The sequence below is a fragment of the Thrips palmi genome, unplaced genomic scaffold, assembly GCF_012932325.1.
Source record: "Thrips palmi isolate BJ-2018 unplaced genomic scaffold, TpBJ-2018v1 HiC_scaffold_8, whole genome shotgun sequence".
Lineage (NCBI taxonomy): Eukaryota > Metazoa > Arthropoda > Insecta > Thysanoptera > Thripidae > Thrips > Thrips palmi.
In genome coordinates, this window is record NW_023144635.1 from 5,277,030 (window position 1) to 5,345,724 (window position 68,695).

Here is a 68,695-nt window from a genome sequence, read left to right on the forward strand (position 1 = left end):
TGGACGCAAACTCGTCGCGCTCGCCTCGCCACGCCTCGCCACGCCTCGGCTGACCGCGGCGTGCCCGTCTCCGGGGGGCCGTCCGGTCCGCGCGAGGGTCCGCGGGCCCTTGGCTTCGCCTTGGCTGGCCGATGCTAATGACGGGGCCATCAATGAGTTACAGTGCCGATGCGCCAGCCGGCCTGCCAGCCTGGTCTGGGCGGCACGGCGCGGAGGGCGCGGAGCACGGCGGCGGGTAGTCGCGGGCGTGCCAAGTCCCGTGAACTCATCTTGACCAAAACTTTCGACGGTGGCTGTTACTTTCTCGCCGCAAAGTTGGCCAAACTCGTTGGATGCTGGCCCGGCGTGACCCAGCGCGCCCAGCGCCTGCCCCTGGACATGGCCCGCCTGGCCCTGGCCGCCCTGGCCGCCACCCGCGTGCGAGTCCGCCAGCAAAGACCCCATCAATCTGAACACGCTGCCGGAGTTGGCTGCCGCCACGTCGCGTCCGGGCCTCGGTCCGGGCCGAGAATGGGGCGGCAAATTCTCGCCCGATGGATGGCGGGCAGCAGCCCGCGTTGCCACGATCCGAGAAAAACAGAGGCGGCGGCGGTAAGTCGGGGCGACGGCGCAGACGACGGTCGCGTTGACGTCGCGGGGCGCGTGGCGTGAAGACGGCAAACAGCGAGACAAGCACCGTCCCTGATGGAGCTGTCCGCGCCGCGACTGGCAGACGCGCAGCGCAGGCCGAGGTGGGCGTCGTGGACGTGGGCGGCGTGGACGCAGTGTACCGCGTTCGTCGCTGTGGATTGCCCCCTCCCCTCGTCGCCAGGTCATTAACAAAACGGCTTGAGTGTTAATTGGGCGCGGGCCCTTGCAGCCCGGTCCCCGACGTCTCTCGACATTAGCAAGCACTCCGGGAACACAACGATTCGGCCGGCGTTCGCGTCTCGGCCGGCATCTCTGCGCATCGCAGTGGCGCGCCTTCGCGGTGCACCAGTCCGGGGCGGGGGCGTTTTTCTGCGATCTGTAAGCAGCGCGTGGCGAGGCCGCGAGCGCGAGCTTCCCGCGCGTCATGTAATGCCTTATTGGCCCCAGGAGCACATTTCTGCCGGGGACCGGAGATCCCGCAGTGAACCGGGAGACAAATGGCCGCCCCGCATCCGCGGCAGCCCGCCAGGCCGCTACGCCATGCCGCCACGGCCCCGCGCTGCTTACGCGTCTCCAGAGGGCCTGTGACGCCGCCCCGCCGCCCCGCCGCCACTCTGGCCTTCTCCTCCAAATTCTTCTTCATCCCGCGGCTGCTTTCGTCCGCAGTCCGCACCAGCCCCGCCAGCGCAGAGCACGCAGAGGTCGCCGTTGAGAGCCCACTACCCCTCCGGCCGCAAGTGGCCCTCCAAGGTGGCAGCAGGGCGTGGGTAAGACGAATGGGCCAGTGCAACACTGTGCAGACGGTCATCCGTCTTTTCGGCCAGCCTGGCCGGCTCCGAGTGCAACGAGGAAGCGTCGTGCATACATGCAGCAGGGCGCTAAATCTCGCCACCACACTGCCCTGTTGTCTACAGGTGCTAGAATATGGATACCTCACCGCACTAAACGTGCACTGTGTGTGTGTGTTGTGTGTGTGTGTTTGTGTTGTTGTTGTCTTTTTACAACGTACCGTAAAGCGTACTCGGTGACGGCCTAGTGTTTACCACACTCGCTTCACACTGAGCGCGCACAGCCGCCACCACCACCGCTGCAGCCTCTCGAACTAGCTGCCAACAGCTGCAGCTAGCGGTCAGTCATCAGACGGCAGCTGTGTCGCCGCGTCGCTATGGCACGCGTGGCTGTACAGTTACGCGAGGAGGCTGGCCGGGCTCGTAATCCCCAGCAAGGGCACACAGTGGGCCGGAAGACCGGTGCAGGCGGCCGAAATCCCGGACGAGTTTTGAGCCACAGAGTCGCTTAATGGGACTGGAAACGAACGTGTGACCCCACCAACGGATTGCTCTTCGAACGAGGAATCCATGGTGGGGTCACACGTACGGTTCGAGTCCTGTTCATCGACTCTGGGGCCCAAAACGCGTCCGGGATTTCGACCGCCGCCGGGATTCCGGTCCACTGTGCAGGGGCCTCTCCCGCAAACAGTTGTGGCGGCTGCAGCAGTGTGGTGGCAGTGACACACATCAAACACACTCGCCTCTAAAACAACGAGCCGTTTCGCCAGAAGCGGGGCCGCGACGCCATGGAATGGGTGTCACGTTTGGCGCGCCAATGCCTGGCGGAGTCGGTCTGTGCTTCCGGCTCCACAACCAAGCGCCTTCGTTTGGCGGGCGAGAGCGGAAGAGGCCCTAAAGGCACGGCCTAGGGCTTGGAATGGAAAGGAATGGATTTATCAAGGCTAGGTAAACCTGCCACAAAATTTATGTTTCACAAAGAAAGTTATGCATAAAGAGTAGTGAGACTGATAGAGAAAGAAAACAATTTCGTAGTAATATATTCAACAGGTGCAAATTAGTTTCGGTCTAAGCCGCCCACGTATTGGCCGTAGAGACAGGCCCCTCGCGGCGACTGTGTGGTTAGTGTAGCGTCGTGTAGATCTGATGCCATCGACACGTGCGGCAAATTCGTCGCCACAAAAGCCACCAGTGTGGCGGCGCCGCGTCGGCCGTGCCGCGGAGCGCGCCCTATTGACCCGGTGACACACACACACACGCTCAAACACACACACACCAACACACACACATATGTGCGGACGACACAGCCAATCACGGCGACAATGCGAACAATGCCGTGCGGCTCCGTATTGATACGTGCTTCTTTCTGGGGTGGCACAAAAGAACACACACACACACACACACACTCACACACACAGACTGCACTTTTCCCGGCCTGATCCCAGCGGCGCACAAGCCAGGGGCGGCGAGCACGCCCCCGGTCTGGCTTTTGGCGCGGCAATCCTGGCGGAGAGTGTTTTTGCGCACGCTTCCGCTCCGGCCGCTCCCTTGCGCGCTCCGGGCCGCCAACAACGCCACCGCCATCCTGGTGCCTCGCTTTCCGTGGCGGCGGTGATGCCGCCGTGGGGGCGTGCTTCTCCAGGTCGCGCGGCGCCCTGCCCGCCCACAACGGGACCACCTGGCGTGCGTCACCGCGCCGCACCCCTCGCTCTCCCCCGCCAAGGAGGAGGTCGCCGCCGTGGAAGTCGCGAAGCGGCGGCGGCGCGCCATCCGTGACCCCCGCGACGGCGGCCCGCGGCCCGCACCGCCCTCACCGCCCGCACGCACGCCGGGCTAAAAGCCCTAATCCCGCCTCGCCGCCTCGCTGCCCGCCCATCGGGCCGCGCGCTCATCCGGGCCGAAGTCGCCGAAGTCGCCGATACCGTGAAACACAGAGTTGACAGAGAAAGTGGCCGGGTTTTTCCAGACGCCGGTCGGCCGGAACGACGGCCAGCTCGACGGCCAGCTCGACGGCGAGGCGCGGCGACACGCCCACCGCAACACGCGAGACGCCGCCCGCCGCGGACGCCGCGGGGAAGCACAAGCAGTGGCGTGCGGAGGTCGCGCCAGCCCTCGCGGTCCAGTCCGAGGATCATTCCGGGCGCAAAGTGGGAGGCTGGAGCCGAGGCTGGAGCACGATGACGGCGAGGCCCCGTGCCGCAGAGCCCTCTGCGCCGCGCGACACCCCAGAGCCCCAATCGCCAGCGGCGGGCGGCGGGGCGGGGCGGTGTTGCGACGTGACCCTCGGAAATGTAGGTGGCAGCGTGCAGACGCAGACCACCGCGCACACCACCGTCTCGGGGGCCCAGGCTCAGGCTCAGCCCTGCCACTGCGCCGCCACGCCACCACACCAAAGCCTTTGCCGCTCGGATCTCGGAGCCGGCGGGGACCGGCGGGGACCGCTGGGGCCACCTTGGCCTTGGCCGGGGCGCGCCGTGCCATACCGCAGCGGACGCACTGGCAACACACAGTGAGAAGAGAAACATCCATGTCCTTTGAAACTTTTAGATGTGCGACGGCGACAAGAAAGTAATGCCCCCTGAATATCTGCGACGTCTGCGACGCATGAAACATTTTGTTTTCTCTTTCCGCCGGCCTCCTGTTTTCCCCTCGTTCCCATGCTGGCCACTCTTCGACCGTGAAACAATCCCCTGGACACGCTGGCGTCCCCCCCCCCTTTCCTCCCTCCCCCGCTCTAGAACTGTCCGGCCGGACGGCATGGCACGGTTGAGACGAGCTGTTTCTGGCTCACACCGCGCTGCTGTCACTTTGTGTCACATGTGTGGACGCCCAACAGGTGCGTGCACTGTATGCTTGTGTTTGTGACCGAGTGTGTGTGGGTGTCTGTGTGTGTGTGTGGGTGTCTTGTGAGCGTGCTCAACTCTTTCCTCTTTCTTTCTTCCTTTGACCCGTCCACCCCGGCATATTTCTTCTTCCCGACGAGCCATCCTTTTGCATCTCTCTCTTTTTCTCTCCCTCTCCGTTCTCGGCACGTGGACTGTCGCATCACACACACACCCGGCATGTGTGGGGCCGTCGCCTGCTTTCTACTATTCCGGCGGTGCGGGCGATGCCCCCTCGATGCCTATCCGTTCCTCCACTGGCCGGCAGACCGCTATGAGCCCGCGTGTCGGCCTATCCGATATACCATCTCTTCCCGATGCCTCGGACCGGAACAGGCGAGGGGGAGTCTTGAAGAGTTTAATCTTCTTCCGCATAGCGTTACTACACGATGCGGCAATGTATTCTTGTTCCGGGACTAGGCTTCTCGATGTCAGCGGCTTTTTTGCGCTTTTTGGGGGGGTCCCGTTTTTGTTTTTTTTGCCGGGTCCGTCCGTCCCAGGGTTGTTGTGCAGGGCCTCGTTATCCCAGCGGCCACGTGGACCAGCCTCACATGCTGGAGATAGCGCTGACGAGCGTCAGCGTCCGGCAGCGTTGGCGGCGTCCTCGCGGCGTCCTGGTCGCGTACCCAGCAGTACCCGGGTGACGTCCTGGCGGTACCCAACGCCCCGTCACGTCGCAGGCGGTCGCAGGACTGCTCCCCGCCGGCCGGCCACGGTCTTTACGACTATTTTTGTAGGCCAAGGGGGTGGCTCGGCCCGGGCAGACGTAGGGCGGGGCCGACTGGAAGTGACGGACGCGGGGGCGCTGGGTGCGGCGCGGGGCGCGAGCCTCAAGGACACCGCATACCTGCATAAATTTTAACCGAGCCTCTTGATGTAGGGCAGTCGTTTTGTGCCGATGAAACAGATAAAACATGCCAGCGAAACACCACGTTCCTGTGGCAGTGACACGCGCGCAGAAAAAGCGGACACGTTGGTATCTCCCGCGGTTTCGAATCTTGCGGGCAAGGCAAATTACCATTGGTCCGAAAAGAAAGTGTCACAGACGCCAGACGTCTGAAGGTCCCAAATTGTGGCTTTTGCTTCCGCCTTCTTTTTGGTGCAGACAATTGTGTCCCTGGTTGGTAAACAAAGTCTGCGGCTTGGTTTGTTTTTCTTTTTGTTTTTCTTTCCCGGGCGACGCGGCGGCGCCAATACCGCATGATGCCGGCCTCGACGACAGGCCGTCATCACTGGCCTGCACCGCCTGCCGCGGCCTGCCGGCGCCTTTGCTGGAATAACGAACGCTATATTGCATTGTAGCGCACGTCTTTGTTGACACACTGGCCGCGCGCCGCGAGGCATAGGCATGCCGGGCGTGGCGGGGCGGGGCGTGGCGTGGCGGTGCGTGGCGGTGCGTGGCGGGGCGTGGCGGGGCGTGGCGGGGCGTGCCAGCGACGGTGGCATCCACGCTCTCCGGGCCTCAGGCCGCGGCGCGTGGTGGCAGCGAAACGGGAGTTGTTCACTTCTCCTACCTAAATGTTCGCCTACCTGTTTATTTCGCCTACCTATATTTCGCCTACCTAATAAAAATATTGAATAAAATATTCAATAAAATATTGCCATTTTTCGCCTACCTATAGTTCGCATACCTAATCAAAAAATTAAATAAAAATATTCAACAAAAAAACGAAAAAATCAGCGGCAAAAAGTGGCAATACGAAAGTCTCAAGGAGACCCGCCGATCAGCTTCGGTGTTCTTATGGGAACCGGGCCTTCATCCGACGCTCCCTGCCGCGCAATTCGACAGATTAGTGGGTTCGTATTGGGCTGGCCCACCCGAAGTGCGCGCGGTTTCTGTGGTACAGTGAGAGTCCAGATTCAGAGGCCTTACCTCAGAGGGGTCACATTGGGTATTTGAACCCGCGACCCCGAGTGCCGAGTCTAGTCAACTCCTCTACCCTGACCGCTCAGCCACCGAACCAGCTTGTCGGCGGCGATGTCGCAACTCCTCTTGAGCTGCTGTTCGAGAAATCTGGTCCCGAAAAAAGGGTGCTTTGAGCGGTCTCGAACCCGGGACCTGCTGCTTCCCACATCATGCTCTTAACCACTGAGCCACCGGGACGCCATGGCACCCGCCCTGCCAGCGCCGGTACCCAATCTTCTCTGGATATACCTCCCCAAGCAATTGGTGGCCGAAAAAATTGTATATACTACCGGTCCCGAACCCGGGACCTGCCGCTTAACACATCATGCTCTTAACCACTGAGCCACCGGGACGCCATAGCACCCGCCCTGCCAGCGCCGGTACCCAATCTTCTCTGGATATACCTCCCCAAGCAATTGGTGGCCGAAAAAATTGTATATACTACCGGTCCCGAACCCGGGACCTGCCGCTTCCCACATCATGCTCTTAACCACTGAGCCACCGGGACACCATGGCACCCGCTCTGCCAGCGCCGGTACCCAATCTTCTCTGGATATACCTCCCCAAGCAATTGGTGGCCGAAAAAATTGTATATACTACCGATCCCGAACCCGGGACCTGCCGCTTCCCACAACGTGCTCTTAACCACTGAGCTACCGGAAGATCATGGTGCCCGCATTGCCAGCGCTGGTACTCAATCGTCTCCGAATAAACCTCGTCTAGAAGTCGGTTGCCTCTGCCGAAAAATATGCTCATGGTACTAGTCTCGAACCCGAGACCTGCCAGTCAGGCACGCAGCACTCTAACCACTGCGCTACTAGGTTGCGCGAAAGCCCGGCAGCCTGCAGGGACCGCGGTCGTGCTGGGGCTCGAGCGGCGTGGACCCGAGGCCCATTCGACAACACTCGATTTTGATAGTGGAGTAACGTGGTTGTTTGTTGTTTTCAAGGTCGGCATGGTGAGGAGGCGCCCCCACAACGCACCCTGGCGGAGGCGTCGATGAAGAGGACGGGACATGTCCCCCACGGCCGCCCCCAAGGCCGCCCCCAAGGCCGTCCCCAAGGCCGCCACCATGGCCGCCTCCACCCTTCAGCGGCGCCGCGCCACCTGGCTGGTGCTGTGCATGGCGGCGGCGGCGTGCTGCTGCCTGCCGAGCACCGCCGCCGCCGAGGCCAGCCAAGACAGCCTGCGGACAGCAGTCAGTGATAGTGAGAGCGGTGCGCGCGGCGCCGTCCTGGACCTGGTGGACCGCACCCTGAGCCTCGACGGCGGCCTCGACGGCGGCGCGTACCAGCTCACCAGTGCCATCTCCTTGGAGCCCGTGCCGGCCGCGGCCGGAGAGAGTCAGTCTAGTCAGAGAAACAGCAGTGCGGCGGGCCGAGGCCTGGTGGACCACGTCGTCGACCACGTCGTGGACCGCGTCGACAGGTTCGCCCGGAGTCACGTGGTCAAGGTCAGCCTGGGTCAGCTGGCCAGGGATCTCAGCGGCGGGGACCAGCGTGAGTACACTGTTACCGTTCTTCCTTTGTGTGTCTGTGTGTGTGACTAATGCTCTCGACCTAGGAGCCCGTGCCGGATGTTCGGGGGCCCAGACAACTAATGGGCAGCCCATTTCGGGTAAAATAAAAATTCACCGGGAAAAATGATTAAAGCAAAAGGGCACCAGACCGCGGCGGAAGAGCAAATGTGGAAACGCACTTTGCGCCGGAATGGCAGCGTCGGACCGCGTGCGCCGCGGTGCGCTTCTCTTCGTTTTGCTGGTCATGCGCGGCGAGCGCCGTGCCGTGTAGTTTGCCCTTTCTCCGCCGCCAGGCGCTGCACGGCGAGCCCGGCGAGGAGCCCGGGCCGAACGGGCTTTGTGGCCCCACGCGGGACGTGCGTGCCCCTGCAGCGCGGCCAGGGGCTTTCTGCCCAAACAGGCCTTTATGCCAGTCGAAATCACGGCCGATGGCTTTACAACGGCCGGTCGCCTCGTGCCCGTAAGTGGCGTGGGCGCCAGGGCGGAGGCAGGGCCTTACAGCTCCCGTGCGCACAGTGGGCCAGAAGACCGGGGGAGTTGGTTAAATTTCTCGACGCGTTTTGAGCTCCGGAGTCGCCAAACGGGATTTGAACCGAACGTGTGACCCCATCAATGGTTTCCTCGTAAGGAGAGCTGTCCATTGGTGGGGCCACACGTTCGGTTCAAGTCCCATTTAGCTACTCTGGAGCTCGAAACGCGTCCGAGGTTTTTGACTGCCTCCACCGGTCTTCTGGCCCACTGTGCTGCGTTGGGCACCGCTCCAGCTGGCCTTCCAAATTTGCGTCTCCACAGCGGGACGATAAAAGAGTTAAAAGCCCCGTTTTTTTCTCTCCTCCTTGAAAGTGAATTGCGGCCGCGAAGGGTGAGAGGGGCGCTGTCGTTCCGTGTCTCACTTTCATTCCCAGCTTTGTCTGGTGTCGGGCCGGGCCGACCGGGCCGGTGCGGTGCGCCAGGCTGAACCCTGAACCGGATCCCGGTGCAGTACTTGCAGCGCCTCGCGGAATGAGGGCGGCGCACTCCTCAAATCTGACTGTTTTGAACGTAGCTGTCGGGCGTTGTTTCCACGCAGGTAGAGGCCGCAGCGTCGCCGCGCCGAGCGGGCCTCGGACTGGGGTGGCGGCAAAGGCCAGGGCCCTGAAGCCAAGGGCCCTGAAGCCAAGGGCCCTGAAGCCAAGGACATTCTGTAAGCCCGCACGGCCGCACGCGCAGGGAAGGCCGAGGGGCATGTCACCGAGAGGCGGGGCGGGGGCAGATTCCTCTTCACCAACTTTTCACCACGTCTTTGAGTCATCAAACCGCCATGTCATTTTTTATTTTCTAGGTTCGCGCTCGCATCATTCACGGTATGCCCCCTGCTCCCCCTCGAAGGTCTAACATCAACTACTCCGTCTCAAAATGGGCATAATTTTACACTAACTCATTCTTCGACCGTGCTGGGTTCTCGTCTTGACATTCCCTTTCCACTGCAGGCGCGCCGATGCAAGAGCGCCGCGGTAATCGATATAGCTGGAGCATGATGGAGACGAGCGCGCTCGTGTAGTTTGGTGTTTGCGGGAGTGCACTGTGAAAATTTGAGTCGTCACTTGATGACAATTTCAAGGCTAATTTTCCTCACAACAATGTCATCAAAACAATTGATGACATTGTTGTCACACCCATGCAATAAGTACAGGAGCTTTGATGAAAATGTTTTCAATTTGTGATGAGATTGTCATCGTTTGAAAGAGATGAAAATATCATCCACGTTTTTGTCATAAAGTGACAACAAAATTTTTACAGTGTGGCGGGGGTCTGGTTCGTCCGCCCCGCGGGGCGCGCCATTGCATGTGCGGTTGATGTTTGTTTCACTTCCTAGCTCTTTCCTCGATGATAGCGCTAGCTGTTGTTTCTCCTTTTGTAAAAACCCTTTAGTCCGGCCCGCGCGCCCCGACCCAACTTCCTGACGGCCTTCTCTGTGTGCAGCTAAGCTCTTCGGGAAGAACTCGTTCCTGACGGGCTTCGGGCTGGGCTTCCTCGCCTTCGGCCTCAAGAAGCTCCTCCTGCCGTTCTTCATCGGCGCGCAGATCGTCAAGTCCATCCTGATCGCCATGTTCCTGCCGTCCATCCTGGGCTCGGTGGGCAAGCTGGTGGGCAAGGGCGTCACCAGCTTCGCCAGCTCGTCGGCCCAGAACGGCGGCTTCTCTGGCGTTTCTGGCAGCAACAACAACCTGGGCGGCGGCGGCGGCGACGGCATGGAGGACTTCGACTTTAAGGTGAGGGCAAAGTTCGTTACGGCCGAGGAACAAAAACGAAAAGCGGTTGACCCGAAAAAGGCGCGCGCTCCATACGGGTTGAGTCGGGCCAATTCTTGCCAAGAGAAATCAGTGTCGCGCGGGCAGCTTCATTTTTTACGGTTCTTGGGACTCATCAATCCAAGAGACGACCGGCTGGCTGCCCTGGCGGGGCATGGCGGGGCCCTAGCACTTTCCATTCGAGTAGAGTGTAGGTACGGCTTCCGGTTTTTTGCTTTCCGCGCATCACGGCCATGCATTATTCATGCGCCTCCTTCCCCTTTGTCAGCCGGAACGAGGGGAAAAAAGTCAAAGTGCTCAAATTATTTGGTCAGCCATCTAATTTGGAGTGATAATGAACCCGATTAGCCGCACCAAAAAAAGGGGGAAGAAAACCCGACGAAACGGTAAAAAAATAATTTCTAAGCGTAACTGGCCTACTATGGATGGGCCTCGCGTGCGATCAGGGCCCTGACCACAGGCCACTTTGCGGTGGCGGCGCCATCGAGCCCCGCCCCGCCCCGCCCCGCCCCGCCCCGCAGCGCCGGAAAGCACATTGGCCGGACGCGCAGACGCAGGCCGGACGCAGCGCGGGCACACATCGCGGTCAATCTGTTTTGGGGCAGCCGAGTCATCGAACCGCATTGGCCAGCCTGTTTAGCCCCGATTCGCAGGCAGGGGAGGGGGAGGGGGGCCCTTGCATGCCGAGGAGCAGGGCGCAGCAGTGAGATTGCTCGTTCGAGAATTCGCACTCGGTTTCATCTCCCGGCGGGCCTGGCGCGGCGTGGCGGCGGGGGGGGGCGGGGCGGGGCGGGGCGGGGCGGGGCGGGGCGGGGCGGGGCGGGGCGGGGCGGGGCGGGGCGGGCGGGCGAAGCGCGGCGCCGGCCGCCTCGCCGCCGCGTCGTCGCGCCGTTTCCGGCACACGGGGTAATTGTCGTAGCGGCGCTGCAGACTGATTCCGAGAGTCGTTCTCGTCGCTCTGTCTCTCTCGCACCTACAGGGGACGCCACACGAGTGCGAGAGACAGAGCGACGATAACGACTCTCGGAATGAGTGTCCCGGGCTGCGCGTCGCGTCGCCTCGCGGTGCAGCCTGTGCCGAATAGCGCTGTCTCCCACGCCACGCGGCAGCCGCGGCAGCCGGGATTGGGACGCCTGAATCGGGACAGCAGGAAGAAAAATAATCAAGTCCCGGCAAGGTGCGTCCATAAAACACGGCGCCCATTCCCAGCACGCCGTCTGTCCCTCTCGCGGGCCTTCGGCCCTGCCTGCGGGACGCCCCGTGAGTGCGAGAGCGACAGAGCGAGGCAGCGCGCCGTTTGGACTGTGCAGTGCAGGCCCGGCGTGCGGGCAGGCTGGACCGGGCGGAAGAGCCCTACCCTTCCCCTCGTCGTCGTGTACACCGCCATTTCGGAGGCAAACTTTGACGGTGTCGACGCGCCGGGGCGCGCCAGGGCGTGTGAGTTTCAAACGCGCCGCTGCCTCCGGCTGCCTCTGTTCGTTTGCGTCTAGTCACGCGGTGGGGGGGAGGGCGAGCGCAACTGCTGCGGACTTGATTCCGAGAGTCGTCCTCGTCGTTCTGTCTCTCTCGCACCTACACGGGACGCCCTATGTGTGCGAGAGAGACGGAACGACTCTCGGTATCAGTGTGCTGCCGAGGGCTGGTAACTTAGCCCGAGCGGCACGGCGCGGAGAGGGACCCTGCTTTGCCGCTTTGGGGCCCTTTTGCGCGCCTGGACACACGCACGCTCCGCCGCGCGTCAAACAGCGGGCCGAGGACTCGTTCTCTCTGTCTCTGTCTCTCTGTCTCTCTCTCTCTGTCTCTCTCTCTCTCTTCTCTCTCTCTCTCTCTCTCTCTCTCTCTCTCTCTCTCTCTCTCTCCTCTCTCTTACTCGTGGTATGTCTAGGAGAGGTGCGAGGGAGCGTCCCACCCCGCCCCACGCCGCCGCCGGTCTGGAAGGTTGGATCGGCGCGAAGACGCTCCCTGCTCTCCGTATCGCTGCCGACGGGGTTCGCGGTCCCACAGCGGTTCACCGGGGTCAACGCACACGGCATCCTTTGTGGCGGCCGGCGCGGGACTGCGGGAGTGTCCCCCTTGGTGTCCCCCCTGCCCCTGAGTGCTCCGGACCGTCCTCTCCGGGCCGGACGCCACGCCGCGCGACACGGCGGCGGACCGGTGCAGAGCGGCGCAGAGTCGATTGAGCAGACAGAAAGGGTGCCCCAGCGTGCCCCAGCGTGCCAGAGGGCACTCGCCAAGATTACAACTTGGGAAATGTCGGGGGGAGTTCGATAACGGAGGGGACAAGACAGATATTCACTTTTCCTAATGCAAAGAACCGCGAAAAATGGCTGCTTTTAAAACGCGGACTGCAAAACCTCAGTTTTGTATTTGTTTGCGTTCTTGCTAGAGGTTAAGGCCGGGTTCGGGTCGGAATGCCGCATGGCAGTGTAGTGTCCCTTGCGTCCCCGCACTGCCCAACGGCAGTCCCCGGCCGCGACGTATCGACAGGGCAGGGCAGCAGCAGACTCATTCCGAGCGCCGTTTTCGTCGCTCTGTCTCGCTCGCACTCATGGGGCGTTCTTATGGGTGCGAGAGAGACAGAGCGACGAAGACGACTCTTGGAATCAGTCTGCAGGCCGGCAGGGCCCCGCGTGGTCACTGCCTGCAGCCCGTCCAAACTTGCGCTGTCGAGGGGCTCGCTCCTCGCGGCAAACGCCAGTCGGAACCGCACGGCAGCCCAGCCATCCCGAGCCGTGTCGTCGCTCTGTCTCTGTCGCACTCGTGGGGATCGCCGCGAGGGCGTGAGTGAGACGGCGACAAACCACCCCTCCGAACGACACGGCCGGCCGCAGTGGTGCGCAAGCATGCGCAAGCGGCCACTTGCCTCGGGCTGCGGCGCGCTGCGGCGGCAACACTACCCGCCCAAGTCTGACTGCTCCAATTACAGGCACCCTTCTCTCTCTCTCTCTCTCTCTCTCTCTCTCTCTCTCTCTCTCTCTCTCTCTCTCTCTCTCTCTTCCTCTGCAGCCGGCCGATCCCCGATGCTGCTCCGCTGGCCGCGTTCCCATGGAGATAATGGCACCTCCTTGTCTTTGATCTTGATTCGGCTAATTGGTGGCTGTCATTGTCGAGTTCGGCGACGTGGCCGTGGACGTCGTGGACGTGGACGAGGAGGTGACAGTCCGCGACCCGGGCCACGCCCAGGCCGGCCACGGCGAGTGACACTGGCCGCGGACCGCGACCTTCAAAGTTGGACGCGGCCGACGTCGTGGTCGACGAGGGTCGCGATGAGAAAGCGCGGTGGTTTGTTATCGCGTCTGTGTAGGCCGTCCGGCTAGCTCGCTGATGAGGCCAGGCTCTAGGCCCAGCTCTAGGCCCGAGGCGACAGTGGCGCCGCAGCGGTGGCCCCGCGAAACAGCGGCGTGCCACGACACTGCAACCCCTTGACTCACGGTGTACCCTCCGCCCGCAGGACAACGGCGCCAGCAGCTCCACGCAGTACAACGACGCGGCCTCGTCGGGCTCCGAGATGATGCCGTCGTACGCGACGCTGGCGGCGCCGCCCAGCGGCTTCAACGCGCTGCAGACGTTGCAGAGGCCGTCCTCCCTGGACGCCGGCGACGGCCAGCCGCTCGGCACACTGCCCGGCCTGTTCCAGAACTCCGGCGCCACCAACGTGCTGACCAACAGGTAAGCCAAGTCCGCCCCGCGGAGCGCCGCGGAGTCCGACTCCAAGGCCGTCGGGGACGTGGAGCAATGCGGAGCGAACGCCGCCGGCTTTCAACCCCGCGAAGCCCCGCCGGGGCGAACAGACTGCAAACCAAATCACCAGCGACGGCGACATCAAAATGAGCGCCTTTTGGCCGCCTTTGGCCGGCAAACCGAGACGGCCTCGCTCCTCCGCCGCCAGAAAGAGCGCCGGGGCGGCCATGGGGGCGCCGGGGCGGAAAGGCAGGGGTTGGGGCGCCGACCATAAATTTGGGACGCCGGAGATTGCGTCGCCGTGTTTTTGCCTCACCTTGTTGGGGATAAATCAGAACAGAAGGAGAGTGAGAGGGCGAGAGAGCACGGAGAAGGCGGCACGGCAATAATCGGGCCAGCCGGCCGGAGAAGCCTTGCCCGGCGCCTCGGCAGCGCCACGGCAGCCAGCAGGCCGGAACTGTAACTTAGTGAGCACACAATGACGATGGGATTAGGCCTGTCAATTCAAGGGCCTCGCCGAGGCCTATTGCCCGGGCCCATTGGCCCTGGCCGCCCCGATCCCACCTTGGAGGAGCGCCGCTCTCAACGTCTTACTGGTTTTCACATCGCTGTCACCCTCTTCATCCCCCCCCCCCCACCTTTTCACCGTGCCCTCCATTCTCGGAATTTCCACCCTCTTCACCCTCTCCACCCTTTCCCCCGCCTTTTTTACCTGCTCATCGTCGTCGCCCCTCTCACCTTCTTAATCATCTTCACCTTCCCGCGCCGTGCTCGCTCCCCCCGCCGCCGTCGCCACACTGTCACACGGTTCCTTTCTGCCCGGTGGCGGCGCGGTGTGCGAAGCGCGGTGTGCGAAGCGCGGTGCACTACCAGTGTAGCAGGTTGCGCGCGAAATCGGGCACGGCATAAAGACAAGGACGGTCAAAGAACCGACAAAGAACACAGCGGCGCCTTTGTGCCTCGCCTCCACTCCGACGAGAGCCTGCAAATAACGCTGGCTGCAGCGCGAGGCGGGGCGGGGTGGGGCGGGGCGGGGCGCCGAGATGGAACTTGGACGTACTGCGCACCGCCAGCTTCGGCGGCATTGTCAAGGCGGCACACTGATTCCGAGAACCGTTTCCGTCCCTCTGCCTCTGTTGCACTCATGGGGCGCCCCGTGCAGGTGCGAGAGAGACAGAGCGACGGAAACGACTCTCGGAATCGGACTGCTCGCAGGGCTACGCAGCCTCGACGTGTCGATCAAGTGCACGAATCACAGGAAGCGAACGAGTGTGGTTTATCGGAGATTCTCTTTTGGGCGAGCAACATGGTGTTTGGGTGGATTATTTCAGCCACCAGGTGCCTGAAAACGGGTTGACATTCACCTGGAATACACTTCATGCACCCCAAAGCAGGTCAGGAGTTCAAACAAGACAGATCGTTTTTGCCAGTGCAGCAGAAAATGAGAGTGGGGTGGGCAAAGTCGAACCAGAGGGCGTCCGGCAGTCCCTGCCCAATCAGTTGACGCCCTTGATGACCGTCTTCGTGATCCTGTTGCCCTGGCCCAGGAGGCGGCCGCCTCATCAGCGCGCGGCCTCCGTTTTTTTTTCTTCTTTACTTCCCGACGCGGGACAGAGCTTACTCATTTCGGAGGCACAATCTCTGGAAGAGCAAGGAGGCAGCATAACAAGATGCGGGGTTCCAGTCGCATTCCTGCTTCAGCCGCGCTGCACAAGTTGGTGATTCCCCCAGGCTGGCTGAAGTTTGATCGTGACTAACGAGACTATCGAGCGTCGGGCAGCAGGAGGAGTCGACCGCAGAAAGAAATGGAAAGGAAAGGGGAGTTTTCGCAAAGGAGGAAGCGGCCACAACGGGAGAGAAAACCACCAAATAGAAAAGCAAGGCCCCGGGCCCCCGGGCAGGCAAGCCGTGGCCGAGCCGTGGCACCATTCATCCCCACTTTACCAAAGGGCTTGCCTTGTTTACAGCCAACATCATCTTTTTCCATAGAGGCGCCATTTTCTGTGCCCCGCCAGGCTGTGCTGGCCTCGCCGGGCCGCCGGGCCTGCTGCACGAATAATTACTCTGTTAGTTGCCAGCGCCAATGACACTTGCCCGGCCTTACAACGCCATGGCACGCCATAGCACGCCATCCCTCTAGCCAGGCCTCCAAGAGCTTCGCATGGCTTCTCAAAGCTTCTCAGAGCTTCGCAGAGCTTTGCCGGGGCTGCCAGCCCATAATGGCTCTATTTTTCACTGGGCTGGCAAACGCAGGCCGCCCGCGCCGCCTGTTACTCGGAAAGGCCTAGGCTCGGGGCTGGAGGCACGCGGAAATTGAGACACTGCCGCCTCTCCTTCTCACTCTCTCCTCTTCGCGGCAACATTGCTGTATGGCGATTATTAGGTTGTCGCGCCGCTCAGTTTGGTTAATTTGTCGTGCTTGCTGTGGCGGTGATGATGACGGTGATGTTGTTGCAGGTACCAGCCCAAGACGAGCTACGCGCACAGGCACCAGTACACGGGCGGCAACAACGTCCTGGACGGCGGCGGCTCCTTCTACAACCGCCACAAGCCGCACGACTTCAAGACGTTCCAGAACATCCCCTCGAGCAGCATGCTGCTCACCCACTACGACCCCTTCTACTCGCCGCTGCTCTCGCGCCTGGACAGCGTGTTCCACCAGCTGGGCTACCAGGCCGAGGCGTGCCGGGAGCGCCTGGTGTGCGCCATGTACCGCAACCCGGCCAAGTTCGCCCCCTTCTCGAACCTCGTGTCGGCGCAGCTGTCCAGGTGAGTCCCGGACAACTTTCTGGGGAACGGATTCGACGGCACGGAAGCAACGCGCCGCAACGCGCCGAACAGCTGCAGTTTTCGCCGGCTGGCAGTGTGGGTGGCGTGGCGGCGGCGTGGCGGCCAGGCCGATGGGGTGGAAAGGAGTGTTGCTGAGTTTGCGGACTAGTTGGGCCGCGGTGGCGCGGACAGGGCCAGGCTCGGCACAGTGGGCCAGAAAACCGGTGGAGGCGGCCAAAACTCCAGACGCCTTTTGAGCTCCAGAGTCGCTATGGGGCTCGAACCGAACGAGTGCTTGCCATTCAGCGCGCGACCCGACGTGCTTATTCTTAGAGCGGCCTGATCCGCGGCTGATGGGACGGCCTCACGCGTGCGCGGTGCGCGCCGTGCGCTGGCGGCGGGCTCGCCCGGTGCCGCCCCGTTCCTCGGAAAAACAAATTGCCCCCATCCTGGAAATATAAATAACAAAACAAAAGAACACAAAAACGCTGCCTTTCGCCGCGAGCAATCAGCGCGGCCGCGGCGAGGACGGCGTCGTGCCCCGAAACCGCAGCACAACTTTGTGACGGAAGTCTCCTCGTCCTCCTCCGGGAACAAAGGCGGGACTCGGCGGCCGGCGGATTGCGTCTGTCAGGCAAGCATCGCGACGTCGCGGCCTCGTGCCGCGGGGCGCTGACGAGGGCAAGACTGTCCCAGGTGTGGCCGCCGAAAGGGGGCAGAGCACCAGCGCCGCAGAGCCCGTCCACGCGTTGACCCCACGTCGGCGGCCCACGCCTGCCCTCTGCCGCGCCCTCCGCCCGCAGCACCTGGACGATGACCCGCTTGATATGCGCGATGCCCTCAGAACGGCCGCGACACGTCCGTGCCACGTCCGCGCCTCCTCCACCACCCTGCCCTCTTTCCCAGACTCTTCCTTTCTCCGCGTTGTTTGGCTGTCTCCCTCACTCTCGCTTCGAGGTGCTGGCAGGCAGCCTGGCAGGCAATCAACGCGGCTCCGCGATGCACCCCGTGGCGGAGGAGGGGGCACTCCTTCAGCACCAGCGGTTGATACCATTTCCCGCCCAAATCCCGCGGCACGCGCAAATCGTATTTCAGGCCGCGCCGGCACGCGCGGAAATAATGAACTGCCGAGCGTACCCCGTGCCCCACTGCCTGGCTGCCTGGCTGCCTGCCTGCTCGGCGCGTGGCGGGACGAAGAAAGCTGTTCCACTGGAGTTTGTGGCGGCGTGTCACGTGGCCAGGGCAGGGCCAGGGCAGGGCGAGGGCACCAGGGCCACGGCCAACACGAACACGGGCTTGACCGCCGAGCCTTGGCATAATTCAGGGCTAACCTTTGATATTTACCATGCGGCGCCCTTCAAAGGAGGGCCATCCTAGCCGGCCGGGCCGCCAATAAATATTAAAGTGAATCTTTTCCCTCCTATTTTTTTTTTCAAAGAGTGCCGGAGAGGGTGGCGTGGGCTGCCGCCACGGAAGGGTTCAAGTACTAACGGAGGCGAGGCTCGACTTGAGGACGATCGGGGGGCCAATTAGCATGCAGGCCGAAGCCGCCCTCCGGCCGTGTGGGGGACGGGGAGCGGCAATCCCTGCCTCTCTCTCCTCCTCCGCCACCGCTAGACGTCGCCGCGTCAAAGGGGGAGGCGCGCGCCCAAAGTTCTCCTGCGCCTCAAACAGCCGCCGAGGACGAGGACGGCGTCGCACTGTAGACCAAGTTGGCGGCGCTGCCCTGCCCTGGCAGCCTGGCGGCCTGGGCCGTGTTAGAGGCCGTGTTTGGTTTGGGCGTCCCTTCACCCGGCGGCGTGCCGCGCGGTGCCGCGTGTCCTCGCGGACGCCCTTCGGGTCCGTCGGGGCCGTCGGGGCCGTCGGGTCGTCCGGGCCCTTCGGCACGTGTTCGCTGGTATGCCCGCGCACGTCCAGGGCCGCCTAGGGCCGCTGGGCCGGCAGGGCGTCGGGAAAAAGGCGCACACTGGTACGGCACGTCGCCCAGCACAAAGCAAACACAGTTCTCCAATTGTTGGCCGCGGTCGGCAGCCAGCAGCAGGCGCACGCCCTGCGCACGCCGTGCACTCGTGGAGCGGGGCGAGCAGCAGATTTCTGTCTCTCTCGCACTCACGGGGCGTCCCGTTCGGGTGCGAGAGAGACGGAGCGACGAAAACGGCTCTCGGAATGAGTCTGCGGCCTGGGTGCCGCGGCAGCCCGGAGTGGTTGTGTCGCGGAGGGCGAGGCTGGGCGGGGCTGGGCGAGGCGAACCTCGCGCTCTCAACTTTGAGGCGTCGCTTGGCTTTCCTTTACACTCCGACACCCCGAGCTCGGCGTGGCCCGGCGGCGTGCGCGACGCGCTTTGTACTCGTTGTGGCGACGAGGCTGTCTGCCAGGCCGCCTGCTGAGCTCCACGCCGTACTGCCAACAGAGCGACAACGTCTACGCGAATTTCCAGAGGCACTGCGGGTTGCTTTCGAACACTGCTTTCTTGGCTGCGTCTCTCTCTCTCTCTCTCTCTCTCTCTCTCTCTCTCTCTCTCTCTCTCTCTCTCTCTCTCTCTCTCTCTCTCTCTCTCTCTCTCTCGCACTCACGGTTCGTTCCCTGGGGGTGCGAGTGAGACAGACGCTCTTCGGAACGGCCCGCCTGGCAAACAGTGCCAGGCTGCCGGGCGCGGGGTAAGGTCCACAAACGGGCCTGTCGCGCCAGCGGACTGGGCCAGGGCTGCCAGGGCCAGGGCTGGGCCTCGTCCGTCGTGCCTCGCCGGGGTCCAGGAAGACCGTGAGCAGCCCGAAGAGCAGTCTAACGACGTCAACGCGCGGCGCAAACAACTTAGCGACCAGATCTCCTCCAAAGCCGGAGCGAGTGGTGTTGACGGTGTATCAGCCGATAGGGCTCTGCGGGCGAATTGCTGTGCGCTGCCCTGTATTTAGGCAACCCTCTCGACCTGAATTCCGCAGCGGCACGGCGGCACACGGCGCGGCCCCTCCTGCTCGGGAAGTGGGCCGGGCCGGGCCGGGCAGCCGCAAGGGGGCGGGCAGGCCGCGGAGCGGGGCTGCCCGTTGGGTTGCCTACCGCGCAGGCGCAGCGAGGGAACGTTCGTCGAAAGGGTTGCCTACCTCAGCCTCGCTACCGAGAGACAGGCAGGCTGAGGTGGGCGCTGATCCATCTTGATGAGTTTTGCCTACTGTTGCGGTAACACTGCCGTCGCCCGCAGTCCAGCCAGCGCCACCGGTTTGTTGTTCGTTTCCCCGAAGCGTCGGCTGCTTTTCCAGCGCGCAGTCCGACGCAGGCTTGCTCTGTGCCTCCTTGGCCTTGACAGCGCACGGTACCACGGGGCGCCCACGCCACGGCCCCTCCCCCTCCCCCCCCCCACCCCCGGCCGCCGCGCCCTGCGGTCTGCCGTTGGACCTGGCGGGCCTGGCGAGTCGACTAGCAGGGCTTGGGGACACAATTCCTGGACATTTACGAGCGCCCGGCCACGCCACTGCAGCACCGACCATTTGTTCGTTCCACCTTCCGCTTTGAATGCCGCCGAAGCCAATGCGTCGGCGAAGATTGTTGCCGAGAGTTCCGGTCCTTTTTCCTGTTTCTCGCGCCACCCGCCTCGCCTTGGCGGTAACAACATTTTGGCGAGTCCGGAGGCGGGGCTGGCGGGGCAGGCGGGGCCGCATTGGGACAAACCATCAGCCGGGGTGTCCAATACGCCGAAGCGGCGCGCGGCGGCCAGCACATCCCCAAACTCGGCACACTGCTTGTTCTCGCCCGGCCGCCCGGCGACCGCCTCGAAAAGGCGGCACCAGCCGAAAACAACTTTAGGTTGAGGCAGCGAAATTATTTCCCGGACCCTTCTCGTCAGGCTTTCTTCTCTCGTTCTCCTCGGCGGTCCCCGCGGTCCCTCTGCCGTGCCAAGGCTTTTGGCTTTTGTACGACCCGCTGGCCCTGCTGGCCCTGCTGGCCGGTGGTGCTCGCACGCCATCGGGGCGCCCCCGCTCTGCAAACCATTCCTCAAGCCGAGGCCCTCTCTCTAAATCAAGGCGACTCCGAGGCCCCGTGGCCGGTCCACCGTCCACCGTCCGCTCTGCGGGCAGTGCGGCTGGCCGGGCCGTCCCCGGGGGACGCTTTACCGCCCACCCGCCTGGCCCGGCCAGCCCCAGCCCGGCCCCAGCCCTAGCAGCCCGCCTGGTCAGCGCTCAGTTTAATCTCAGGAGTTAAGCTGCCGCCGCCTCGCACCGAGAAGTCCACCGGCAGACTGATTACGCGAGAGGACTCTCGCTTTCGCACTCGTGGGCCGCCTCGAGTGCGAGAGAGACCGACGGCCACCCTGCGCGGCCGGTTGCCTCGGGCCGCGGCCGCGGACACCAACTGCTGGTGCCCGTCGTTGTTTCGGAGTCGCCACTTGGCGCCCCAGCCGCCGCCAGACGCGCCCACCTGCTGCTATAAATACCGACACGTCGCACTGCGAGAAACTAAAATTAATTAATCCGCGGATCGTGAGGGCTGAGGGCGTTGCGGGGGGAGGGGGCAAGAAGGGGAGCAGGGCGGTCCGGGGCCGCATGCCACCACGAAGCTGTGAAAGAAGGGTGATGTATGGCCCCGCGGCGCCGGGGTCCTCCCACCCAACCCCACCCTGCCGCACCCCACCTCACCCCACCCCAACTTGCCCTCGGCAAAGCCCCACCGGCCAGGAAGTGCAGTGATGCCGATGGGCCAGTCCATTACCAGCCCCGCCATGCACTGCATTAATCGCACCTCGGCCCGCCGCCGCAGCCACCACACTGCCCCGCACCTCTATCATGCTGTGCCGACTTGAGCACGCCGCCTGTCGTCTGCGGACGCCGCCGCACCCCGCCGGGCCCACCGCCTCGGAACGCCCAGGGGGCGAGGTGGCGCGACCCTGCCCCCGGCCCGGCGCGGCAGCGCGGCTCGGCCGATTGAATTCAACCATGTTGCCGGCAATGGCGCTGCTACTGGCTGCGGTCAGACGGCGCTTCGTGTGTCCGTCTCTCTCGCACCCTTACGGAGCGCCCCGTGAGTGCGAGCGAGACAGAGCGACGAGAGCCCTGCTCCGGTGTGCGCTGCGCCCACATCAGGAGCCTAATGTCTCGGAACGCATTTCGCGGCCGGCGCCGCCTCGCCGCGCCGCCAGAACGGAATGCTGCTTCACCTCCACCAGGGTCTGGATCTAGGGCCCAGGGTGCGGGGGCCGTGAGGGAGTCAGTGCGCGCCGCGGCTCGTCGCGCGCGGAGGGATGGCCCTGGACCGCCTGGCCGAGGCTTCGCCCCGCGCCGCGCAAGGTGTCTCGCGTCGCGCGCCTCCGTGCGCACACCGAAATGTTGGCTTTGTTTTCCAAGCCGCGAGTTCGCCCCTTCCTTCCTCCCCCTTCCGCCCGCGTGGCTCTACGGCCGCAAAAGAAAGGCAGGGGCACCGAGGGGCACGAGGCAACAATTTGGGAACCGCGGCGGCGGGGGCGGCGGTGCGGCGTGGCGGCGGACTTGGAGGACGAGGACGATGGAGACGAGGAAGGAGAGGGGGACGCGGACGACCTTCTCCACTGATGCGCATGATAAGCACCAAAAGTTCTGCCGCGCGCGCCTGACTGATGGCCCGCCGAATCCGAATCTGAATCACAACTTTGGCGCCAAAAAACGAGTTAGGGCGACACCGCGACATCCATCCCACCCTGCCAAAAAAAGCCTCTGCTGGCTGAAAAAAAATCTAACTTGGGTTTCTTTTTGACTTTTCAGGGAGCTGAATGAGCTGCGGAAACCGTCGTCGGACAACCCGGAGATCCTGCGCTTCTTCCGCTACATGAAGGCGGCCAAGGACGGCCAGGACAACCAGGACTGCAGCCTGGTGTACTCGACGTGCACGCAGTCCGACGCCGCGCAGGCCAGCCCCATGGCGCACACCTTCCAGGACATCAACAAGCTGGTGCAGGCGCGCCGCCTGGCCAAGGCCATGGAGGGCGCCGTCGAGGACGCCGTCGAGGACAAGCAGCCGCCGGCCGCGCCGGCCGCCTAAGAGCCGCGGCTGTGTCCACCCCTCCCCTCCCCCTCCCCAGTGGTCGGCTGCATCCCCCGCCAGCGCGCCGTGTGTTCGAGACTTTTTGTGAACCCACGCAGCGGTTGTCGCGTTGCCCTCGGCGGAAACAAACTTCACAGTGAGGCGGCTGGCGCGAGCTGGCGAGTCGATGCCGGGTGGACTCGGAACGGCAGCCACCATTGGCGACGCCGGGGGCCGAGTTCCCGACGGTGAACAAGTGGGCGTCTATCGCGCGGGGGAGTTGCCGGGGTGTTCGACGTGCCGGAAGAAGTGTAATTGAAGAGGAAAGTGCCACTCCGCCCCAGTGAAACAGTCAGTCATACGGCAACTCAGAGGACGTTGCGCGCGTCGTTTCCGTTTTCAACGGGGCAGTAAAGTAAATCAAAATTGTCTCTTTAATAATGCCATGTTGACGCACCTGATTCGCGCTGTAAAAAAAATGCTTGATGCTCAGTAACTGTATTGTATTTTGTAATTACCTGTACTGTTTCTGGGAAGCAGCAGGACACACCAATGGAGATAGCCATCAATTCTGCTTGTCTCTTTTGCTCAACTTTGGAGATATAGGTGAATTCAGGGTTTTAGATAGGTTTGAAGAATCGTGAACTCGGTGGAAGTTACATAGTGATTTAATTTTCGTAGCGTAGAATGTTGTAATCAGGAAGGTTGGATGTCCACGTCAGTGTTGCATGACTGCCACATCTCTCGTTTCTGTGTCTTGAGGAACAGAGCACTGGCAAAGCTCTAGGCCGAACCCCTACAGCTTTGCCTTGCTATGGACTGTTCCGCAACACTGCAGTTGTAGCACTGTGGTGATGTCGGTGCAAACAACTGCGCACTCAGAAACTTGCGATTTGAGCTGGTCATATTTTGGTCCTGTTATTTATGTATTTATTTATTTACTTATTTATTTGTTATGACTCTTTGTCTTTCTCCTTATTTATTCCTTTCTTAATTTATTATTTATTTATTTTGTTGATATTTCCTTATGGTAGTGCTCGTTCATCACACTGCAAAAATGTTAATAAAATTCGTTGAATTAAACGCGTCATTAAAAAAACAGGCTGCTGTAAAAAGAAATTAAAATGTTAAACAAAATTATCATGGAATGAGGAAAACTGCCATATGATGCTCGCCGTAAAGAGGGGGCACTTAATCATCGGACACAGCCCTTACTCATTAGCATACGGCCAAGTCCCTCTGGAGCCTTCTTTACACCGTTGGACTGTACCCGGTAAGCCTGCCGAGGCTTCCAGGGGCTGCAGAGCAAAGAGACTCCAATCCAGTGAGCAAGAGTCACGACTAGCTCCTCGGCAGGGCGTTCGCGCGCCAAGACACAACACGGGGGTGTCTGTTCCGGCGGCTCCATGCGGTTCCCCGCGGTGCCTGTGAGGGGCCGTCGCGAGGAGGCGACGTCGAGCGCCTTGGCGTGGGTGAGCCCCGGGGCTCTGTCGCATTAATTAGTTCCCACTTGGCCAAAAACGGGGAGAGGAGAGGCGAGAGGGTGCGCGGAGCGCCTGCAGTGGGTGGGATAGGCAAACCCGCAGAGCAGGCGTGTGCGGAGTGCGCCCTGGCTGCCTACCTCCGGGCGCTTTCCGCCGCCGGAATCAGCGGTAAGCTCTGATTCGAAAGGCGAGCGAAGCATAAGCCGTGGCAGCGCGCCCACGCGCTCCGCGGGCACCGCCTGGGCTGGGCTGGGACCTCGCCTACACTGGGGCCTCGCCTCGAGCGCCACCGCCCCACCGCCCACGGGTACAACGTGTTGACTGGAGGGTCCGAGCGGCCAACACAGCACGTGTTCCGTGTGCACGCCGCGCACGACAGTGGAAAGATGTATATATATTATAACACGGTGCAGTATGACTCAGGTCATTCAAACGCTGCGTGTCTATAATGACTCCGAACAGGAAAAGTTCAGCCACCGATCAATGTGTCTGATTTCGCCAAGGGCGCGCGGGCCCGACCAGACTCCCTCCGAGTTGGGAAACTGATTTTCGGGCCCCGGAAAAGGTACGAAGTGATTGAAAAGACCGAGATCCGGGTTTGGCAGTGCCGCGCCGCGCTGCGCGGGTCATGGGCCGGCCCACGGCCACAACAAACCTTACGTCACGTTACACAACGAAGCCCGGGCGCCCCTCCGCGCGCCGTGCCGCACTCCACCGCGCCGCCCACACTGTCGTCGTTGGACGCGCGACCCGGACTACTGCCGCCACTGCGGCCGCACTCTGCTCGTATCCGATTCTTGCCGCTCCGCGCCGCCCGGCCCCACTTGCAAGACCCGGCCGGCTTGCCGGGGAATTCTCATTTCGACACTCCTTCCAGCGACCGATGCCCGCCGCTGCTGCAACGACGCGCGGCGCAGCACCGTCTCGGGGGCCGTGGGGGCCGAGACCGATGAGCCAGGCCTTCCCTCGCGCGTGCGTCATCGCCGTGCTCGCAGCCACACAGCGCCCGTCCAGACGCCCGAGACGGGTACCGTTCGACACTGTCAACACAAGGGAGTTTGAGGGTGTGGGAGAAGAAACCATTTACTTTATTTTAGGAAGAATGGCAGCGGAATGAGCTCTTGGGAAGAGGACCATGCTCACTGCCTATACACACACCACAAAAACCTTTAAAGAAAAAACCAAAGCCGGGAACAAAAAACATGAAGCATGTGACATTCGCCGATAGAATGCGTTGCTGCCCTTTGGCATGCCTGCTAGCACCATCGGCTCTCTCTCCCCTCTCTCCTCTCTCTCTCTCTCTCTCTCTCTCTCTCTCTCTCTCTCTCTCTCTCTCTCTCTCTGGTGGTAATTGTGAATCCATCGCCAGTGGGGTGATTCCGACCGACGTGTTGATGCTCTGTCTCTCTCGGACCGCCACGAGAGAGAAAGAGACAGAGCGCGGACGCGAAGTTCGGAGTCATCCCATCGCTCGACACCACATAATTCCACACTATGGAGATAAATCTGGCGAAACAATTGGGGGTCGCCTCTCGGCCTCGGAGAGCGCACTGATCGCATTGACGCGCCGTGTAAAAAGCCCGCTGCCCTGCCCACAGTGGGGTGGCAGCCTGGTGGCGGCGGGGCGAGGTCACGAGTGCGAAAACGGACACGGCGATATCGGACACTGGCTGCAGCAAACAACGGCGGAATAAAACAAACGAAAAAAAGAGACAAGCAAAACGAAAATGACCGAAACAAGAGTGCGTCAGAGGGCTGCTGCGCCACTGCCGCTGGATCGGTTTTCCATGGCGGGGCCAGGCGGGGCTGACTAGTGTAGTGCCGCGTCGCTCGCAGCGCCATTCACGAGAACAATCCACAGCAAACAGCGCGAATTCACAGCGGGGCGCAGCGGCTGAATGTTTCGTGCCCGGAATCAGAAACGCAGCGGATTTTAAACGGCGAACGCTCTGTTTTCGGTGTGCACGGTTGCGCTGCCCGCTGTAGCTAATGCAGCGCACGCAGTGTGGGTCCGCAGCCCTCGCAAGTCCCAAGGCGAGCCAGAGACAGGCAACCGAGGCGGCCGGGCCCTGATACGCCGTCCAATTGGGGAAGCCCCGGCCTTTGTGTAGTGCAGCGCGAGGACGACGGCGGGGAGGGGGGGGGAGACGTGGGGCCCTGGGACACCCCAGCAATCCCGGACCCTGCACTGTCGCGCGCTGCCGGTACGAATTTCGCGTTTTCGATCAGGGCCGGCTGGCTTGGCCGCGCCCCAAAAAGGCCCGCGACGCCTGTGGCTCCAGTGGCGCCTGTGGCGCAAACAGGCGGGCGTGTACCCATGTCTTCTTTTGCATTGCAGACAGACGCGCCCGGCGGCCGGATACCCGTCTCACGACGAGACCGCGCATCTCAATTTCAAAATTGGAGCGCCGAGGGGGTAGCAGTTCTGCGTAATGGAGTTATCACCGTAGAAAAAGAACGGGCAGCACTCACAAAAACGCACGGGGTGGATCAGCAGAAAATTCTATTCATACACGTTTCTACATATAAAGTTGGTACGAAACTTTCATTAATTTCGGGTATGTTTTGTCAGGGCCTAAGCGGGTCGTCCGTCCGCGCTGCTGGCAGCACTGGGCGGTCCTGGGAGCCGCACCGGGCCTCGCGTCGCGCTAAGCCCTCCGCGCCACGGCATGACACATGGGTCGCCGGGAGGGTGGCCGACGGGAAGGTGAAGCCAGAGGTCCTGGAGGCTGGAGGAGCCCGCAGGGCTTGCCAACTTTGGAATCGCCACCAGGACCAGGCGGGCTGCGAAAAGACTCGCCGAAAAGAGGGCCACGTCCAGTCGGGCGGGCAGCAACGGCTGCACTGTAGGGAAGCCCTCCGCCGAAAACCGGCGCGCTAAAAGCTCCCACTGAATGCGCGAAAGAAATTAGTCGCAACAAATGAACTCTCATTTTCACTTCCAGGGCGGCGAGGCTATTATTTCTCATGCGCCGCGCGTGCCAGCCGCACCAGTTATTTCTCATAGCGGCAAGCCTCCGGCGAGCCTCCGCTTCCCTCCGCGCCGCATTTTCCGTTCAATTTCTCCCCCCGCCGCCTCGCGGCCGCGGCCCGCGGACTGCGCCTCGAGCAACGGTAGGGCGAGGCCGTGAATCCACCGGCAACATTTCCCTGTTCGCTGGTTGGTTCCCAGTTCCCGGTGGAGGGCGTCCTCATCGCACAATCTAGAGATGCCCCGCCCCGCCCCGCCCCGCCCCGCCCCGCCCCGCCCCGCCCCGCCCCGCCCCGCCCCGCCCCGCCCCGCCCGCCCCGCCCCGCGCCGCCCCGCCCCGCCACGCCCCTCACCGGCGACAAAGTGTAATGCTCGCTGTCACGCGCAAAAAGCAAACTGGAGCGATGAGCGAAGTGCACTTCTTTGTGTCCGGAAGAGACAAAGCTCCGGTGCCTCGGAGGTGCCTCCGACCTCCACGGCCCTGTCGTCCGGGCCCAGCGGGACGACGCGCTCCAGTCGAAGCGCCCCGCCGTGCGCCTTACCTAACGCCAACGCCGCCCGCCTCGGCTTGCCGGCTTGCTGGCCCCCAATTAGGCTGATTGCCGATGGACTCTTACGCAATGGCGGCCATGCCCTGCAGCCTCGGGCCCTTGGGGTCCTCAAGGTGCTGGAGGGCGCAGGGCGTCATGCAGGCGGTGGCTTCCTGACGGGTCGTCCCGGCCTTACGCCGCCGTGGAATGGTGCGAAGGTACAGGCGACGGCGACGAGCCCAGGGCTCCACGGCGGCAAGGGGAGGGGGGTGTTTTGGCATTGATGTAATGTCGGCCATTAGGTGACGACCTTAGGCCCTGCGTGCGGCTGACTCCGAGTAAGACCGTCTCTCTCGCTCTCGCAGGGTGTGCTGTGTGGGTGCGAGAGCGACAGAGCGCCTGGCCGCGGAAGCAGCCTGCAGGGGAGCGACACTCCGGAAGAGAGGGGTCTCCGCCTGCGTGCCGCGCAGCCAGATATGCCTTGACGGTGTAATCCTAGCAGTCTTCCTTTTAGCGGACCGCCAAATCGGCTCCAGAAAATCAATCAATTCGCGAGGAATGGTGCGAGGAGATAAGGGTGGCAACCAGTGGCGCCCTGCCTCAGCAAGCCAGGCAGGCAGCCAGCCAGGCAGCCAGCCAGCCAGCGCCATCCCGGCGGTCAAGGTCACCAGTCACCACTCCGGCCCAGCTCTTCATGAAGCTCGCCACAGATGCGGCAAGCGGCGGCCGGTTTGAGGGTTCCTCGCCGGCCGGGCCTAGCCGGGCCGCCCCGGCCTCCCTCCCGGGTGTAACGTGAGTCATCCCGAGCCGGACCCGGCGCTCCCCACCTCCCCCAGGACCCCCCCGACCCCTCCCCCCCGGTTATGTCAGCGGCCGCGGCGCAACAACGCCTGTCTGTCTCTCTCGCTCCGCGGCGCCCCCGCACCGGCGCGACGAGGACGCCGACAGTGCGTCTCCCGCGCGATGACCGGCCGGCTGTCATCAGCGCACGGTGTGGTGGTGGTGGAGGTGGAGGTCGAGAGGGTAGCGTTGTGCCGCGCGTTTTAAATGCGGCGCCCGCCACGTGGCCGCCAGTCCGTCTCCAGCCCCTGCCCCGCGTGGCCGACAACGCGTTGCTCTTGCAGTGGGCGCGACCGGGAAACAGTGTAGCAGCCAAACAGTGCCGCCCAATAGGAGCGACAGCTGTGCCTACAGCCAGGTGTGTACAGTGCCAAGTGTGTAGTGGTGAAGTGTCGTGTCGGTGTTGTGTGTCACCCCGTGTCACAGCGGGCCGCGTGGGGCCGCGCGCTGCGCACACACCCCGCAGTGCCAGGCCGCCCGGCAAGGCTTTCCGTCTCGGGTTCCCCATCATCAACGCCGTTCTCCAGGGTGTGCTCGCCGTCCAGCCGCGTCCAGCCACCCCGCCAATCATCGGCGTCGAAGGCGGCAGGCATGATTGAGGCCGGGTCACTGTGAAGAACCAAACGCGGCTAGAATAGGCTCCGGATTGCCTGTCTGCTCGTCGGCCGGAGCCTTTTGTGCGTGGGGGAATCAGAAGCCTCGCTCCGCCCTGCTCCTCCTTGTCGGGGGCTCATTTTCCGCCCTTTATTACCGCCAGCACCCCGATTCTGGGCCTGCTGTGCGTAGCTGTGCCTAGCTGTGCGCGGCGGCAACCTTCTCTCCCTGCCTTCGCCGTTTTCAATTTGTGTCTCCGGGCGGGGGAGGATCTGTCCACATGGGGTGCGTTTTGGTGAGGGTCTGCCGAGGCCAGGCCGCCACCAGTCCAGGCTGCCAGGTCAAAAAGTGGTGGCAATAGGCCTGTCGCTCTGAGGTACAGCCGGTACAGCCCCCACAGGGACCTTCCGTCGTGCCTGCGCCTCCTCGGGGGTGCCGTGCCACCGCCCCCCAGGCGGCCGACGCCGTGCTGCGCTCTGTGTACAGTGTACAGTCGCGCAATATTTTTCACGGCGCGCCGTCCATTTTGGCGTCGGTCTGGGGCCCCTTTCAGCCATTCAGCCTCGTGACAATACACGCTGCTCCCCGCGGTCTCCATTCAGCGCCCCGGCCCCGCCTTGCCTCGCCCTGCCCCGCCTACCGCCACACACTTCATTTAGCCTACTTTTGTCTCTCGAACGAGCTACAATTTTTTGTTTCGAGCCAAAAAGCAGCGCGTTTCGCGTCGTTAATTTTGGCGGCGGTGGAAAAGGAAAAATGGCGGCCGGCCGAACACGGGCAAACACGGCCTCGGCGTGAGCCTCGCCACGTGCGGCGGGTGGTCGCCGAGCCCCACGTGTCGCCGCGGGGGTGAGTGAGTGCTGCGAGTACGAAGTACGGCTGAAGGGGAAATCAGACACCGACGCACCGCGCACCGGGAGCGCCCCCAGCACGCAAACACGCAGAATCCGCGGCGACTCGGTCCGCGCCGCGCAGCCGAGCCCGCTGATCCCGGTCGCTCCGTCTCTCTCGCTCTCACGGAGCGTCCCGTAAGAGTGCGAGAGAGACGGAGCGACGGGCCCGCCCACTCGGAACGAGGCCGGCGCAGCGCTCCCCCCGCCCCGCCGGCGAGAGTGAGAGTGAAGGGGCCGGAGTGGCCGGGGGATTGGATTGGGGTGTCCCGGCGAGGCTCCGGCCGAGCCAGGGGAACAGCGGCGCGAGGAGTTAGGCCCGCGCTGCGCCGCGCTGCGCCGCGCTCACCTGTACCGCCTGTACCGCGGCGGCGCGCTCGCCGTGTAGTGCCGCGGGAAGCGGTGAGGGGGCCGCGGAGGCCGCGGTGGGCAAGGGGGCCGCGGCGGCACGGCGCAGCGCAGGCGAGCAGCGCGCCGCGCCGCGACTCTGACACGCCGAGAGTAATCCGTTTGGCTTGAGCCGTCTTCGGGTTTCGGGAAACCTTCGCGCCCTCCAACGACCGTCACTGCAGTGACAAACCCATCAGTTCCAGACTGTACAGCAATTTCACTCGCTGCTATGCGCTCGCCGAACAGGCTTCGAGTTTTGAAGTCAGTTTAATCACGTTTCGACGTTTTGATTGTATATCTGAACGGTTCTGGGTTGGTGTGACCTGTGGCAGGATGCGGTGACACTGCGGTCAATAGTATTCGGGATACCACCAGCAAGGTGTCGAGTGCAAAACAGAATTGCAAGGAGGATTGTAAAAAAGAGGGTGAGGAGCGTCGATTGTACTTAGAAAAAAAGACTGTAGAAAGACCTGTCTTGGGATGTACTCGTCATAGGTCCCATCATTGTAACAATGCGTAATATTTGTCCTCTGTAGTACGATCCATGACCTGAAAAAGGGATATTGCCAGGATTTGCTGAAGTTTTGGTTCAGTTCCCGGCAGTGTGCGGGGGTGTAGTTATCGTGGAGCCGTGATGAAAGCGAAGGTGGCAGCGAAACTAGCCTCGGTGAAGGGCAGGCCTTCGATTCCTCGAAGGCGCTCTGGTAATATCGGCTTTCGACTCATCCTGCACCTCGGGCCTTGAATTCCCCGCGCGTCCTTGCCCCTGGACAAAGCGAAGCCCTGCGCCCTCCGTCCTCGCCTTCGTCCTTCGGAGAGGCAAGCCAGCGCGCAGTCCCTCTCGCAGTTGTTGGCTTCGAACCGATCGGCGGCGTGGGTGCCGTGCACCACCTCCTCTTCTCCTCGTCGGCGCCCCCGCGCCACTTTGTCATCGAATTGTTATTCGCGTCCTTTCGTTCCAGCTCCGTTTCCGTTTTCATTTTGCCGCCCGGAAAGGCGTTGTGGGCGGGGCGGGGCGGGGCGGGGGGGGGGGGGGGGGGGAGGCGAGGGAGTCCGCAGGGCGAGGGCCGGCCAGCCCAGGGCCGAAGGGCGCGGAAACTTGTTTGCCTGCCTTTCTTTCCGTGGACAAACGGCACACCAACTTGGCGAGAATTATGGCGAGCCGTTCGCGTCACGCGGATCGCTGTGCGGATTAAAACCTCCAAAACGGAAAGTTGGCTTGAGGTGAGTGCTCCGTCGAGGGGGCCTGCGTTTACCGGCTGCCTGTGTGTATCGCAGCGGAAGGAAGGACGACGGCGGAAAGCGGGGAAAGAAGTGAGACGAGTGCGGCTTCGCTGCGATTGCCAGCATTGCCGGCATTGCTGGCTCAGGAAGAGCCGAGCCGAGCGACGACGAACTGGAGCCGAGCCGTGCCACGCGGTCCGCGCCGCGCCGAGCCGAGGCGGGCCCCAAACAAGCGAACCCCTAACGGTACCGCGGCGAGCGAGGCGCGGCGCTTAGAACGCCGCATCTCCGCGGCCGGCGGTCGGCGGATACGGTTTTCTCGACAGCGCCGCCCTGCTTACAGCGCTACGGCCCTGCCGCATCGCGTCGCCTTCCTGCGGCCGGGGCAGCCGCCTCACTCCGAAGGACGCCCTCGCCGCTCTGTCTCTGTCGCACTCAAGGGGCATCCCGTTCGGGAGCGAGAGGGACAGGGGCCTGGCTTGGCCTGCCGGTGTGGTGACGTCGGAGGGCGTGGCGTGGAGCACACGACGCGGCCCGGGCGGGGCGGGGCGGGGCGCGGTGGCACGGCGGACGGTCGGTCAGTAGTGGCACGCGGTACGTCGCTGAGGCTTCACCCGTTATCCAACCCGAGCTGCCCGGCCTGCCTTGCCGCCGAGGCCTCCAAGTCCGCCGAGCAAAACCCGCGCAGTGGAGTGTGTTACCATGACGACCAGGTCGACCGCGCCGCGCAGCAGAAGCAGCAGAAGTCCGCCCTGTCCACGCGTCACGAGGGCCACCAGGGCCACCAGGGCCACCAGCAACAGGTACTTGACGGCGGAGCCCAGCTGGGGCGCCGGGCGCGGCCAGGCGGCGACCCTCAGCCTTGAGGGCCGCGGCCGGAGTGAGACCCGAGACCCCTGCAGCCTGCTCCGGACACTGCGCGGGGCGTCGGGCCGCGCCCTGCTGGAGGGGAAGCCCCCTCCCCTCCCCCGCCCCTCCGCGTCCCCCCTCCCCCCGCTTTCCCGCGTGCCGTGCTGTTCGGTCCACGCCGCGGCGTCAACGCGGCGACAACGCGACGACAAAGGGGTGCTAACTGGCCCCAGAGTGTAATGCCGTGGTGTCGACCACTTGTCGCCAGGCAAGGCGGCGCGGTGAAAGTGCCACTGTGGGTGTGGGTGTGTGTGAGTGTGTGTCGCAAGCCCTAGCAGTCAGTCACCTTGCCGAGCAAACAGGGCCATGTTGTCGAAGCGCTGCGCTCGCTGGAGTGGGGTCGGCCCACCGGAGGCCCACCCGCGACAGGGCACGGCCCGGGCCACCCACGCCAACCAGCAGCGCAACTAGGCGACACGTCCACCGGGACCCGGCAAATGGGTAGCGAAACGAGGCATTGCCGCCGAGATGCACCGCACTGCTAAAGGGCCACAGCGACGCCGGTAGAGCTTGACGGGGTGCTCCGCCCCCGCTCCAACAGGTGGCGGCGGACACGGCGTTGTGCTTCCGCAGAATGCCCTGTAATGTCGCTGAGCGTTATCCAAAACGACACGGGGGACTCTAAATCTCCCCCAGGCGCCACAGGGGCCACGCTTGACTGCTTGCTTCCGTCTGCCCCCAGGACCGTCTTGAGCACCATGAACGCAGCGATGGCCTTGGTGGCCGTGTTGGCGGCGGCGCTCGTCGCCACGGCCATGGGCTCGGGGGTCGTGTTCAAGGACGACAGCGGCGCCCCCTCGCGGCCCGCCGCTTCCCGGCCCGCTGAGGCCGCCGTCAACGCCACGGCCTTCGGCGAGGGCCGGCACCTCCGCGGCCTGCGCCTGCCGGCCGGCGAGCTGGACGCCTCGCTGCAGGACGCGTACAACGAGGACTCCCCGCAGCACGGACCCGGCGGCGTGCGCCACGGCAAGAACCTCCTGGACTGGATCGGCCTGGGCACGGGCCCCGAGACGGACCCCTACATGGCCAGGATCAACAACCAGTGCCTGGAGGGCGACTTCTCCGAGTGCTTCAAGTCGCGCGCGCTCGCCTCCCTGGACGACTTCTTCGACAAGGACCTGTACGACCTCAACGACAACGCGCGCGTCATCCGCCTGCCCGGCGTCACGCTGCGCTCGCTCGCGCAGGAGCCCTACGAGTACTCCACCGAGGCGCGCGCCGACGAGCCGGAGTGGGACCAGTTCGTCAAGTTCCTGCTGCGGCGCGTCGAGCGCTTCCTCAAGTCCACCGCCATCGAGGTGAAGCTGCCCCAGGAGGTGACGGGCGACGGCAAGTACGCGCCGCGCTTCATCGAGGACATCGCCACCGAGGTGGACTACATCGAGGACAAGACCGACACCAAATTCTGTAAGTTGGGCAGAGATTCGGGCCCTTCGGGTTGGTGGTCCTTCACTGTCAAAGCCTTGTCAAATCGAATATTCAAAATATTTGCTTCATTAGTAGTCTATCGAGAACCGTAAGCTCAAAATAATTGGTACGGCCTGTAGTAGTCTGGGGATCAAATGGCTACAGTGTACGCCAAAGCGCTGCGGGCTACACCCACGTGTTTGAGCGGGCCTGTCAGTCCCAGATCGCAGTTAATAGCTTCAAATATTTACTCGTCGATCGCTGCAATTACTAGTGTACACACGCCCCCCCGGGGGTCGTGTGCAACGACATCGGCATGCAAAAACACGGAACTGATAAGGAGGCCGTTTAGCGGAACAATGGCGCTGTATTTAACAATTGATGAAATTCAAAAGGAGTGGGGGTGAGAGGGTTGACACGCTCCGGGCGGCCCAGTCCTCGCGACTCGCTGGGACCCGCTGCCATTCCTTCCATCGGCAAGCCGAGAGCGGCAGCACGCGCGCTATGGAAATAGTTTACAGCGGAGCCGGCAAAACTTTCGTATATTATCCATGGGCGAACTCGCAGCTCCAAGTTGGGCAAGTGCGTACACGGCCGGTACACGCCCCACCTGAGGTGCGCTGCCGAATTCCCGCCTCTCTGGTTCGCGCGGGCGTTGCCTTGGCGTTGCCTTGTCGCAGTGCGTTGTGGTGTGCAGTGGGAATCGATCAGGGGCAGCACCACACACTGACTCATTCGCGGAGAAAGTATCCAGTGTAGTGTTTGTGAGGCCGCCGCCGTTCCGTCGAGGCGGGGAACCCAACCCATTCACGGCGGAAACGGTTCTCGCATGCAGCGCGCCGCCGCCTGTAGCCGTTTTTGTCGGTCGTTGTTGTTTTTGTTCCTCCGATTGCGCGCGCGTGGGACATGCAAAATGCACGCGACTCGGTGATCACATTCGCGAGTGGAGTGGATAGGCTGAAGTCCCCCGAAGTCCTGCGCGAGAGGACGATGAAGCTGAAACTTTGAAACGCCGAAGAAGGTGGGCCTTTCATTATTCAGGCGTGGGCAAACAGCTGGAAGCGGCGCGCGCGGGGTTCGGTACGGGTGGCGGGGCTCGGCATGGGAAAGATCAGCTCTCCTCTCAGGAGTGGTTCGAAGCTGATTCCCTAAAAAAAGTGACTAGGAATTCAAAGTTAACTCGTATGTTGACCCCCGGTTTTTGGTCCGCAGCGCGTTTCCGCCTCAAGAAGCTGCTCATCCCGATGCTGGTCATCCTGAAGCTGTTCAAGCTGAAGCTGCTGCTGTTCCTTCCGCTCATCCTGGGCCTGGCCTCCTTCAAGAAGGTGCTCGGCCTGTTCGCGCTCGTCGTCCCCGGCCTCATCGGCTTCTTCAAGTTCTGCGGCAAGTCGGACCTGGCTGGCGGCTATGGCAGCTACGGCCACTCCAGCTTCTACAAGCAGCCGCCGCCGCACCGGTACCCGCCCCACCACTCCGCGCCACTGTGAGTACCGACCGAGCACCGCCTGTCGCGCGGGCAGCCCACAGCGCCGCCGCGCCCGTTGGGCTGCCTACCCCGCGCGCTCGCGGCGCACCCGGACCTTTCAAATCCCCGGAACCTTTCCCCGGGCCAGGAAACGACTATACCTAACAATGTTGCAGGTACCCCAGCGGTGGCCCTTACCACCAGTACGCCGCGGGCAGCGCCCCCTACACCGAGTACCGCGACAACGAGCAGCCCGCCGCGCCGTCCTCGTCGGTCGCCTTCAGGGACCCCGAGGACTCGCCGGCGCACGACCTGGCCTACCAGGGCTACCAGAACTACAAGAAGAAGTAGGGGTGGCGACGTAGGAACTAGTTTTTCAAATGCTTTACTGAGAGTGACACCCGATGGAAAACGAGGTAGTGTTTTGCCATGACTGTAATTTATTATGATTATTTCAATGTGTACATATTTAAGACGTAATTGACGTACTAATTTATTGAAGGTGGCTGCTTTTTATGGCCGCTCAGACTGAACAAATAGCGAACGCTTACTTCCAAACGATTAGAGAGAGTTGTTTTGTGTATGTTTTGTAAATACGTAATAAAAATATGAAATGTTATTTTCTAAGTGAAGATCGCGTCGGTTAAATCTCTTCAGAAAGAATCACCCACTACACCTTTACTTACTGTCAGCGCCCATCGCAAGGTTCCTGACAGAAGGCACGTGCACAGTCGCTCGGCTGGCAGTGGGTGCGCCTTGCGGCGGGCAACCCATTCGCCCTCCCAGTCGGCCTGCTGAAGGAGTCTCCGGGCGCGATGCACCGGGAAGCGTGGCCGAGGCTGCCTGATGACCGCGACCAGGCCAAGCCCACTCACGAAACGGAAGCGTGGCCCTTTTTGTCGCTTGGAGAAAATTCAAAGCTCGAAGTTCGTTTGCGCTTTCGACGTTGTAGCTTAAGTTTTTTCGTGTTTTTGCCACCGTGGTCTCACCCATTTTTTCGTAAGGGTTTCCTAAGTCCTCATGGTTCGAAATTGTTTTCAGAAAGGCTTTCCATGACAATTTTCACCACTGTGTCCCTAGTCTGGCCATGATTTCACCACGGTTTCACCAGCCACATGCACGTGGTGAAGCCCCGACTCCCTGACCCGGCATGCCGCGGCAGCGTGACGCGGCCGAAACCCGATCGACGCATCGCGATGGTCCATTTCGTGTCCAGCGCCCCGTGACTAGCATTTATGCAGATGCGGGCTGGCTGCACCACGGGCCGCGCCACGGGCCGCACCGTTGCAGTAATTAACGGGGCCCTTCTTGAAGGACAGGGTATCAATAACGATTTGGCCGCGCTGCCGGGGCGCCTGGCCGCCACGGTCGGCACGGCCAGCAGGGCCTGGAGTGGGCTGCGTGCAGTTAATAACAATCGCCGCGCGGCGGGGCCATGATGTATGGCCGAAGGGGCGCGGTGGCGGGGCGGGGCGGGGCGGACCGGCTTCCTTGTAAACACGGAACGCCACCGGTTGGGGTCTCTTTCAAATCTGAAAAAGTCACGGAGGAGCGCACGACGCGTGCGCCGAAAAAAAAAACAAACGTGAGCTACTTTCAACGCAGCGTGGCGCCGCCGCCGCCGCCCGGACACGACCCCAGCAGGTGGGCGACGGCGACCCTCCGCCTGGCGGTTTTGGGGCCGAAGTGGACGGCTATTGGTTGTCGCCCAATAAAGTGGCGGGCCGGCTAGTGGGACTCGGCGTAGCTACGCGTAGGCCCCCTTCCCCCGCCGCACGTCAAGCCTCTCCACTGTCAGCTGATTCGTCCCCTGGCAGTGCGGCCCGGTCCAGTGCTTTGCGCCCCGGCAGCTTCTCTGGGTCAAAGTTCGACTGGCTTGGTGCCGCCAAGCACCGAAGGGACGCCAACTTTTCGGGCCGCGTCCCCGCGGGAGCCAGGCTGCCGGCTGTGACCCTATAGTCGCGTTTCGGACGAGGCTTTTCGGCCCCTGGCAATTTAATCCACGCTTGTTGCTGACGCTCTCTCACAACGTCTCGCGAGTGCCAGCGAGAGACAGAATGACACACCGAGGGTCGGCCGGACAGCCACCTCGCGTGCCCTGTGGCGCCGCCTGCCGGCGAAAGGCGGAACCTTCGGGAAAAGTCTCGTCTGGTGCATTTCCTTTTACGACGGGCCTGCCGGTGCAGCTGGACACGGCGCGGGGTGCGGCGCCACACGAGCGCATCCAGACGGTCGGGGAAAACGTTTTGCTTCGTTTCACTGCGTTCTGTTTCCGTCCCCCTCGCACGCTCATTATTACGTTGCGAACCGCAGTAATACGCCGTTTGTTCGTCCGCCTCGCTACGCCGTGCCTCGCCGTGACCGCGAGCCGTACCGAACAGCGCGGCCGGAGCCCCCCAGCGACCGAAGCCCAGCGAGAGTGAGGAGAGGAGCTTGTAGTGACCGGCAGCAGCAGTTCCAATTCCCGTTCGCTTTCTCGGCCTTCTTTACACACAGGAAGCTTAGTCCTTAGTGTGAGAGTAGGAGGGACAAAAGAGAGCGGCAATTAGCCCTACGGAGACAAAGCGATGCGTATCTGGCGGCCGGTCAGGGCCACCAGCACATCGCGGGCAGATTCATCTAGCGGGGTCGCGCACTTCGACGTTTTGGAAGCGCAGCCCCGGGCGATGGGACAACGAGGACCGACCGCGGCCACAAAATGGAAACAGTGAGCCGGAACGCTTTAAAGGCCAGCGGTTATCACGGTCATTTCGGGCGAATAAACATGTCGTTTTATTCGGAAGAAACTATATATGCGGTTGTTCAGCTACTCTTCTCGTTACACTTCAGATATACAGTTGGTGTGTAAAATAGTGCAGTCCGCGACAGTTCGTGTTTCAGAAGGTCATCAACACAGTCGCGAGCTTGCAGAAAACAACACAACTCGGCCCTCGGCAAATACAAACCATGAAGAGGGCCGAGCTCATTCTTTGGGTTCGGCCAACAAAGGGCTCACGGGCACGGCAAGCACAAGGGGGATGGACGATCCGGAGCCCCAGAAAGAGACACGAGCTATCTTCCTTTATTTTTCACGAGCACAGCCCTCCGCTGAGAGCCGGAGGGGTGAGGCTGCGGCCTTCTGGTCGGGAGATAGACTACCATTATTGACGAGCTCTTCAGAACAATACCACCAGCATAATCGAACAGTGGCTTCAAAGAGTCGCTACAGCGTGGCCCGCTGGACCATGCAGCCTCGACCACCCTGTCTGTACATCTGCTCACTCTCCAATAGCATTTTCCGTCCCAGACGTTCGAGAAGGGGTATTAAGACATTATGTATATTTCAGAGCAGGGGTATAGTGCATCCTTGTTTTCTCAGGTAAGACCAGAGTTCACTTCGCCCCGGTGCCGAAACCGCAGGGATCAGTGGCTAGCCCTGTCCCACATCCTCTCGGTAGTGGTGGCGGAGCGAGTGAGAAGCTCGCCAATAAGCTCCTCTCGCGTTGTGTGCTCGAAGTGTTCCGAAATCACCTATGAAAGCCATCACGTCAGCCTTAATGAAAACCTCGACCCCGAGAACAGTTTTGGATTGGGCCTGGTTGAATAGAGTGGACTAGGGCCGCCGCGTATGTATCGGCAATACAATGGAAAGACCATTTTGTGAAGTCGCTCAGTGCAAACTACACTTGACTCAACCTCCATTCTGAACCACACGATCGAGTTTTTACCTCGGGCGCGTACGCCACTTTTGCCACTGGAAAACACACGGACGCGGGGCACTCACACCAGCGCACTCCGCCGGCAGCGCGGCGGCAAGGCAAGGCAGCGGCCCCTGATCAACAATTACTTGCTGCGCAGTGCGGACGCGCGTGCCGAGCGGGGCGGGCCTGGGGCTGACGGCTCTCTTGGTTCCAGCTAGGCTCCAGTTAGGCTCCAGCGAGGCTCCAGCGAAGCTCCAGCCGTGCAGGATGAAGGCCCGGGGCGAGGCGCGACAAAGCACCCCATCGAGTCGCATTTCACCTTCCTAATGGAATAGTCGATCTTACAAAAGGTGCGCTTGGCCGCCAATTCCCCGACGAGCGAGAGTCAAGCGCTCCTCGGGCACCGATAACTCATCCCCGCAGCGAGGCTACAAAACGTTTTGTCATTCTGTCCGATTCATCTTCCGCAGCTGATAGAGGAAAAACGGCAAAAGTCAATACAGTGAAAGGAGTTACATTCTTTGCCACCTCCACCGTGAATGAATTCACATGGAAGAAAAGTACAAGAGGATGGAAAGACCAAAAGGATACGCATGAGAAAAAAATAATGAAAAAGGGTTTGATCAAGAAACCAAAAGTAGACGATAAAGAAGGTGATAAAGAAAGGTGATAAAATGGAAGAAGAAGCAGAATAGGAGAAGAAGGAGAAGAAGATGCAGCAGTGGGGCGTGAGAACACACGTCGCTGTTCCACTTCCCATGGAATGTGATCTCGTGGGGGGGAGGGGGAGGGGGTGGGCAGGGTAGGCCGGTTGGCTGGTCAGTCAGAAAGTGGATTTTATCATTGGCGTACTGCCGTGTGCCCTGCACTCATGAGCCGCGAGAGTGCGGATCGTACTCATCACACACACACACACACACACACACACACACACACACACACACACACACACACATGTGACACGTGGAGCGACCCAGTCAGCTCATGCTGTCCATTGAGAGAATATTTGCCAAAGCCAACGAGGCTCAACCCGATTTGGGAAAGAGCAGGGATCCACCGAAATGAATGTACCCGGTCCGCCCCGACCCGTCCACTGTGTCCATTAGTAATAATCCAGACCCGCGGTACCGGGCGTTGCTTCGTGCCTCGCCGAGCCACGTCGTTCGCGCAGCAGAGTGCCTTTTTTAGGGGTCGGCGGCGGGGTAAGAGAGTTGTTCGGTGGTCTCCTGGTGTGTGTTGTTCCCGGTTTTTTTACCGGCCCGTGCATCAAGGCCAGTGCAGCGGTGGAGCGGCGCCAGCCAAAATCTCTGCGGCGCGTCACGGCGGCGACGCGCTGAAGAAAGCCGAAAAGCTGCCGCCGCCGTGTTGTTCTTCTGCCGAGCAAAGAGAGAGAGAATGTCGCACCGTTTTCCGGCCGTATATAACCGGAGCCATCAACGCAAAAACTTGGCAAAGATAGGACAGCGCGCCGATAGTGCGGAATGGCGGCTTTTACCGCCGCACTTAAATCAAAACTGTGTCACTTTCATCCCGCGTGCTCACGGCCCCTAATTACGTGGCCACACTCTGTCTTCCCGCGACGCAGCGCGACGCAGCGCGACGCACCGCGCATCGGCAGGCGCCACTTACACCGCCTGGACCTCGGCCCGGCCCCGAAGTCCTGGCGGGGCACCTCGACGTCCTGCTCGCGGCGCACGCCTCTCGATGCCCAGGCGATATCGAGCGAGCCCGCTATCCAAAACGCGCCATGTCCTTACCCTAGACAAAGGAAGTTTCCACCGCCGTTTCGAACACTTTCTTCCTGGCCGCTGCCACGGTGGCGGTGCCGAGCGCCTGTCCCGGGCGCCTGCTATCTCGCCTCCTTTTGTCAACGCGTTCCCCCGGCTGCCGGGATCTCACGTAGGAAGCAGAGAGAGAGATTCCAGCGGGCGATGCAGGCGGTCTTGCTTGCCGGGGAGCGCGGTCAGCGGTTTGCTCACGTCCACTGCGCCTCGGTGCTGCTGGCGCTGCAGAGCCAGGCCCGCGCGCACCGAATTCGAGCAGCATCCCCAAGAAACACGTTTGCCGAGCTTTTGTTACAGATCCCTATTTTAATTGGGCCGCTGTTGAGGTGCGCCGCGGCGGCGCCGCAGTTTGTTTCACTTGACCGGAGGGCAGAAATGGGAGCCTTTTCATTTTTCACTGCGGAACGTGCGCCGCCAGCGAGGCGCGCCAGCGCCGCACCGGCCGCGCCAGCCGCGCCAGCAGTCCGCTTTCGATTTTGTCTCTCATCCAGGGCAGGCCTGCTTTCGGCCTGCCCCAGGCCTGCCCCAGGCCTGCCGGATGCTGGCTTGGCGTGGGCCTCGCGCTGGGCCTCGCGCAAGCCCCGCGGCCACGAGCCTCTTTCTCGCACCTCGGCCGGCAGCCAGCCAGCCGCCAGTCAGCCGCCAGCACGAGGGCGCCACGAGGTGCACCCGCACGGTGGGCGCCGAGCAACGGCGTGCAACGGCATTCCGGCGCCGTTCCACCATTTTTACCTTGCGTGTGTTTTTACATGTTGCACTCCCATAGACCACCGCACCGTTTGACTGGAATTCGTAGCTGGCGACTGCTGTAGCTTCACACGACTGTGGACTGTTACTTTTTCTAACAAAACGACTTTGGTGTCCTCGAGACAGCTTTAAAGATGCACCTGTCGTACAATAAGAAAAGAATGAAGAAGTTTGCTTTTAAACGTTGTGGGTGCGGGTTAAACGAAACGGTTGCACCGGTATACATCGTCCAGCCTCGAAGGCCCCGTGAGTGGCCTCGAGAGTGGCCTCGTCCGTGGCCCCGTCCGTGGCCCCGCGGCCTCCATGGCCTCCCGGCCCATTTGCATTCGGATGACGTTCGTTTACTGCCCTTCGAACAGGTCCGGTGGGCGAGCGAGCGTCCGTCCGGGCCGTCCGTCCGGGCCTTCCTTTCACTGCGGAGACTGCGGCCCGGAGAGCAAAGAAAATGCGTACAAATTGGTGATTGCGGACGCGAACAACGGCGGGACGGAGCTGCGACTCGAACTGCCTGCGGCCTGTCGGAGGCCTCCCAGGTCGCTAAAGAGGGGAATTATGAAAACGAAGAGTGCACTGCAAAGAGAATGAAAAGCGAACGTGGAAAGCAGTGCAGCCCGACGCAGCCCGGTGCAGCCTCTTGGTTGCAGCTGGATCGAGAGTGCAGCATCGCCACGCGCTGCCCATACTCGCGCCTCGCACTGTTTTCACTTCTCGCCGCAAATGAAGCCGATCCCCGGCCATCTGCTCGCTGCCCGGCTTCCGTCCGCGCTGCACGGCTCTGCAGCGCCATGCCGCGCGCTGCACGCACTCGATAAGCCGACCATCGCCTCCAGACAATGCCGCAGTAACGCGCATAGGAGCGAGTGGGACCTACGCTGCAATTTGCGGCACGGAATGGTAGCCCCGCGTAGCGCCGCGTCGTCGTCGGGGCATACACGGATCGTGGCTCTTAACGGAGGGAGTTCCGGCCAGTTTTCGGACCGTAATGGACTCCTTTAACGAGCAGTCTGGCCTCATCGATCGGACGTCTTTCACGACCTAACCTCAAAATTAATGAATTGCTGCGGCGCTTCTCAACGCGGGAAGACTCCTTAGCAGTAAGATGCCCTCTTTGCCCGTGTGACACCCGCCGCCCTTTGTGACCCCCGAGGCTGCCTGGCGACGAGTTGCGTTGCCTTTCTTACCAACGCGAGACTGGGGGGCTCAAAATGGCGGCGGGTGACGGGGGGTACCTTACTACTGTCAACTTGCGACAGCGGATATCCTCACCATATTTAGTCCACAGCATAAGCGCTGCCCTCAATTCAAAAAGAAAATGATTCTCCACCTTCCGAGAGGGGCTGTGGGGAGTCCTTCGAAGTGCGGTCCTCATATAATCCCAACATTCCGAAAAAAAAGTGGTGCTGCAAATTCCAGGTGAGATGAAGAATCGACTGAAAGGCCGGCATTCCCTTTCCCGCCTCGCGAACTTGGACCGCGTTTTATCATCACACGTGCAACGGCCCCCGCCACCCCTCCCCCTCCAGCCGGCCGGAGCTAGTTGCTGCACCTTCACGGATCTCTTTTCTGCACCACACACACACACACACACACACGCACACACGGAGGACGGCTTGTTGCCATTCTTTCCCTGATATTTTCTCTCTCCTTGCAGGGAAATCCGGTCATCACGTTATTGCGCCATTGTTCGCGCGCGACACGCAGTGCACTCCTTTCATCAACTCTCCTCGTCGCACCTCTTGTCGGCCCCCATGCTCCGGCCCAGCCAATCAAGGGGTTCGATTTCTTATCGGGACATCGGAAATTGAACGGACTCTGGTTAGAACTCTCTAAAATTGCACACGGACTGACACTGCTATTTCGTCGTCTTTTTTTCCCCCTCTCCGCCTCGCACTGCAACCTGTCCGCGAAAAGTGAGCCCGACCTTTCGTCAGGTGGATGGAGTCGGTTTTCACTTTGTTGGCAGCGGTGCGCGGGGCAGTGCGTTGGGGACAGGGAGCGGCTGCAGCGACTGCAGCGGCCGCAGCGAAGTTTCCAGGACCACAGCGGACATGTGGAACACACCGCGCCGGCCAGCGCGGAGCACCGCCGCAGCGCCGCGTTCGGGCGACGTGGACGGAATCTGGGAGCGACGGAGAAAATGCTACGAAGACTGTCGGACCAATCGATAGAAAAGCACGGGGACAGGACAGAGACGGGCAGAGATGGTAGAGCACGTGGAGTGGCCGGGGCACGGAAAGGCCGACCTCACGCATCAATGCCGGTAGTTGGATAGGACGGCCGTGTGTGTGTTGGTGTGTGTGTGTGCCCCCTCGCTGCGGGTCCGACTGGCAGGGAAGTACTTGCGGGGAACTGGCAAGAGGCCGCATCGTGAGTGTACTGCCAGGTACTGCCGCGGTCCTCTGAAAGCGGCACGGCGATTGAGGGGCGAACGCTGCACCAGCGCTGCACCGTCCGTGGGTCGGCCGGGGAGGGGGCAAAGGCAAATGGAAGCGTAGGCGGGCGGGGGGACGAGCAGCATGAGGCAAATAATCAAAGCGAGTAGCGTCCAACATGCAGGCCATAATGTGCTGCGTCAAAAATAATGGCCAACCAATTTGGAGAGCGTGTGAAAGGGAAACACATCCCGGATGAGCTTCCCCCAGCGGGTCCGCGCCTGGAGTGCGCGCCCGGAGGCCCGGAGCGATGAGTCAGCTCGGCCTGATTAAGTAGGTAGGTGCATCAATCTCTTCATCAGCTCCACGGTGTCCGCGGCGACGCGTCGTTTCTGGGCAAAAGCCCGGCCCGCCGGCTGGCCTACTCTCTCGCTTGTTCGCGGCTGGCCTGGGCTGGCCGGGAGACGGGAGGGTCAGGTCTTGGCACGGTGCCGGCAGAGCAGCAGAGGTTGGGCCGCCTCCGGAGAGGCTGGCTCCTCTCACGCCCCTGCCTCGGAAGCCTCCCACCTGCGAGCGAGTGGCAGAAACGAACTGCTAAGAGCTCGCTGCCGCGCTGCCTTTCCATTCCGCTCTTCAAGTTGGATTGTGCTTGGTGTCGGTGTGCCGTGCGGGGGGCGGGGGTGGCCTAGGCTGGAGCGGGCGGGGTGGGGCGGGGCCTCGTGCGCGCTGCCGTGTCCCTGCCAGGTAATAGATCAGATCGGAAGCGCCCGCGGCTGGCGAGGTAGGCAGGCCCGCAGCACCCCGACGCACTGCGGTGCTCCGGGCCGCAGCGGCGGCCTGGGAGGAGGGGGGGGGGGACCAGCCGGTGATTGTGGCCGGTAATCTGCCTGTGCGGAGAACCAATAATGCCGGACCTTCTATGTTTTCTTTTGTTCCCTCATGCAAGCCTTCCCCACATGCCCTCCGATGAAAGAAAAAAACGGAAGGAGTCTTGCGCCGTATACCAGTCAGTGGTCGGGCTGTGGGCAACTCTTTTCCAGAGTAACTGACCTGCAGCCATCACGTTTACGAACGCGCCCTGATGGACCCTGATGGACCGCGCCTCGTTCGGCGCGTCGTCTTCCCGGCAACAAAACTGCTTTCCTCACCTCGGCGCGCCTCGGCGTGGACCCTGCTGGCGGCGAGGGTGGGGCCGGTGGGGTGGCACACTGGCCGATCCGACGCGCCGTGCCTGGCCGGCTCGCTGATCAGACAATCGCACGATAACGGCCAGGCGATACTTTGGGCGTGTTTAGGACCGCCACTCGGCCGTGCCCGCACAGCTCGTCCCCAAGCCCTGTCACCACGCCGACGACGACGCCGCCACTTCCATGGGGGCCTGACAACGTGTTTTACACAGGGGTCAGTGGGGCAGGCTTCCGCCAACTAGGAATAGGCTATCCTCGTCCCAAACGGGCATTGGCCCGAAGACTGACCGCACAGGACGGCGTGGGCCGGTGTCACCGAAGGAGGCGAGCTCAAAATAGGAGCACCCAAGCCAAACTTTCCCCGCACTCTCAAAAACTGGCTTGTCTATTTCCTTCAGAATTTTAAAATGACTTGGCAGGCCAGCGTCGTGTTTTGGTCACAGTTACCGGAACCTCGTGCTGCAGTCGATCGGAGCCACTCCGACAGTGTGCGGACCCGAAGGCAGCTCGGCCTCCGTCCGGCAAGACGAGCGTATTCCGAAAACGAGAAGCAGAGAAAGCGCTGCGATCGGCGCCATCGGCACTGCGCCGCACTGATCCGCACTGCGCCCCTCATCGGCCGGCCCGCCTTTTGTCTGTAGGCCCGGCCAACAGTGGGCCAGGCCGGCCGCCGCCGTGCATCCCATCCTATATACGGCACGGCGCATTGTACCTCTAGTGGCCCCTGCGTCTCGGCGCCGCGCCGGCCTGCCTGCTGCCGGCCTGGTTGACCCGCTGTGGGAGCGAGTGGGCGGTGTGTGTCGTATGCTAATGTCCCCCCCCCCCTCCCCGGCCGTCCAAACAGGCCCGCGGCCTGCCCCTCTATGAATAATTGCGAGCGACGTGTGTGATGACTCTGCCACCTCCTCGGCTGGACGGCGCGAGCACTCGCGGGGATTGCGGCGGCGCTGCAGCAGTGCAAGTTTGCGTGAGTATTTCGGTACCGGACTCAAAATCGCAGAGAGGGAAAAGCAAGTTGAATTGAGTCACGTTTCTCCGGCGGTTTCGAGTCCCGTTCCTGCATCACACTCTTGTGATATATGGTGGCGATGTAGGGCGGGGCGACGGTGTGCATCCATCGTGGCTGCAAGCCGAGATGTGCCGCGCCTGCCAGCCTCCCTGCCAGCCTCCCTGCCAGCCGTCCTGCCAGCGTCATTCGGCGTCGATATCACACTCCGTCACGCGGTGCTCGGCCACGGTGAGGAGGCGGGCAGGCCTGCCACGCCGCCGCGCTGCGGACGCTGCTGTAACGAAAAGCCTCCTCGTTTCCAAGTCAGATTTTCCACCGGGGGCTGGGAAAACCTATTTAAGACACGCGGTTCATTAAGGGGCCGACTCGATGCGACCAGCCTTCCAGGGGGTGAAGCTCAAGGCCACGGCCGAGATGCCCCGGCCTGGTGCCCCCGTGTCTCCCGTTCTGGGAAACCAGCATCAGCTACGCGTCTTTATTTTGCTGTAGCGAACTCGTGTGCTGGAGTCGATCAGAAAGGCACCCACCCCCTTCTCTCTCTGTGTGTCTCTATCTCTCTCTCGCGCGCACGCTCTCGCGGGGCGGTGTCGCTTTACAGGCCGAAGCGTGCCGCGGACACGACCGGGTACTCGACGCACAGGACAAGAACACGGAGCGGGCAAGCACCAAAGCAGCGAGTACCGCCAACCTGCCAGCCGCACGCCCCGCCCCGCCCCGCCACGCCCCGCCCCGCCCCGCCCCGCCATGCCGAAGGCTGTTCGAGTTTCGCGGGCGGGTTAGGGCGTGGCGGGGCGGGGCTGAGCGGGGTAATCAAGCGCGAGGATTAAAACGCCAATTTCCGGCGAGGTGCTGCGGGCCGCCGGAGCCACCCGGAGTGTCCACAGCGCCCCGGCGTGGCCCCGGTTTGCGGCCGAGGAAGGCACACACGGCGGCGCTCCGGGGAGTGGTGTGCTTATGGGGAGGGGGGGCCGCCTTCTCCCGATCGCCCGGGCCGCCAACTAGTCGCACCGATTCGCACCGGTCTGATCAAAGCGCGCCTCGAGGAAAGAGGCGGCTTCCGTCGCCCTGAGCCGCGCCGCGCTGAAAGTAAGGTGGCGAAACTGTGAAGCCCTGCGGCAACCCAAAGGCAAAGTGTTTCCCTGACGCTGGGGTAGTTTTCATTACGACAAGCGAATTCTCTAGCTTTGAGTGGGCAATTCCGTTGTCACAAGGCGTCTGTCTCTCTAAACCTGCCTCGGAGCGTATGGGTTTTGAGCACCCGTAGCGGCGCAGCCCCAGCGTGTGTTGCCGACTCGGTTCAAATCCCTTCCATCACTCGGAGCAGAGCAGCCCGCCGGAGGGGTGGTGAGTGAGTTACGCGAACCGCCCCAGTAATCAACTCCCCGCCGTCCGACGCGACGCACCGGTGCAGCTTTGGCGGAAACCCCGCTGGGTCCACGTCGACGCAAATAGGGTCGTTTGGGGAACTGTTTGAAAACCCAAATAAAGCCATATACTTCATGGAAACTTCGCCCATGAAAATGAAACTGGCGTCCCATCCGAGTGAAAGGAAGATTCAAACGGTAATGCTTTCCAAAAAGAAAAACAACAAACCGCAAAATAAAAATTGTCGCGGGAGACTGTTTAAGTTCAGACAGATAGTGAAACTGTTTTCCTCTCTCCACTTCTTTTTCTCTTTCTGGCGGCCGTCCCGTTTCCAGCCTCCTCCATTCGGTGCCACTTTGGCACGCCGGCCGGCCGGCGCCCGGCCGATGCCCGGCCGATGCCCGGCCGACGCCACCTGCCCCAGAAGCACACTTCCCGGCGGCGCCGCGCCGCCCACAGAGGGCGCTCATACGTCGCGTCGCGGCGCCGACACTCCGGCGGGGGGACGTGATAGAACCGGCCCGTCCTTTTTTCATTCGCGGCCCCTCTCTAAACGGCGGGCATCGATTCTGTAAACACGGCGGGCGAAAGGCCGAGAGTCTGCCCAGAGGCGGAAAAGGCGCGCTCTTCCGCGTGGTCCCGCAGACTCATTCGGAACACTGCTCTGCCTCTCTCGCACTCACGGGGCGGCCCGTGCCTGCGGGAGCGAGAGAGACAGCAACGCTTTCCGCTTTCTGCGGAAAGCCACCACCACCATGAATTTTCCCCTCGCAGACGTCGCAGAAACCCTTTCCAATAATCGTCGTGCTGCCATTAGGCCTTTCTGTGCCGGAAGCCCGTCGAAGCCCAATGAAAAAAGGGCACCGCTTGGAGGCTTTCGGCCGTTTTGGCGCGGAGGGGACGTCGCGCCGCGAACAATGGCGGGGCTATCCTCGTCGCAGTGGAGTGGCTGGCTGCCGCCCTGCCTCGCCCTGCCGCCACCGTGGCTCCAGTCTCGCCATTTTCCCGGAAGGCGTATCGGAGACGCAACGCACGCGACGGCCCGGCCCATCACATGTAATCCAACCTTTAACCGCGACTCCGCGAGGGCTGTGTTCACCGAGCCCCGCACAGCCACCTGTTACAAGCCGAGTCCACGCCGCCCTCGCAGCCAGGGCGCCCGCCCGGCTCTCCGTCGAGGAAGGGCAAACGATGACACGGAAGCAGCGGGCGGCAGAGATCGATCAGACTGACGTACAGCGCCGAAACCGAGGCAAACCGTTGAGTGGCGGCGCACACAAGGCGCACACGCCACGCGCACGCCACGCGCACGTCACCTCGCCGGCATCGCCAGCCCCAGGGAGGCGCCGCGCGTAACCATTAGACACCGGGGAATCGATACGCGAGCGGGAACCGTATTCGCTCTCGGCGGAAGTGGTCCGTCGCAAAATCACGGCGGAGGCAGCGTTTTCGAGAGGAATATCATTTCATGGTGCTCTTGTGGCTTACATGACATGGGCCCCGTCCCGCGGTGTGCCCCGGCTGCTTCAGGCCTGATCAAGCCCAAAACCCAACCCGGTTTGACCCCGCAGGACTCTGCGTAACTCAAGTCCGGCTCGGTTGCAGCTCAGGCTGGGTCACAATATCGGGGCTCAGACGAGACGGTGCTGTGTCCTGCCCGCCCTTTTTGTGTTTTGAGCTTCACCCCCCCCCCTCCTCTCTCTCTCTCTCTCCCCCGCCGGAAACCCACGGCCGAGACGCAATAAAACAGAGGGACGTAAACCGGAGACGTTCGATCTCTCGCGCGTGCGCGGCCCTTTGGCGGGGCCCGTGATGTGAAACGTCTTATCGTGTAGCGCCATGTCATGTGTTTTTGGATGCGCGTTAGTACCAGCAACAATAACAGTGGGGCATTTTGCTGACCTGGGCCGGGGGAAAGAGGCACGAAAGAAAGCCTGGAACGGCTGCGAGTGTCTCAAGATGGCGCTTTCTCGACAGTGTTTTGTTTTTCGGGCCTCGAGGTTCCTACACTGACAGTGATGCTCCCAGAAGGAAGCGCGTCGATACTCCGCGCGGGGAATCCAGTGCACCGATATGTGCTGCGAATGATTACCAACGCGTGCGTGCCGCGTCGGGGTGCGCTCGGGGGCCATCCGTCTTCCGCGCTGACAATTCGGCCGCCGCTGGGGAAACAGAGAGAGAGAGAGAGAGAGAGAGAGAGAGAGAGAGAGAGAGAGAGAGAGAGAGAGGACGGCACACATCGCCGGGGAGTTGGCTTCCAGGGAGGCGAGTGGAAGCGCGCGGCCGACGCGGAACCATTTCGAGGAGCGGCACGGCGGGCCGGCGGGCTCGGCACGAGGCACAATGGCCAATCATAAGGGCAGCTAATGGCCGGCCGATGCCCAGGCCCGCAGTGTAGGCCCCAGGCCCATGGGTGTGGCGGTGGCGGACAGAAGTAGTGCAGGGCAAACACAGCGCGCGCACACTCGCTGGGAAAAACAACCACAACGGCCGGCAGCGCGCGGTGTGTGGCGGGGCGAACCCTGGCGGGCCGGCCGGGGTCGCGAACTTGACGTCGCCACAGGTCCGGTTTTTGGCGCCGGTTGGTCCCGTTGGTCCCGTTGATCCCGATGACCGCCCCGCCCCGCCCGGGTTCCAGGCGTTCCAGGCGTGTTCCAGCGGCTCGTGTCCTCCCGCTGTAAACGGCGGAACAGCCGGCGAGAGGGCATCCATTTAGCGGCGCAGACGGCGGGGTGCGCCTCCGCAGCCTAGAATTAAAAAGAGAGAAAAAAGAAACGGAGAGAAAGGGTATTTTTTCTTCATTTTATCGACGGGTGACCGAATCACCTTCTCCCCCAGATCAAAGAGTGTGGGTTGATCCGGTGGTAGACGAAGAGTCCAATCAAAAACGGGGCAGACGTGCCGCGTGCCGGGGTTGGTGCCGGGACGGGATCGCAGCTCAAAGCGTCATGAACGAGACTACGTATCGCGTTGCAGACTCCAGCGCCTGCGACGCGCAGTTCCTACCCCCTAGTGGGAGGCCTTGTGCCCGTAGTACTTGTGTCCCCAGACGGTCCAGGACGGTCCCAACGGGAAAGCGGAACCCAGCCGACATTTCCAAGCTGCTGGTCGGTCACGCACGGTCGCGCACGGTGCACGACAAAGACCCCGCTTACGTTTATTACAGGCATATCGACCGAGCAAGCAAACACAGACACACACACGCACGCACACCAACGCACTCACGCACGAGCTAATCCCATTTTCAGCCCAACAGTAACAGCAGATTGTTTAAGTTTGTGTCTGTGTTGTGTTTGTGTGTGTGTGTTTTGCCGCGTGGCATTCGCAAAGCCCCCGTGCGCCGAGCGCCCCCTTAAAACTAGCGCGCCGCTGCGTTTTTCTTTGCCATTTGCAGGAAACGCTGCTCAGGTTACTTACTCCGGCTTAAGAGCCTCCGCGGCCGTGGCGACGGCCCATGGTGCGGCATGGTGCGGCCCATGCAATGGTGAGGCCCATGGTTCGCCCATGGTGAGGCTGGGACAGCTGGGATAGCTGGAGAGGCTCATAAAAGGATGCTGGAATCACCGTGGTCCATGGCCTCCATGGCCCGGGGGTTATAGTCCCGGCGCCCTAACAGCGCGCCGCGCCGCCCCCGGCCCGGGCGTTGGCCGCGTGGCAGCAGCCGAAGCAGCGCCGGCCGCGTGGTCGTGGAGTGCGCCGCGGCGGACAGCCGGAGAGTGTTGTCATTAACGAGCGTGGAGCAGGCGGGGTTGGCCGACGCGGTGAGCCCCGGCGTGCCCTCCGTGGGCCCCATTGCCGTCCTGGGCGCCGTCAGTCGCTGCACGACAGTCTCCCGGGAACACCCCCATTTGCCGGAAAAGCTGCACGGCGACGAGAGAGCCGAGATGCCGCGCACTGGCCTGCCCGGGGGTAGTCAGCGAAGAGCAGCGTGTTGGACCTGCGTGCGACCGAACGGCAGTGCGCTCGGCCAAACTCCGCCTTTCAATTCTGCTGCAGATTTTCGGGGCCCATTACTCCGCCTCAGTTGGCCGAAGTTGATTCAACAAGGGCCCAGCTGGCTCATGTGTGTGTCGGAGGTTCGTGAGGGTTGCGCGAGAGACGGTGGGCGAAGGGCTCCGCTACTGTACCCGCTACATCGTCACGTTCTTGGCAAGGGACAATCGCGGCGCCACAGTGATTTGGCGACGGTGCAACAAAGACGCGCTGCGCCCGGAACGGTCGAGTGGAGAACAGAGTTAGTGCGGCCAGACCGACGTGACCCCATCCAAGAGCACAATCGTCATTGCACTGACCTACCCCTATTCGTCCTTTGTTGCTCGTCGGCAACGACCTCGCGGGGCCGTTCCCGGACGACTAGTGCTGCGGGTGGTGGCGGTGGTGGTGTCGGTGGTGGTGGTGCTGCTGCTGGTGGATGTGGTAGTTGCGATGGTGGTGGTGGAGTGGTGGTGGCACGCTGGAGAAAAGCTGCCGCTGCTGCTGCTGCTTCCACTACAACTTCTGCCGCCACCACTGCTTCTTCCGCCACCCCAGCCGCTGCATTCTGCAGTGCACCTGCTCATTACAGCCCCCTTTCAGAGAGACTGCGGGGCAGGCGGACGCGAGGCGGACGTGGAGCGAAGAGCGCGCAACATTTTCAACAGATTCAAAATCCACCGCGCCTCTGCTCCGCGGCCTTGGCACCGTGGCGCGGATCCCCCCGCCCCGGACCCCCTTTCAGCATCCGCGGCCTTTGTTCCGGATCATGGTGCTCGCCGGCAACTTGTTTATCGCTCCGTTTTCGGCCGCGCCGCGCGCGGATTCTCAGTCGCTACATGCAGTGCCTCAGGCATCGGAGGACTTGCGTGCGACTGACGTGGTCCTCGGGGCGGCCAGCGGGGTGAGTCGGCTGACGGCGAAGGGCGCCAGCCCCCTTGGCGGTGCCGTGGAGCTCACGAGGACGAGCCGTCGGCTTCGCTGCATACCTTGTTCAAGTTCAAAGAGGCGTCCTCTACCTCTGGCGGTTGTCAGTTGCCCCCCTTTGTTGTCCGCCTGCCAGGCAGTGCCAGCGCGCGCACACGCTCCGCGTGTCCTTCCATTGCTATCCGCTGACCCGAGGGCCATCGCCATCATCCCCATGCAGCGGGGCTGGGAGGGGGGCTGGCGCCGGTCCAAGCCGCCGGCCTTGCAGTGCCGGTCCGCGCTGCTGGCATTGTGACGGCCGGAAGCGATAAGCAGGCGGCCAGGGGAGGCTGAGGCCCGCTGCGGCCCCATGCCGCGCGCTAGGGACGTCCTCGCCACCCCCACCCCCTCCTCCCCCGGACCGCCCCCAGCGCCCTCCACTTTCATCAGAGTAATTCTCTCATCAGCCCGCTTTGATCTTACCTGAGTACACAACGACACTCTTTACACGGACTCATTCTTTCCAGTTTCTCATTTTTCACATCACGACACAGCATAAATGCGACACCAGGCCCTTTTATACTGTATCAACCAACTTTGTCTCGAAAAATTATTAGCCGTGTATTTTTTTAAGTGAGGTATGGGACCACCTCGAAATTGCCTCGCATTTTTCCACCTGTCCCATACACAGTCAATATCACTAACACACACACAACACACACATACACACATGAGTCACAGAAACGCGTGACTGCAACGCATCGTGCGTGAGTTATACGCGGAGAAAGGAAACGATCGGCACGCCGCAATGACTGCACACCCACACAGAGCACTTGGCACACACACACACACACACACACACACACACACACACACACACGCGCGCGCGCGCGCAGACGTTTGGGCGGGACGGGGAGCGGAACCACCCAAGCCTGAGAAGATCGTCCGGCGATTTTGGGCCGGGCCGGGCGCTCGGTGCGCGCTGTCCGCTTGACATCCTTCCCTTTCATCCGTTTCGCCATGCGTTTTCGCCTGTTACGTTGCGAAGCGCGCGGCCCGGCCTGGCCCGGCACCACGGCGCAGCGCAGCCCGCACACGAACCGCCTGGTCACTGACGGTGTGGTGGAGGGAAGGCCCATTCAAACAACGGCACTGGGGGGGAAGAGGTTGTAATGGACTCCATCTCGTTTCCGTCTTCATTTTTAACACTTTTTTTCGGCGATGCGCGGGAATTAGGGTCAGAGTGATATACGTGAGATATCGAGACGCGGTCGGTGGGGTCGGCCGTCTGCCGCGCTTGGCGCCACGGCACGACACGGCACGGCACGGCGCACGGCGTCGTCGGCACGCCCGGTGCCGGAATGCGGCCGCGTGGACACGACGAGGCTCTGCAGGCTCTGCAGGCTGCGCGGCACGCGGCGCGCGTTTTGTTCCTCCCCTCTATCATTTACAAACCAGACGGAGAAAGAGATGCTGCGGCGCCGCTGATAATTGATCGCTGGCCGCGTGGCCGCGTGGCCGCGTCCTGGACGGGGCGGGGCGGGGCGGGGCGGGGCGGGGCGGGGCGTGGATCCGCGCATAGCGCAGCCGACGCAGCCGACGCAGCGCCTCGGGGGCCGCCACTGTAATTAACCATGTAAAGCAACCGGTCGCAAACAGCGAGGGGGTGCTCGAATTTTAAAGTAGTCAAATAATTGAATGTGTAGTGGTGTCTTTTTCGGCGAACGCCGGCCTTGCCACCCCCTTTGAGTCCGGTCAGGGGGCTGGGGGAGGCGCCCCTCCCGGCTCGGCGCACGCGCCCATGAATACGAACGCGGAAAATAGAATTGACTCGCATCCCGTCGCAGTCTTGAATGCGGCCGGATGTCCGGGCCGCGCCGGGCACGGGCCAACACGTGGCCTTACATACCGGCGGAACTTTTTTATTTGCCTCTTTTTCCTCTTTCAGATTTTCAGTCGGGAGAAAGTTGGGGTTATCATCATGGGTCCAGCCCGTGTGCGGGCGTGGTGGGCCGTGGAGGGTCACGGACTCGACACGGACACACACACACACACGCACACTCACGCGCGCACTCGGCCAACGGAAAGAACGAACAAACCGGCCGACCCGGCCAAAAGCTGTGGCCCGCAAATCCAAGAGTTCCTCAACATATTTTTTTTTCTGCCTCGCGCTGGGAATTCAGGAATGTGAATGTGACGTCACGTCCGTTTAAACGTGACTCGAGTCACGTTCGTTTTAATTTTCTGTCACATTCAAAGTGAATCTTCCTCATACGAAAGTGAGCTCAGCGGATCGTGGAGGTCGCACGCCTGGACTCCCAGTGTACCTTCTGTGGGACACCATCAGGGACACTCTATCGGGCCGAAATTTGACGTGGCAACCCTTGGAGGGCCTCACTGCAGAGGTCACGGTCCATGCTGGCAATGAGCACGCTCCGCGACCTTGTCCGCCAGACACCTTGTCTGTCTCGGCCTGGACAGTCGCACCACAACTAGTTTATTGACAATTTCAAGCGTATTGGAGTCCTTGGCACTCGGTAGGAATGTCTTTCGCAGGCAGCAGCCCTCACCAATAACAAGTACTTCCCCCTCCCCCTCGCTAATGGAGCACCCTCTGCCTTTCTCTGCGGGCGTGCGGTTCAGCGCCGGGGCGCAGGCGGAGCCCGAAATTCGACCCTGTCTCTCTCGCTCCCAAGGGGCAAGGCGGGGTGGGACGGAGAACGGCCACAAAAGCGTTCGGACGCAGCCGTCGCGGCGCGCTGGATCATCCTCTGGCATTCACCGAAACCAAAGCCGCGTGCCACGCCGAGTGTTGTTATTTATTTGCTGGGACATTCCGAGGCGAGATTAGGGCTCGCGAAGGGGACGACTAGACGCGACAGCCTGGAGAGGCGGTCCAGAGAGACGGTCCAGAGAGACGGTCTAGAGAGCCTTCCTCCTAGAGAGTGGGGAGCGTTCTAATGGGATTGGGCCCGTGAAGTCGGTCAGTGTAACCACCAAAGCAGGCCTCGCCCCTACATCACACTGGCTAATGGGACTCACACACACGCACACAGAGACACGTCCACCCACAACGCAACGCTCGCGTGTCGCTTGGCGATGTGACAGTTTATCCGGGTTACGATCGTGGCCCCGGGAAGGACAGGCCGGGGCACGCGGCCGATGACCCAGCCTGCCCTGCTTGCCCTTTGGCCTGAAGCTAATGCAGCCCATTTTATGCCCGTTCCAATGCACTGAAGAACAAATGTCAGTGCATTAGTTAGTTGGTTGGTCGCGTTGACGCGCCCGAGTGCGCCATCTGCTGGACAAAAATTCGCAATCCCAGATCCTTCCACGCGGGAGGTTGAGTTAACAATGTTGGATGAGGGGAGGACAAGGTGGATTAAACCACCCAACTACCCAATTTCCTCCCGATTTTTCGCAGTGTGGCGTGCTTTCTGCACAGCTTGGCCTTGACTTTGGGGCGCGGCACCGTGCACTCGGGCGAGCAGGCTACCCCCTCGTTACCCACGTACTGCAGGAGGTTGGCCAACGCGTCGGGGATCATACCGGGCAGGACGGCGGCACGGCGGGACACTCCATCCAGGACTTTCTCCTGCATTAAACGCGTAGTCCTCCCCGCTAGTGGAGGCCGTCCTCCCGTCTGGGTCGTCCGGACCGGACCCTGCTCCGCGCCAGTCCGCGCGCCAGCCCGCGCGCCACCAGGCTCACTCGCTCCGTCTCCCTCGCACCCCGGCGGCACGGCCCGGCAGAGCGAGAGAGACAGAGCGTGCCGGAGGAGTCTAGCCGCACTGGAATCCACCGTGATGGGCCAGCACGGCCAGCATGGCCAGCATCCGCGGCTTTAGAGCTGCTGCCGTGCAGTCCGTCTCTCTCGCACTCCCACGCCTGCCGTGCAGTCCGTCCCTCTCTCTCGCACACCCCCGCCACGCTTTCCCCGCCGCTCCTACCCTTTCCAGTCCTCCAAACAAGCTCTCGGTTTTCGAGGATGAACTCCGAAATCACTAAAAGATTTACACGACAGGTGGGTTGTTGTCGAGTCTCGGTTACGAGTCCGTAAATAAAAGCCCTCTTTTGCAAGATTGTTGCAGGCGGCCTCAGAGTGCTTGCTGGCAACGCGACCCCCGCGGACCGTTCGGCGGCAATGTCTCTTCTGGTGCCTCAAAAGTGGCGGGGAATGCGCTCTCCACCTTCACGAGCAGAGCGATACACTTTTTGCTTTTCTCGGCATGAAGAGGAAAAACACCACACACAGCCCATTTTCCAGCAATGGCGATGACACTGGAAGAGAACGGAACGGATGGCAAAATTCTCGTCTTCCTCCACTCCACCCACCCCCTGGCGACATAGCGTCCGGCTGAACTGACTCAACTCCACGCATCTTGGTCGTCGTCGCTCTGTCTCGCTCGCACGCACAGTGTAGGAGCGAGAGAGACGGGCCTTTTGGCTGCTGCATCGCCCCGACGTGAATTACTCCCCGATTGTTATGACGGCTTGTTTGCTCCGGACTTTCACCCGATTCCCGCAAGAGCATACTCTTTGCCCGCCGCCCTCGCTCTGGCGAAAAGACCTCGTTAATCCGGCAAAAGAAGCACTTTCATTTAAAAAGTAAACAATCAGAAACAAAACAAGGATACAATAAGCGTATGAACTTTGTACGCTTGACATCAAATCCTGGCCCGCCGAGCAGCGCTTTGAGACGCTCTGTCTCTCTCGCACCCCTGCGACACGCTCCATGAGAGTGAGAGAGACAGAGCGTGGGCAGTGTGAGCCTGCTGGGACGGCTGCTCCTGACCTGCCCCGTCGCGTCATACTCAGCCAATTATTCATCCACAGCGTAACGCTCGGCACTGGGATAGTGAATCTACGCTCCAACAACAACAACAATAAGAATAATGTAATCGACAAAACCACCACCACCAACAACAACAACAACAAGAACAGGAAAAGGGACTACAGCCGGACGACACACGCTTGCCCTCGGGATAGGCGCGCGCTAGTGATGACCGCTGGACCCGCGGGACTCGGCGTTGTCGGGTCGACTTTTCGTTGAGGCCATTTCCTTCCTGCCCGCAGCGAGGCGAGGGCCAGTCGAACGGCTGCGCGACGTGCGCGCATTTGCCTTGCCTCCAGCGCGTCCGGCGTCTCCGGGAGTCGCTTTCGTCGCTCTGTCTCTGTCGCGCTCGCGGGCGCCCCTTGTGGCCGCAAGAGAGACACAGCGACGAAAACGACGCTAGGCATCATTCTGCAGGATAGCTCTTGACACGGCCGTGGCCCCGGCTGCCCCGGCTGCCCCGGCCCCGTTATGATGGCCCTTGCATTCCAGCCCGTGTGACGGCAGCCCTCCTGACAGGCCCTTGGACAAGTCCCTGGACAAGTCCCCGGAGGAGCCCGGCCGGAGAGCCCCGCGGAAAAGGCGGGGAGATAAATAATACGAAGCTTCGGTCACTTGTCGCCGACTTGTCTCTGGCAGCCAGTCAGTCTGTGGGCAGTCGGTGACGCCCGACATGCATCAGCCGGGTGATATAATGACGGGCTAGCCGCACTCCGCGCGCACGGCGACGCCTTGTGAGTGACAGCGCGGTGACACGCACAGCCCGGCACAGCCTCGGGCCACTCCGACACCTCGGGTAGTTGCCGTGCTTCGCGAGTCCTCTGCAGCCGACCACAGACTCTCACAGTGATTACCAGACAGAGTGTTCGCATGTTCAATCACTCCTCTGTTGTTCATCTCTCCAAATATTTCTCCATTTTCTCATGTCTTGACCTCCTTGGCCGTCCGGGGCGTTTGGACGCCAAGGAGTGCTCCGTGTTTTCCAGTGTGCGAAATCTGACGCGATCGGCCCCCCTGACTCCCCCGCGCGGCGACTTGCAGCGCCGAGTGAAAACAACACACCGTTGGACCGCGTGGCTACCACGTGGTGGCGCCGCGGTGGGGGACCTGCCCGCCCCGCCCCGCCCCGCCCCGCCCCGCCCCGCCCCGCCCCGTCGTACGCCCCCCGCGGTAGGAGGAGCCAAGGCCGAGGCTGCGCCGGGCTGCACCGGGCTGCGCGGCTAGGGGGCCGCTAGCCGCTCGCGAGCCAGTGGACCCGGTTCTCAACGCCACAAAGGTACCGGTTTTGCTACGCGAACGGCGGCGAGGTCCAGGACGGGCGGGGGGGCGCCGGGGAGGCTCGCGAGCGGCACGCGGGGGTCAGGGCGGGGAAGGGCGCGGCGGCCCCACCGCACCCCGCTCCGCCCCGCTCCGTCCTGCCCCACCTCGCCCCACCCCGCCGCGCCCCGCTCCATTCAAAATGGAGGCCTCCTATATGGAGATAAAAACAGCGGCGGGTCACATGTCCAGACAAGCATTTGCTCTACTGACCAGACGGAGTGGGGGAAGGCCGACGCGCGCGGGGCACGGTGGGGCACGGCGTCCAGACAGGGCTTGGCGAAAAATTACAAAAAAGCAGGCTGCCTGCATCGGCTCGGCTTCACTCCGACACCGACGTTCGCGGCGAGAGGTACGAGGTACAGCTCAGTGTGTAGTGTGACCATGGTGCGCCGCGTCAGTGCAATGCTCCTTCTGGTGTGCTTCGCGGCCCTCGCGGCCGCCTCCCCGGTGGCCGTGCCGGAGGCTTCTCCGGTGGCGGTGGCGTCGCCGGTCGCCGCCCCCGTGCCCGTGGCCGACCCTCTGCCCGTGGCCGACCCCCAGCCCGTGGCCGACCCCCAGCCCATCGCCAACCCCGAGCCCCTGCCCATCATCGCCGCCGCCGCGCCCGCCGTGCCCGTGGAGGCCGTCAAGCAGGAGCTGGAGGAGGTGGCTAAGGTGCAGGAGGTGCCGGAAGCCGTCAAGCCCCAGGCCCGCTCCCTGCTGGACGACGAGATCTACAACAACAACGACGTCACTAAGGCTGGAGGCAGGCAGCCCGTGGCCGACACCACCACCGGCGAGGAGGCTCTGCTGAGGAAGCTCAACACCCGCTGCGCGCAGAAGGACGCCTCGTCCTGCGTGCTGCTAAAGATGGTCACCTACTTCAACCGCCTGCTCAAGAAGTCCTCCATCGCCATCGGTGAGACCGTCGAGATCGAACGCACTTCCGCCGTGACCGTCTCCGCCTCGGAGGAGGAGTCCAGCCGCGCGCTGGAGGGCGACAGTGACGAGGACAAGCTCACCTCCCTCATGACCGACAAGCTCTTCAACTTCGTGCGCTCCCGCTCCATGAGGCTCAAGCTCCTCCCCGGCGCTGACCTGCTCGTCACCCCCAACTCCGACAAGACCGGTGCCCTCAACCTGGGCATGAGCCTGCAGACCTCCAAGGACGAGGGTGAGTACAGTGCGCATCCTCTTTGAGAAGTCGTTGGCAAGCCACTAGCAGACGTTGACGGCGTTCAAGTAGTGATTCATGGCCGACGGGGCACTGCCATTCAAACCTTCCCGCCAAAAATAACTTCCCTTTGTTTGTGAGCACCGCCCGCCGCTTGTTGGGTAACATCTCCAGGCGAGGCGGAGCTCTCTCATCGTAAAACGTCACTTTGTTTAATCTCCTCTACTGCCACTCCGCCGCCCTCGCGTGGAGTTTGCAGAGTAGCCGCCTCGAGTTGGGAGAGCAGAGAGTTAGTGCAGAGTACTTTTGGCGCCGTGTGTACGGGAAGTAGGTGGAGGCCCTCGGCCAGGCCGGTCAGTGCAGTGTGCAGCTCGATCTAGATCCAGTTGGAGGAGGTGGCGGCGCGGGGGCGGGGGAGGGGGAGGCGGACACGGAGAAAGGCTGAGATGCAACGCGCACGCTAGCACGAGAAGGAACTCCTTCGTGAGGGTGCGAGGGAACGGCTGAAATAACACACGCGGTCATCTCTGTTCCTGTTGTGATTGGATTCTGCAAGGGACACGCAAGACAGAGACGAGGGATTGTCGTGTCTTGTAGAGAAAGGGGGTGGGGGAAGCTAGGACCATGTACCATTTGCTTTGACCTACACAATGTAAGTGGCAGCGTCTAAATGAGTGCCCCCTGCGCAGGCCGAGGCAACAAGGCCCAGAAGGCCATCGTCCCCGCCCTGATCGCCGCCGGCGCCGTCAAGCTGGGCATGCTCGGCATCCTGGCCATGAAGGGTCTGGTCCTGCTGGTGGGCAAGGCCCTCATCCTCAGCAAGATCGCCTTCCTGGTGGCCGTCGTCATCGGCCTCAAGAAGCTCTTCTCGCAGCAGAAGCACGTGACCTACGAGGTGGTGGCCCAGCCCCACCACGGCCACTCCAGCGGCCACCACGACAGCGGCCACGACTCGTACTCGTCCGGCTGGGGCCGCGCGGCGCGCGCCCTGGGCGACCTGCCGCCGCCCCACGGCGACCCGCAGCAGCTGGCGTACCGCGCCCACCACTGATCCACCGCCCAGCCAGCAGGTAAGGTCCAGCCAGCGACCCGGTAGCACGTCGGGTCATCCTCCCCGGCTCTCGGCCAGGCGAAGCGCGCGGAGCGCTGGCCCCTCGGCTGGCCCCGTGGCCCAAATATGACGGGTGGCCGGACTGGTTTGGCATTCCAGTCGCCGAGCGATTCGTCGCTCTGTCTCTCTCGCTCGCCAACGGGCCGCTCCATCAGTGTGACAGAGACAGAGCGGCGGAGCGAGTCCTCGGAATCCGCCTGCAGTCCGCGCGGCCCGCGCGCTGCGCGCCCACCTGCCCGTCGTCCCGGTCGTCCTGGTCGTCCCGAGCCGGTTCCGCCCCGCCCAGCAGCCTCAGCCTCGGCCCTACCCTTGGCGGCAATCATCGTAGCGGTGCGCGCCCAAAGCGCCCAGCGTCCCTGCCGCCCTGCGAACAAAAACAAAAACAAAACCGAACAGCAAGTCCGGCCGGCGGGGTGGGACGAGGCGCCGCTTGTTGTTGTTGTTGAGTGTCAGGAGGTCGAGGTGGGGCAGTGGGCCGAAAGAAAAGACATGGCCATGGTCAGGGTCGGGCTGACCTTGCTCATTACGCCTCTTTCTCCACGTCGGCTTAGTGGTCACGTGTGCCGCGGGGCGGGGCGGGGCGCTGCAGCGGATTGCGGAGAGGCGCCGCGATTCGATTCCGCAGCTCCGCCGGCCGCGTCGTCACTGTGTCTCTGTCGCACTCATGGCGCCCCGTGGCGGAGCGAGCGAGACCGAGCGACGCGCGCGGCGCCATTACTGCCGCGGCATAAAAAAAGAAAGGGGATTATCAATCGGCGGTGCAGTCGGCTCGGAGTAATCCGGCGGGGAAAATAAAAAACGAAGATCGCGCGCGTCACCCTGCGTAACGAAGCGGCGAAGCAGCGACGCACCAATCATGGCGGCCGCCCGCTGCGCGCTGCGCCGCGAGCACGGCGCCGGACGGAGTCGGCCGAAGCACATGTTCGCTAACGAGAAGCACGCTCACGTGCGAATCTCTGCGCCGCCCGACTTTCATTGGGACTTTCGTTCGGCCGGGCAATCTCGGGTCGCTGATTCGAAGGGCGCGCCGGACGCCGCGCTTGTTACGCTAGAGAAAGCCGTCATCATCGCCACACTGTCATCGCGAGACGACTTCAATCCGGGCGGCACTCCGGGGCGACGGGTCGTGTGCGTGTGTGCGTGACGACCTGGAATCACTGGCGTGCGACAGAGCACACGAGTAGCATCGCGCAGTCTGGGAGTTGAACCTGCGAGACGATCTCCGGCGAGCACCGTACTAACAGAAGATCGCGCAGTACCCGACTGCGTCGGGAGATCGCTCGCGCGGATTTTTCCTTCATCAAAAGTAAAGTTGCTGGGAAAAGGGGAGGGAGGAGGAAAATTGGTTGCACCTGAGGAGGAAGGAAGCGACGTTTGCCGGGAGCGCTATCGCAGCGAACGGCCGACTGGGTCCTCTCCTCGCGCGCCGCTGCACTGTGCTGCAGCCCGCCCCGCCCTGCTCCAGAAAGGCAGCAGTTTGCACGGTCAGTTGAGCCGACGGCGGCGCGGCGGCGGGGGCCGTGGAGGTACACTCGTAGGAAGTCCGGACGCCGCCACTTCCCTGCGCGCAAAAAGAAAGAAACGATATCGGGGTTAACGGCTTGGATGGCGCGGCCACGGAGCGGCCACGGCGCAGCCCTGCACGCCGATCGCCCTATTACACATCACTCCGGGTACCGCTGCCGTTTACGACCGGGCCACCGTGTGTGTGTGTGCGCGCGCCAGTGTGTGCGCAGTGTTGGGCCGGCCGGCGGCATTCGCTGACACGGCGGCCCGGCGGTTCGGCCGGGCTCCTCCTCGGCGGGCTTTCGCCGCCAAACGCACGCGCGCGTCCGACGACGCCGTCCTCTTAATCGAAACTCAATTTGTATAATTCATGAGGATCGAGGACGGCCTGGCCGACGGGCCGACCGGTCCAGAGCGGCTTTCTCCACGTCGGGCTGCGCCGCGACGCGGACTTGGACGCGGACTTGGACGCGGACTCGGACGCGCTCTCCGAGGACCATTTCGCGCCGACGGGCCGACGAGCGCCCTGTGCATCGCGGGGCCGCCTGACTGAGGCGCTCCGGCGAGCTCCAGCCGAAGTGGGGTAGTTATACTACTTGGAGCGCAGGTGGCGCGGGGACTCGATGGGGCACCACGACGACGACGTCGACGGGCTTCCGGCGGAGCGGACGGGGGCGGCCGAGGGGGCGGTCGAGGGGGCGGCCGGGCGCATTTCCTGTTTCCTAGAGGTCCGGCTACCTCTCTCGTTTGTTTGTGCGGATGGAGCGCAAGAGAACAAAGTTGGCTGCTGCTTTTCATAATCTGACGTTGCGCCGAAATGCGAAACACGAGCGGAAAGTTGGCTGCTGCTCTCGCCGCCGTCAATACATCGTTCGATACCTCGGCCGATAGTCCACAACAAACAAAGGCGCAGCCCGATTTGACCGGTGGCACGGAGCGCTTATCAAGGCTTCGGATAATTAATTAAGCTGCTGCTGGAAATGGAGATGGCGGTGTGTCCGTCCCCTCCCCTCCCCCTGCCGTGTTCCATGTCCCCTGGCCGTTAGGGCTAATATGCGGGCGAGGCAGCACATGTAGATAGTGCCATCGGACGGACGGACGGGCAGGCAGACAGACAGGCGGGCGGGAACGGGTCCGAAGAAGGTGCGATGCAGTTTACGACGGTGCAGGCCGTGCAGGCCGTGCAGGCCGCTGCAGCCGCAGGTGCCACACTCTGGCACACATTCGGCCTGCTTTCGGTTTTGTTCGGCCGCCACTGCACTGTGAAGGGCCGGCCGGCCGTGTGTTTGTTTTCACTGGTTCCGGCTCACTGGCGACCTGCCTTGGCGCGCCGTGCCGTGCCACTGCGCTGCGGTCAGTCCGATCGCCTTCCAGTGTCGGCACGCGGTGGCGCGAGGCGCGGCGTGGAGAGGCGTGGCGGGCCGGCGAGCTCCTGCAGCAGCGCTGAGGTCAAGTTCAGTGCCACTGCCACTGTGGCGGGCTGCCGCGGAGCCGCGGCCAACAACTCCCAGGCACGCGATGCCACGGCGCAGCCGTGAGATGTTGCGCTGTTGTTGTTGCTGCATATTTTTTTCCCGGAGTCACTCGCTGCGGGGTCGGCGTGCCCGGGGAGTCATTGCCGCCAGAGGGGCTTCGTTTTCACTTGGCGGGGCGTGGCGACGCGGCTGTTTCCATTCCAATGGGGGTGGGCGACCGCCAGCGGCACCAGCGGCCGTTTAGAGGCCTTTGGCGTGGCGCCGCGGCGGCCTTGGGGAGGTTCTAGCCGGGCCAGGCCGGGCCCGCCCGGGGGAGGCTTATTGTTGCTGAATTGGGTAAACGTCGGCCTATTATGATGTCCGCCCAAGCCCAAGCAGCGGGACGCAGAGCGGGACGCAGACGCAAGGGGCTTCCCGCTATCGGCGAACCGGGAACGGAACAGGGGTGGCCGTCGACGGCCTGCCGATCGGACACGAATCCCCACGCCCGGCCCGCCACGGCCGCCTCATCACAGATATCACTCCGCCCCCGGCGGTGGCAGGCTGGCGCCGAACAGTGCGCTGTCTCGCTCGCACCCTTTGGTGGCTCGCGGCTCGCAACCCACGGGGGCGACAGAGACCGAGGAGCACGCTTCGGAGTCCACCTGCGGCGTCCCAATTTCGCATCCCCCGCTCGTGACGCCGTGCCGTGGCCGTGCCTTGCCGCGCCCGCGGGGACGACGCAGCGCACGCCGCGCAGGTGGCCGAGTGAGGCACTGGGCGGCGGGGCACGTGCAGGATGCAGGACTTGGTGTGCAGCGGGGCGGCGCCAGGCTGGCCAGCGTCGCAGCGTCGCCGAGTACGGCAGCGACGGGTCGATGCAAAGCGAAACCGAGCGAAGGGCTTTCTTCCTTTGCCGCTCGCCTCCTGCATCATAATTAAGACAACACGCGCGCGCTCACACACACATACACACACACACACAAACGCACACACAAACAGCTGCCGCTGTCAGTTCCCCGCGGATAAGCGGCTTTGAGAACGGGGACGGTGTTCCTCCCTTTCCCTACGCGGCAGGCTTCCCGGCAGGCTTCGCGGCAGGCTTCCCGGCAGGCTTCCCGGCAGGCTTGCCGCCAAGTGCGGGTGAATCTCGAATGCGCTCGGGGAACTTCACCGAGGCGCTCTTTCTCTCGTGCGAAAATTACCTGCGCACATGCGGCGCGGCCGGGCATGGCAGCTGACAGTGCGTATGATGGAGCGTTAGGGGGGCTTGCCGGCGTGCCGGGCGCCGGGCTGGCCGCTAGGGACAGGGCGGCGAGGCTGATAAGCGCTTTGGATGGCGGCCAGGCGCGCGTCCAGACGGTCCGGCCGACGGCTTGGCCTACGGCTTGGCGTCGGCGGCGGGTCCGGGAGGCGCACTGTAGGCGTCGTCACCGTCACTCCACTGCGACGCACATGCTCCTGCAGCAATTAGGGGGAGGAGGCGCGCGACGGAGAAAGTGGACAGCGTTTTCCGCTCGCCGCGACGCCGCGACGCCGCTCAGGCCATGTAGTGGCAGACGATGCAGGCCGCCCGGAAACAGAGACTGCAGCGCGGCTGCGCGGCCCCGCCCCCGGCCTCGGCCCTGGCGCCTCGAACACCGCCCTCTGGGCCCTTTGCCTCATCAGGGCCTTCCGCCGGAACACGTCGTTAGGCCGGCCGGCCGGCAGGGCGATACAACGTGCACTTTCTCGGCGCCGTCACCGAGGCCGTCACCGAGGCCGCCACCGAGGCCGCCGCCGAGGCCGTCACCGAGGTGGTCACCCAGGCCATCACCGAGGCCGTCACCGAGGCCCCACCGAGGCCCTGCCGTCCTGCCCGCCGCATCGACGCGCGCTTTCACATCATCATCACCGTCGTGACCGCGGCGCCGCGGTGCGCGGCGGCGAGATGCTGATGCTCGGCGTGATGCGCCTGGCACGATCGACGGCGCGCACAATGCCTCCGGGGGTGGCCACCGCGCCGCCGCGGGCACGCCGTCAACGACGCGCCGCGACAAAGGGAGTCCCCGCCGTGGCGCCGCCTCATGCATACATGTATGGTGGCCAGTCCATTACACAGTTGTTACTACCTGCCGCGCGCCGCCGCGGGGCTGGCCGGCCGGGCGGTGGCCGATCACGGCGCCGATGCGCTCCGCGACGATCTTATCGACGGCCACTTCGAACGCGGCGCAGCGACGCAGCGGGAGCTCCTGAAGCACACGCCTGCCGTCAAACTCATTATGACCGCCGCTTGTCCTCAGCCACCTGCGAGCCAACTAATAACAACAATAACAAAAATTAAAACAAAACTGACGGCGCCCCGCCCCCTAGCGCCCTGGCAGAGGCTCCCAATGCAAATGAAAAAGAGATAACAGGCAACAACAGGCCGGCGGGGGCGTCGCCGTGTACACTGCAGAGTGCGGCGTGGGACCCAATCTGACGCCCCGCGTTTCAAAGAAACTGGAGTATACAACGGCAGGCGCTGCATATAGTGCGTTCACGCGTTCTTCGTTTGTGCGGCGACGCCTCAGGCCCCTCGGGCCCCCAGGGCGCGCTCCCACGCCCGCTGGGGTCACGCACCACGCAGCCACGCGGCCGCGCGGCCACGCGCTGCGCTCCTGTTTATTTCTCATCCATTTGCATGGCCTTCGTTACCGCGCTAAGCCGATGGAGCCAAGTTGAGGAGCAGCGGGCCAACTGCCGCTTCACACGCCCCGGCCACGCCCCGGCGTAGCACACGCTGTCGCGGAGCGTGGCGCGCGCGGAAGAGTTTACCGCGCTGCGCGACCGCTTTGAAGCGCCGAGCCGCTCGCGCCGGCACCGAATAGTCGGAGGAAATTGCCGCAAACGAGAATTCAGGAAATGGAAGACAGTCCAACTGTCTCCTGCAACTGCATTGGCGCTTTTTGTTGTATTCCCAGTTCACATTGTGGTAGCGGCCATTCGCAATAGTAGGACATTGCCGCGGTGGAGTTGATTTTTGGCAGCCCGTCTTAGGCATCGCAGTGCTCAGCAACTGCTTGAGTCGCTGGAATCTTTCTCGAGTTCTGCCAGTTCGGCGCCCTTCCCCGGGCCGTGTGGCGTACACCGCGAGTCACACCACCTCACACGGGCGCGCCGCGGGCGCTTCGTCGCCAGAGCAACGCGAGGGCCCTCTCGGACAGGAAATTAAAAGCCCGCCATCAGGCCTATTCCGACGAGCTGTGGCGTCGCTCTGTCTTGGAGTAATACAGTGGGGAGTCCTAACTGGCGCGGCGGTGGGCCGAGCTGTCCTGACGAATGCTAGAGAGAGAAAACCACCCGGTCGGAAATGCACCCCATGAAACCGACCGAATTCATCGATGGTGATTACATCCCGTCCATCTTCTTCGCCTTCTAAATCCATTTTTCAAAACCAGAACCTTCTAAGTTGCCCCAGTCAGGAGCTATATGGTGGCAAAGTTCGGAAACTATCTCTTTCTCTCTCTACGATTCGCCGGACACCTAGTGCCACGCACAGAAACGCCCTGAACTCCGGAACGGTATGGGTTAGCTCCAATCTGTTTGCATCCCGTAAATCCTCACTCTTTTTGTGACAAGATGAGCTATTGGAAAAGTCTCTAAGTTGAAAATCAAGCCTTCAGGGCGTTGGCAAACAGAAAGGTGCAGCTCTAGTTAGGACTCCCTATCAGTATTACTCCAAGGCTCTGTCTCTGTCCCGCTCGTGGGGCGTCGGGTAGGCGTGTGAGGGTGCGGAGAGGGTGCGAGAGAGACGATATTCCGCCATCCCCGTGCCCGTTCCCTCCCATTGATTTTAACCCCGTGTCGTTGTTTTTCTGTCCGCAGGAGTGGCGCCACTGTAGCGCCGCTGCTTCGCTGTCCGGGACTACACTCGTCATCGCGGCGCTGTGCCGGCTCGTCGCGCAGACCCAGTCGCACGGCCGCCGCCCAGTCCACGCCCCGCCGCCCCCGGGCAAGCCCTCGGGCCTCCCGGGACGGCGGGCACCTATTTATTTTAACTTATTTAAAAACGCTATTAATTTATTCGGATGAGAACGGACGCCGCCTAAGTCCGTCGAGAAAGGCGCCGTCCGTGTAGCATGTAGTACTGAGTAAAAGTACAAACCTGAATGAGAAGTACTGCACAGGTTTCACTGTGCCAAATTAAGTTATTTTGTTTGTCTCTCTCCCGCTGTGTGGAGTGGCCCTTTACTGAGAGGACGACTACCGCTGACCTGAGCTGTTTACCGACTTCTTGTGGACGAGGACCGGACAACCAATACTGTGATAAACCCAAACGTTGATGACAATACGACGACGTTACTTTACGAAGATACACACTGTACTCGACGTCCCACGGTACTGTGCAGTGTTAGTGCCAATCTTGTAAATAAAACCTCAACACGACGCAAAGACGCATCCTGCAACACTGTTCAGAAACGACACTGTGCCTTGTAAATAAACCGATCTTTTTGTGAGACAGTGACACACGTTTTGCTTTATTCCTTGCGTACGCTTCCACCCCGTTGAGGAATCCTTGCTTTGACCCAGTCAGACTGACAGTATCCTTCCTCCGAGCCCGGAGCCAAATGATAACAGCACTCGAACGACAATGTGGATGCCCACTCACTTTCCTGTCGTAAAACAAAAGTCTCCCCAATAAAGCCCTCCACCCCCAACCGATTCCAGCGAGTCGTTCGTCGCTCCGTCTCTCTCGCACCCGTGCGACTGAGTCGGAGCGATGTTGGCGGCGTCCATGCCAGATGCCGGTGACGTGGACGTGCCGCGTCCGAGTTCCGAAATCGACGGCTGGTCGCGAAGTCGGGGCGGGGGCGGAGCGCGAGCCACCCGCTGTCTCGTGGAAAAAAGTTTTCCATTATTTGGCGAGTACTTCGGCACTGGCGAAGCTAGAAGTTAGCGGCACCCGCGGTGTGGACGGACGAAAGCTTGGGCGATGCGGAACTCACTTTCCCGGCCAATGTTTACTACTTTTTTTCGAACCGCCGTCCTCTCGGCGGCATATCGAGGCAGCCCCGTTCGCTATACATTGTTTTGATCACGGCAAACAGGCACTCTGACGGGCTTGAGTTGGGATGGACACCGTGTGTGCGTATACACACACACACACCGCAAAGGGGTG

The 68,695-nt window shown here is 62.3% G+C and overlaps 3 protein-coding genes across 4 annotated transcripts; all 3 read left to right on the plus strand.

Annotated features, from left to right (window-relative positions):
• The first annotated feature begins 7,329 nt into the window (after positions 1-7,329).
• LOC117653093 lies at positions 7,330-23,545 on the plus strand. Its single transcript, XM_034398466.1, has 6 exons — positions 7,330-7,705; positions 8,795-8,908; positions 9,688-9,977; positions 13,468-13,685; positions 16,155-16,466; positions 22,193-23,545. The coding sequence occupies exons 1-6, from the start codon at positions 7,330-7,332 to the stop codon at positions 22,467-22,469; spliced, it is 1,587 nt and encodes a 528-aa protein (XP_034254357.1). The 3' UTR covers positions 22,470-23,545.
• Positions 23,546-28,523: 4,978 nt separating this feature from the next.
• Positions 28,524-35,774, plus strand: LOC117653411. Of its 2 annotated transcripts, none has more exons than XM_034399067.1 (4): positions 28,524-28,634; positions 32,966-33,690; positions 34,903-35,173; positions 35,332-35,774. In XM_034399067.1, the coding sequence occupies exons 2-4, from the start codon at positions 32,982-32,984 to the stop codon at positions 35,504-35,506; spliced, it is 1,155 nt and encodes a 384-aa protein (XP_034254958.1). In that variant the 5' UTR covers positions 28,524-28,634; positions 32,966-32,981; the 3' UTR covers positions 35,507-35,774. The 2 variants fall into 2 exon arrangements, with proteins under 2 accessions (XP_034254958.1, XP_034254957.1); XM_034399066.1 differs by lacking the exon at positions 28,524-28,634 and adding an exon at positions 31,974-32,177.
• Positions 35,775-58,600: 22,826 nt separating this feature from the next.
• Positions 58,601-68,041, plus strand: LOC117653768. The gene is made up of 3 exons (XM_034399652.1): positions 58,601-59,484; positions 60,174-60,554; positions 67,402-68,041. Exons 1-2 carry the CDS (start codon positions 58,713-58,715, stop codon positions 60,533-60,535), a joined length of 1,134 nt encoding a protein of 377 aa, XP_034255543.1. The 5' UTR covers positions 58,601-58,712; the 3' UTR covers positions 60,536-60,554; positions 67,402-68,041.
• The last annotated feature ends 654 nt before the right edge of the window (positions 68,042-68,695 follow it).

Coding starts and splice junctions, on each gene's coding strand:
- LOC117653093 (XM_034398466.1), top strand. CDS start 7,330: ATGGCGGCGGCGGCGTGCTGCTGCCTGCCGAGCACCGCCGCCGCCGAG. Junction 7,706..8,794: donor TCTCAGCGGCGGGGACCAGC/GTGAGTACACTG, acceptor GTTTCCACGCAG/GTAGAGGCCGCAGCGTCGCC. Junction 8,909..9,687: donor CCTGAAGCCAAGGACATTCT/GTAAGCCCGCAC, acceptor CTCTGTGTGCAG/CTAAGCTCTTCGGGAAGAAC.
- LOC117653411 (XM_034399066.1), top strand. CDS start 32,077: ATGACGACCAGGTCGACCGCGCCGCGCAGCAGAAGCAGCAGAAGTCCG. Junction 32,178..32,965: donor ACCAGGGCCACCAGCAACAG/GTACTTGACGGC, acceptor GTCTGCCCCCAG/GACCGTCTTGAGCACCATGA. Junction 33,691..34,902: donor CAAGACCGACACCAAATTCT/GTAAGTTGGGCA, acceptor TTTGGTCCGCAG/CGCGTTTCCGCCTCAAGAAG.
- LOC117653768 (XM_034399652.1), top strand. CDS start 58,713: ATGGTGCGCCGCGTCAGTGCAATGCTCCTTCTGGTGTGCTTCGCGGCC. Junction 59,485..60,173: donor GCAGACCTCCAAGGACGAGG/GTGAGTACAGTG, acceptor CCCCCTGCGCAG/GCCGAGGCAACAAGGCCCAG.